Here is a 72,089-nt window from a genome sequence, read left to right on the forward strand (position 1 = left end):
TGTGTCTCTCCCTGTCTCAAAAATAAATAAAACATTAAAAAAAAATTTTTTTAAGACACTCCCCAGAAGAAATCTCAAGGCCACATCCTTCACTAGCAACTTCTAAATTAACAAAGAAATAACATCAGTCTTACACACAGTCTTTTAGAGAATATTTCTCAATTTATTTCATGACACCAGAATAAACTCAATACCAAAACTAAAGAAGGGTTTATAAGGAAAGAAAATTACAGACCAATTTTGCTCATACATCTCATAAATCTATTGTTTTAAACATCCCTAATACAAAAGAGTAGCAAATTGAATCTAATAACACATAAAAAAGAATATGTTATAACCTTGAAAGCAAGATTACTTTCATATTTGAAAATGAGCCAATGCAATTCACCACATTAATGGAATAAAGAGGGGCATCTGGATGGCTCAGTCAGTTAAGCATCCAACTCTTGGTTTCAGTTCAGGTCATAATCTCATGGTTCATGGGTTCGAGCCCCACATCTGGCTCCAAAGTGACAGTGCAAAGCCTGCTTGGGATTCTCTCTCTCTCTCTCTCTCTTTCTCTCAAAATAAATAAATAAACTTCTTTTAGAAAAAAACTGAATAAAGAAACCCATACAAACTGACAGAAATATGAAATAGAAATTAAAAACCAATTCTAACCAGGTGCCTGAGGGTTGTATAATAAATCTATAATACAAGCAAAAAAAATACACAATTATTTCTAGGGAACCAGTTAACAGCTTGGTTTAGGATAGTGCCAAGAAATGATTCTCTCCTCTGGGCTAGGCTTTACTTCCTTTAGAAGTAGCAATGAAACAAGTTTTGGGACATCAAAAGACAGAGATCGGTCAAGGGTTTCCTATTACCCCCTCTATTCTCTGTCTTAAAGACAATGTTTTTTTCATCCATCTGCTGATGGAATAAATTTTTTTCCCAGTATACACACGAGCAGTTCAGGACTCCCACTCACATGATTTCACAAGTTTGTTCACAATCTACAGTTAAGTTCTATAAGCATCAAGGGGTGAAAGCTTCAAAGGAATGAGGTATTACGACCTTTTATTACCTATTACCTATCCTGAGCATGAGGGAATGTGGAGACATCCAATCAAAACTCTATCACCAGTAAGAATGTGAAACGGCACAACCACTTCAGGAAAAAAAAGGGGGGGGGGTGTATTTCTTAGTATACTTAGCATATGACCAGTAATTTCACTTATTTATCCAAAAGAAATGAAAATTTATGTTCACAAAAAGACTTCTATGATTATAGCAGCTTTATATTTTTAAATTTTTTACAGTTTATTTTTTCTGAGAGAAAGAAAGAGATGCTCAAGTGGGGTAAGGGCAGACAGAGGGACAGAAAATCCCAAGTAGCTTCACACTCACTGCCAGTGCAGAGCCCAACGCAGGGCTTGAACTCACAAACCGTGAAATTATGACCTGAGCCGAGATCAAGAGTGTCACTTAACTGACTGAGCCCCCCAGGTGCCCCTATAACAGCTTTATGTTTAACAGCCAAAACCTAAAAACAGTTCAGGTATGCATCAACAGGAAAAAGAATATACAAACTGGGCTACATTCATATGATGAACTACTACTACTCAACAATAAACAAATTACTGATGCGTGCAACAATATAAATGAAAATCAAAAACATTATGATGAGCGGAAACAGCCAAATACAAAAGTACATAGCGTATGATTCCATTTATATGAAATTCTCAAATGGGTGACATTAATCTATGGTGGAAAAAATTGCGATGAGGGATGGGGTAAGATGTGACTAGAAGATGGTATGAGAGAAGTTTGGTGTGACAATCATGCTCCATATAAGAGGAGTCTGGGTAGCAGGTTAATGTATTTGTCAAAACTCAGCTAACGTACACTTAAAATTTGTGCATTTTATTATATATAAATTTCACATTCAACAAAAAGAACCTTTAAATGTTGAACTCTAGTTAGTGACATGCATGCTAAAGTTCTTCAGGGGAAGTGTGCTGATAACTGTAATTTGCTTCAAAAAGCATCAACAAATAAAATGGATTCATAGATGTGATAACGTACAATAAAATATGGTAGAATCTAGATGCTAGACATATTATTTCAACCTTGCTGCAGGTTTGAAATGTTCATAATAAAATGTTAAAAACAAATTTAAAACTCTGTTGCCTTGCTTGAAACAGGTTCAGTGAGGAAGTTTTCTCCAAGCAGATATATTAAGTAGCAAGTACGCATAATTTGAAGAAATAAAGGAACTTGTCGCAAGAAATTGAAAAACATTATAAATTTTCATTCCTTTCAAGCAATGCATATAGTCTTCAGGAGGGGCACCTGGGTGGCTCAGGTAGCTAAATGTCCAACTTTGGCTCAGGTCATGATTTCATGGTTCATGGGTTCACATCAGGCTCTGTGCTCACAGCTCAGATCCTGGAGCCTGCTTCAGGTTCTGTGTCTCCCTCTTTCTCTCTGCCCCTCCCCTGCTCACACACTCTCTCTCTCTCTCAAAAATAAAATAAAACATTTAAAAAAATCAGTCTTCAGGATAGGATGTGCACAGTTCTTAGTGTCACTTAGAAATATTAGTTGATAGTCATAATTTGATAGTGCCATTTGTTTTCTATAAAAAAATGAGAAAATCATTAGTTTCACAGTAACTCTATAAAGAGAAATTTGACCAAGGATCTCCCAGAACATGACTTGAATTTATTAGTAAAGCAGTTATATTTTATATTTTAGTTTCTTCTAATTATCGCCCTAAACTGGAAAAAAAAGGGGGAAAAAAAGTCCTATATATCTTTTCCAGTATACAATTTTTTCTCCTTGTAGGTAACGGCAAACAAGACATCTGTTCCAATTATTTTTCTTCTTAAATCAAGCAAAATGAGAACAGCACCATTTAAATTATAATCTGTATAATCATACTATATTGGAGGCTTTAAAACATTTTTTAAACCTCAACTTACCTAAGAAACATTTTACATCTTGACTCAGAAAACACACACTCACATAGATCCGAATCAAAAGTTTCAGGGAACACTTACCCTTATTAATGATGATGGAATCGGATATTTCAATTTTATTCCATTACTTCAAAATGCTGGTCACAAACCACTAAATTGATTTCATATCTTCCTGATGGATCACAACCTGTCATTTGAAATATTGCACTACCTAGTCCCTAAGGTTTTTCAGAAAAGAAGTCCTGGGTATAGACTGCACTGTGAAACAGTCTAAGAACTGTAGGAATATCAAATATCTTTCTATTGCTTTGTGTGCGCTAATCCACAGTCTCCGTTTCTCATGTTACATTACATTAACAAATAAATATCGAACACCTACTTTGTACAAGGCCTCCTCCTAGGAACTTGAGATCAACAATCTGATTGTTCTTTTTTATATTTTCTTTTTAAGACCTCACAGGGCCTTAGACACACTCCATCTATTGTACCAAACCCCACAGGGTCACACAGGATAGCATCACCAGTGTTTTGGAGATAGAGGCACTGAGTCAGAAATTACATATTTCCAAAAGTCATACTCATAAAACATGGAAGTTAAGAGTCAAATTTTCTCAACTTCAATTTAAAAAATCTAAAGTATTTTAAAACAATCAACTTCAAAATAATATTTATTTTCTAAATTAGAATACATAATAAGGGGCACCTGGGTGGCTTGGTCAGTTAAGGGTCCAACTTTTGATCCCAGCTCAGGTCTTGATCTCAGGGTTGAGTTCAAGCCTTGCACTGGGCTCTGTGCTGGGCACGAAGTCTACTTAAAAACAAAACGAAACAAAACAAACAAACAAACACAAACAGCACATAATGACTTCATATATATATATATGTATATATATATATATATATATATATACATATATATATATATGCACACACACACACATACACACACACACACACATAGAAATAACAAGTGAGGCACCTGGGTGACTCAGTCGGTTAAGTGAAGTCTCCCACTCACTTTTGGCTCAGGTCATGGGATCGAGCCTCATATCAGGCTCCCTGTCGAGCCTGGTTGGGATTCTCTCTCTCTCTCTCTCTCTGTCTCTCTCTCTCTCCCCCACTCTGCCTCTCTCCCCTGCTCTCATGTACTCTCTCTCTCTCTCTCAAATTGGACAGAAAGAAAGAAAGAAAGAAAGAAAGAAAGAAAGAAAGAACGAACGAACTAGGATAAAAGGTTTGATAACGTCCTTCTTAAATTACATCCACCTATCACAATATATTCAGTATCTACTATGTGCCAGATATTGTCCACTCAATACTTTTGGACTGACTCTCTGAGTTCAGATTTGAAGAAAAGAGTAAATGGGGAGGTTTTCCTCCTTTTCAAACTCATGAAGAAGAAAACTTGATCATTCTAGAAAGAGGGCAGAGCAGCCACTTCTGCAGGCACCGGGGACCTGACCGTCTCTGAACACACTAGAAAAGCCTCGGGCTTTGGAACAGGTAGCGAGGGAAGGCTGCTGTAGAAGTGGTGCTTCAGCAGAGACCTGAAGAATGAGAAGAAGCCACTCATGCAAAGTGCTGAGAGAAGAGTATTCCAGACAGAGGCAAGAGTGTGAAGGAACGACAGAATGCATGAAATAGAGACCACAAGTGATAGGAGATTCCAGAGAAAAGGGATCAGTCCTTTAAGGTTGGGAATCAGAAACTTGGGAGTCCTAAGTATGTAAAACTAGAGAGCATATCAGAAAAGGACCAGGCATTCCAGGCAAGGAAATGGAAAAGAGCAAATCTGAACTATATGATGTAAAACAGGGCAGGCAAAACCTGACAAACAGGAAACAATAATCGGATTGTTTCCTAGTTGTGACCAGTTCTGGGCTTGGCTTCATCTGTTTGGAATTCCAACAGAACATTCTCAGATGGCCAAAGGGCTCCAGCTGTGACTAGAGTTGGAACACTGTTTCCATGTGGCCAGCACTCACGCCTTATTTGCAAGCCCAAATTCACAAGCAAGAAATACTAGTTATTTTGGTTTTGCAGGAGCAAAGGAAAATACTTTCCATCTGGCCTGAGTTGTGAAGAAACCAATTCTTCCTACTCTGAAGCCAGTATATGTAAAGTGTAGACTCCCTGAAAAAGAAACGTATGGAAGATATAGCTTAAATCTTCCTGAGGGTAAAAGAAGGACCCGAGGTCATCATTTTCCTGGTAAAGCTAACTGAGCCCTAATCAACAATAAGAAAAATTTCCTCCTTTTAGAGTTGTGGCCTTGGCTTCCTTTTTAGCCTCAGGAAAACTTTATCATTCGAGAAACACAGGGCAGAGCAGCCACTTATGTGGTTAGTCTCTCAGCCCCTGAGATGAGGCTCTGTGTCAGAAAAGCCACTTGTTCTAATCAGAAAAAGAGTTACCTCTCTTCTGCCGTTGACCATGGTTATTTGGTACTATATTAAAACCCAATAATACATGATAGGGAAGAAGATAAAAGGAAGAATTGAGCCATGCAGAGAGATAGAAAGTGATTTTAACTTAAAATTCTCAATAGTCATACCACTTTCCCCGGGAGAGTTTAATTCCAAGTGCCACTTAGTTATTTTCCAAGGCAGAAAATGACAGCAGACTATCTGAGGAGAAAAAGAGAACAAACTACATTAATATATCAAAACCACCCCCCACCCCAGCTTCTGCCTGCCTTCCTCCTACAAGTGTGTCTTTGCCAGGAAGCTAAAAGGAGAAGGGTATTTGCAGCTAAAAGACACTTTTAGAGTTTGCAATAAGCAATCTTTACATTCTCAACATTTTTAAATACATCAAGTTCAGGGGGGAAGACCAAAGAGCTGCCCTTTTATTATATGGGGCAAGTAATAATTGACAATGCTTAAAATAAGGATTTCCATGTCACTTTTTACCTCACTTCTCTATAGAGATGTCAATTCCAGTCTCATGACCAGTGTGTGGACCATGTGCAGTGGGCAAGCTTTGGAGAAATGGCTAGGTTTTTGGGTTTTTTTAATGTTTATTTATTTATTTTGAGAGAGACAGAGAGAGAGAAAGAGAGCATGGATGCAGGGAAGGGGCAGAGAGAGAGTCCCAAGCGGGCTCCACGCTGTCAGTGCAGAACCCCACACAGGACAGGACTCAAACTCAAGAACCGTGAGATCATGACCTGAGGCAAAATCAAGAGTGGGAGGCTTAACCGACTGAGCCACGCAGGCACTCCAAGAGAAATGGCTGGAAGTTTTTAAGCCTCTGAATATATACACATATATACATATATATATACATGTATATGTGTGTGTATATGTATATATACATATACATACATTTTTTTTTTTTTTAAAGACAGAGGACACAAGTGAACAAAGAGCAGAGAGGGAGAGACAGAGGGAGAGAAAGAAGTGGTGCTCATCCCAAGCAGGGCTCGAACTTACCCAATGCAGGGCTCATGCTCAGGAACCATAAGATCATGACCTAAGCCAAAGTCCAATGCTTTACTGAGTCACCCAGGCACCCCAAGGCTCTGTTAGTATTTCAGAAAACTCAAGAGATACTATGTGAAACTCTTAAACCAAGTCATTATGAGACAATTTCAGTCTCCTTTAAAAGTCATCAAATGGTTCATCTGAAAAACCTAGAGAGATTAAAAGGAGAAAAATAGACCAAGAGAGTGGTGTTGAATCCCACTCTGTCTAGCCTCTAGGAAGTGGAAAATTATAAGAAATATTTTGGCCCCAGAAAAATCCCTAACCTAAACATTGAAAATAAAATGTTAGTATTAGATTTTACAGTGACAGAGAACTGCTGTAGGTGAATTGATAGTGCCCCGAATCCCACGGTGAGTACAAAAAATGCCCTGACACCTGTTAGGATGAGCACTGGGTGTTGTATGGAAACCAATTTGACAATACATTTCATAATAAAAAAATAAATAAAATAAAATTTAAAAATGGCCCTGAGGGCAGACTGAGAAGATACTGTTCACCCTGGAAAAAATCTGCACAAATCCAACCCCTCCCTTCCCTTCATTCTAAGATTGGATGTAAGAGACAGTACGATAGCAGGCTCATTTTTAAACTCCCAAATACAGGGGCGCCTGGGTGGCGCAGTCGGTTAAGCGTCCGACTTCAGCTCAGGTCACGATCTCGTGGTCCGTGAGTTCGAGCCCCACGTCGGGCTCTGGGCTGATGGCTGAGAGCCTGGAGCCTGCTTCCGATTCTGTGTCTCCCTCTCTCTCTGCCCCCCCCCCCCCCGTTCATGCTCTGTCTCTGTCTCAAAAATAAATAAACGTTAAAAAAAATTTTTTAAAAATAAATAAATAAATAAACTCCCAAATACAATAGCTTGGTGCTCCCAACCAATTCTGCAGGAATGGGTTCATCTCCTATGATCCCCATACCCTGGCCATCCTGGGCATCAGAATCCTGGGTGGTGGGCTACCATCAATGCCTGGGCACCAAATGCATATTATGTGATGCCCTGCAGACTCCGTGCTTGCTGCTGACCCAGGCCTTTAAGAGCAGAGTAAGGAGTGAAGAGAGAAGCAGATCTTTCTTTTGGATCAAAGGAGAGAAATTCCTATGTCCTAGGAACAACATGGACTATACTTAAGCCAAGATTGGTAGAATAGACGGTAAGACATGGTGCTAAGAGTACAAACTCTAGAGATAGACCTTTCTGGGTTTGAGTCTCTACTGTATGGTCTGTAAGACCTGTGACCAGAGCTCCCCCATCCAGTTTTTCTGCACCAGAGTCCCTTATTTAGAAAATGGGGGTAATAGAACCTCATAAAGTTGTTTTGGAGATTAAACAAGATACTGTACATGAAGAGCACAGCACAGGGCACAGCCCTTTGTAGATGCTCAATAACTGTTATTACCACAGAGATCCCACTGAATGAGAGGCATGATTAAAAACAAATTCTCCAAATCCTTCCTGCTCTAAATCTTTCCCCCTGGAGCACATTCCAGTTTTGAATAGTTTTAATATAGGATGTGTAGAGATTCTGCCAGGAGGCAGGCCAGTGGCCCTTACCTAGCAGAGGTCCTTTTTCTGTGTCTTCCTGCTTCAATCATCCACTCGAGGCTTTTGAAATGAAACTCCCAATTCAGGCTCAAAGAAAAAGAATAAAAGGGAATTTTTTCTCTCCTTTTCAAACTCATGAAGATGAGAAACAAATAAGCAAATAAAAAAACCCATATTTATCTCAAAACTGAAGATAACCTAATGATATGCGGAAATTCCCAAACACCAGCGGCTCAAAATGTTTTGTTCCCTTGGGCCTTGATACCATATCTACCATGACTCCCTCTCACCTAAAAAGACTCCTCCGAACCAGTTTGTTTCTTTGAGTGAAAAATTGGTAAACATTAAAGAAAGGGTGGGTGGGTGGATGAATTAATCACCTGAGAAAGTTAAATGAAAAATGATTTATTCAAATAAATGATGCTGCTAATCAACAATTAGAAGCAATGTGAAGTTATCCTTGACCTAAGGACTCAAAGGAGGTCCTAAATTCATTCTGGAAATATGTTTGAAAAATACTGACATTGGTGAAATCGAAAAAGACATTAAAAAAAAATCGGAGGGGGAAATGGGCATTGAGGAGGGCACCTGTTGAGATGAGCACTGGGTGTTGTATGGAAACCAATTTGACAATAAATTACATAAATAAATAAACAAACAAACAAATAAATAAATAATAAAAAAAATCTTTAGAGCCTAACTTCCTTACTTAAACACAGACTAATATTATTGATCCATTTTAAGCCAAAAGGTGCAAAATGACAGACTTGATCTGATTAACCACAACTCTGACCACCAACCAGCTCTCTAACTCAATTAATGGATTAGCCATTCTACATTTTATTCCCAGTCTTTCTCCTACCCTGCAAAATGCTTCTACCCTCTTGTTTATAACATAAAACAAGGTCTGAGGATGGTCACCCATTTTAGATTTTTGTCTTTGTAATTCTATGCAAATGGAGATATTTCACCACTTTGTCTCCCCCAAATTGCTAATCACACTTTACTGGGTTACCCATTACCACCCAAAATAATGACAGCATGGAGTAATGCAAAGAGGACAAGCTTTAAACTTGTCCCATACCTACGTCTAAATCTTTTATCTGCAAACAAAATGTCTAATAATTGACTGAAAGATATATCAATGGTGATATAGCCACAAAGTAGAATAACCATGAAAGTTATATACTTACTGACTTGGAAAGAAGTTCATACATTATACAAAAAGAATACAATGTATGGTATAATCTTTAAAAATATAAATAAAGGTATCGATACACAAAGCAAAAGGCATAGAATGGCTTAGTAACTAGTTTTAACAAATATTTATCAGGCACCTATTATGTGTCAGACACAGTCGCATGTGCCCAGATTATATCAGTGAACAGAATGAAGTCCTTGCCTTCACAGAGCCTAGATTCTAAGAAGCAACAGAAAAAAACACAATACATTAATATACAATTTAATGTTAGGTATATCACAATTATGACAAAAAGTAAAAAGGGAAAAAAGAGTGCTAGAGGCATGTTAATTAGGTAGGTGGTCAGAGACACATTTGAGCCAACACCTGAGAATATTGTGGAAGGGGATGGGGGGGAAGCATGAAGATATCTGGGAATAGAGGAATATCACATTGAAGTCGCTGAGGCAAAAGCATGGAAGAGAAAGTCCCAGGAAGAGAAAGTCAATATGGTTGAAGAGGAATTAAGAAGGAAAAGGGTAGTTAAAGATGAAGTGAGGAGGCAGATAGGAACAAATTAGGGCTTGTGAGGCCACTGCAAGAACACTGGATTTTATTTTAAGTAGAAACAATACAGAGTATGGGCAGGGGAGATCAGATTCACATTTATATGCTAAAATGTCAATAGCAGTTGTCTGTAGGTAGAAAAATTTCAGATTTGTCCTCCCATTTTGTTTTTCTATATTTATTCTTATTTTCATATTTTCTTTCTCTCCTCTCTAGCTCTTGAGCTCTCTCAAAAGATGACTCTACCATGCCCCCAACCAAAACTTAAGAATCATTCTGGGCTTTCAATTATTTAAAAATTGGTTTCAATTAACTCATTGATTCATTCATGCATTCATTCATTGTCTCTTTCATTATATCATGTCCTCTTTTCAGGTAAACATTTCTCTTAAAAAAAAAAAAAGGATAATTTAACTACGATAGCTATTCAGCAGAAAGTGGTTAAAAACAGAACAGTGTTTGCAATTAAACCAAATGTACAAGTCAGAGGTTCTTATGTACGCTGTTAACACTTTAGTCTTCTGAGACAGAATTAAATAAGATGAGGCAGATTCTATACATTTAAAATAAAGAACATGGTGTCACTAAAAAGGCAGACCTGAGACTCTATAGTCTACCTAACTCCACAGTCAAGGTCCTAAGTATTTCTTGAAGACAAATGAGACCCAAGTTATCATCAACTATGTAAAATAATGTTTAAATTACTTTTTGCCAGTATACTGCTTAAAGATATTCTGAAATAACCCAAAATTACTCTGAAATAAATATGAAAGTTTTAATATGTTTCGTGACACCCTTTGTGTTAATGTCTTCATTAATTAAGATTAATTGAAGATATAAATACTACAGTATCCTTTAAAAACTCAATAGTAAACTTCAACTTGAGGGTACAAACCTAGGAACCACCTCCGATCATAATCCTCAGACTTACTCCCATCAAATCCTGAACTCAAACTCTCCTACCATGAACAAAGCAATTTTCCACTGTTTTCTTTTGATAAAACAAACCCCCCAGTTATCTAAGATTCCTTTCAATCACTTACCACTTTTTAAATGCACAACCACCATTAAAGAAAAAAACTTATCACACCTTGTAAGTACAAATAATATATTTTATTTCATCCCTGAAAACAAAAACAAAAATGTCTACATCTAATAAGACTGAACAATTATTCCAAACTTCAACTGGCAATGGTATGTAATTAATTTCTTCACATAGAGTATAGGGAAAAGAGTTTAGAAAGCTACCTTTCATGAAACAATATTTTCTCATACTTATTTTAATAAAGCATTATAATTATTGCTACTATGTGTGGTAACATATTATAATAATAAACAATACAATATCCAAAACTAAATTCAATATAGCCTAAATCTAAAAGCTAGCTGCACTTAAGCAGTTATTATAGAGAATAAATACTATGAAATACAGGGCACCATATGGCAATTAAATTTGCTACAAGGGAAATTTAAATAAAGTTGTACGTTGCTCTATACTAGAATTATCCAAGATTAGGATCTCTTGTGCTATATACAATAGCTGTTTTCCTGAAAAGAGAGTCAATCTTCATAGCTTAAATTAAATGCTCGTGTTTTTAAGTGGTCATTATATAAAATGAATACCTAATATATCTTTTACACAAATCCACAATTTCATGAAGCCAGATACTCTTACATAATGTTAACATTTTCCAAGCAATTTAATGCAGCACAAAATACCTTTAGTATACACACCTGGCTAAAGACCTTAAGCATCCCAGTCTCACAAATATCTCAGTCTCCCCTTCCACTGCCAACATAACAAAAGCAAAACTTACCCAAATACGGAAATAATGTGCTTTCAATAGCACAGACACTCAAAAGGTTAAACTTTTAAATTAATATTCATGTATGTGAAAAATCATGAATTAATACTTTACTTAATTTTAATCTCATCATAAAAATATCTTTTATTCTTCAAGGTATATATAAGAAAATGTTATTTATGAGATTAGAGATTCCTATTTTTACATTATTTTTCTCAATGTTTAGAATAGGTTATGGACAGTGGCTACTAACCATCTCAAGATTATAACCTTACAAATGTAATTTTTCACAATATACAATAATTAACCTCCAGTTATTCTGAAGGCTAGTGCAAATGAAGACATTCTTTGGGTCATGATTTCAAAACATTATTTTCAACATTATACTTCCTTTCTCTGCTCATAATCTGAGTAACAAAATATAGTACTGGAAGTAAGCACATTTTCTAATAGTATTAGTCTAACAGTTAAACCTATTGAGAACAAATGACAAAATGATTCAATAACAACATTCAATAAAAAACATGTTACATATTTAAATAAATATTTTATAGAAATGAACCCATGTCTTTCAGTGTTTTTGTTTCACCTCCATCCCAAACACAAAAGATTTATACAAAGATCACCTACCTGCTTACTACATCAACCATGTTACCAAATTCCCTTTAAGGATATAGTAGTACAGCACTGAAGAGACTTGCCTGAAAGCAAACTAATAACTTTTAAAATTTATATACAGAATTAGAGCTCTGTGAATCCAGCATATTCCTCAGAAATGCGTAGGGCTTTTATTGTACAGTATTATTCTATCCTAGCCAGCAACTTAAAAGCTTTCTGCCATAGGATATGACCCACGGTGGATGTAGCAGCACAAGGTGATCTTCAACTGCTATCTAATGCTGCCCGACGCATTGATCCTTTTATTTGTGGTTACCGGCACCAGATTTCCACTTGTGCCATTGGTAGTGTTGGTTGCCGAGCCGTTCACAACAATATAGTCCACTTTGTTCTCCAGCTTTACCAGGCGTTGTAAAATGTCATCTAAGAGGACAGCAATTGTTCTCTTTAGATCCGCTACAGGGGAAAAAATCAGAATAAACTGTATTAAACATTGATAGAACACTTAATATTTGTATTTTCCTAGTTTGAGAGGGGGGATAATGAAACATTACTGAGTCATCAGAGAGAAAATATACTAGAGAGAAAGCTCTCATACCACAAATAGGAAAAACCTAATTGTGTAAATCAATAGCACCATATACAAACCTTCCTAAAGGAATTTCAGAGTTATAAATGTGAGGGCAACTCTCACCTTCTAGTGCAATAAAACACATTTGAAGTCTGGTTCAAAACTGTATTCCCTTTGTAAGCAGTTTGTAAAGATGACTGTGGACTAGGCAGGTAAGGTAAAACAAACTAGGTAAGTAAGTAAGAAATTCAATGAAATTCAGAAACACGAAACCTGGATTCTCCAGAGGCTGAAATGTGTGTATGAGTGGGGGAGCCTAGGATCAGGGCAGATGCCAGGAAACTGATTAGTGCAGTAGAGATAATAACAATAGTTCCAAGTTAAATTTCTTCCAGAATGACAGGGAAGTTTATATGTCTTTGGGAGATTAAGGGGTTTCAATAGAATCTACCTAGAAAGAATGAAATTAGGACTTTTCCTTAGAATTATTTTTTCAAGTTTCCCAAAGGCGCCTGTACATATGAGGTACTCAGTAAGTGGCAACTAATATTGTTATTTTTTGCTGATTTCGAACTAAAAAGCAACTCAAGCCCTAATATGTGACCAGGGAAACAATCATCTAACCACAATTGATAAATTTGCTGATGGTTCTGTCACTAAGAGATCAGAAAAAGCAAAAGCAAAATAAAAAAGATACATTGGACTTCATCAAAATTTAAAACTTTTGGGTATCAAAGACTATTATCCAGAAAGTGAAAATAACAGGCAGAATGGAAGACAATATTTGCAAATCATGTATCCGACAAGGGCTTAATTTCAAAAACATATAAAGAGCCCTTAAACAACAAAAGGATAACAACCCAATTTTTTAAATGAGCAAAGGACTTGAATAGACATTTCCCCAAATAAGATATGCAAATGGATAATAAACACAAGAAAAGATACCCAACATCACAATGAGATATCACTTCAGGATGGCTATAATCAAAGAAAGGGAAAAACAATATGATACTGGCACAAAAATAAACATATGGCTCACTGGAACAGAATAGACATTCCAGAAATAAACCTGTGCTTATATGGTCAATTAATCCATGACAAAGGAGGCAAGAATACATAATAGGAAAAAAGTTTCTTCAACAAATGGTGCTGGGAAAACCAGACAGCTTCAAGCAAAAGAATGAAACTGGACCACTTTCTTAGATCAGACACAAAAATAAATTCAACATGGATTAAAGACCTAAATGTGAGACCTAAAATCATAAAATTCCTACAAGAAAACATAAGAAGTAATTTCTTTGACATTGGCTATAGAAACAGTTTTCTACGGGTGCCTGGTTGGCTCATTCGGTTGAGCGTCCGATTTTGGCTGAAGTCATAATCTCACATCCGTGGGTTTGAGCCCCGCATCGGGCTGCTGACAGCTCAGAGCCTGGAGCCTGCTTTGGATTCTGTGTCTCCCTCTCTCTGCCTCTACCCTGCTCGCACTCTGTCTCTGTCTCTCAAAAAACAAAATGTTAAAAAAAATTTTTTTTTAAAGAAACAGTTTTCTAGATATGTCTTCTCTGGCAAGGGAAACAAAAGCAAGTATTTGGGGATTATATCAAGATAAAAAGCTCTTGCACAGTGAGGGAATCAACCAACAAAACAAAAAGGCAACCTACTGGATGGGAGAAGTGATCTGCAAATGATATAACTGATAAGGGGTGAATATACAAAATACATAAAGAACTTACACAACTCAACACCAAAAAAACAAATAATACGACTAAAAATGGGCAGAGGACCTTTGTAGACATTTTTCCAAAGAAGACATAACAGATGGCCAACAGATATGTGAAAAGATGCTCAACATCACTCATCATCAGGGAAATCCAAATCAAAACTATGAGATATCACCTTACACCTGTCAGAATAACTAAAATCAAAATAAGAAATGACAAGTGTTGGCGAGGATGTGGGAAAAAAGGAACCCTCGTATACTGTTGGTGGGAACGCAAATTGGCACAGTCACTGTGGAAAACAGTATGGAGGTTCCTCAAAACATTAAAAATAGAATTACCATATAATCCAGTAATTCTGTTACTGGGTATTTACCCAAAGAAAACAAAAAACACTAATTTGAAAAGATATATGCCCATCTATGTTTACTGAAGCATTATTTACAACAGCCAAGACATGAAAGCAACTCAAATGTCCAGTGATAGATGAATGGATGAAGAAGAGGTACATAAATACATAAGGGAAAATTACTCGTCCATAAAAAAGAATGAAATATTGCTATCTGCAATGACATGGATGGAGCCAGAGCATATAATGCTAATTGAAATAAGTCAGACAGAAAAAGACAAATACTGTATGACTTCACTCATATGTGTAATTTAAGAAACAAAACAATTATATTGTACACCTGAAACTAACATAACACTGTATGTTAATAATAATTCAATAAAAAACATGTTTTTAAAGAAATAAAATAAGCATGGGTGAGCATATGGAGAAACTGGAATCCTCATACACTGCTGGTAGAAATATAAAATGGTCAGCCACTATAGAAAGTAGTTTGGCAATTCCTCAAAAAGCTAAATATAAAATTACCACATGACCCAGGAATTCCACTCCTAGGTATGTATATACCCCCCAAATTGAAAAGAGACTCAGAGATACTTGTACACCAATATTCACAACAGCCAAAAGGTGGAAACAATCCAAGTGTCCATCAATAGATGAACAGATTGACAAAATGTGGTATATACATGCAATGGAATATTATTTAGCCATAAAGGATGATGTACTGATACACGCTAAAACATGGATGAATTTAAAGACATTATGCAAAGTGAAATAAGCCAGACAAAGAAAGGGACAAATATTGTATGGATCCACTAATGTGAACTACCTAGAATAGACAAAAATCATAAAGACAGAAAGTAGATTAGAGACTACCAAGGGCCAGTGAAATGGGGAAACAGCAAGCTCTTGCTTAATGGTTACAGTTTCTTGCTTAGAGTGATGCAAGTTTTAGAAAGTTAATAGTGATGGTTGTACGACACTATGCATTAATGCCGCTGAACAGTATACTTTAAAATTATTAAAACGGCAAATTTTATGCTATATACATTTTACCATAATGTTTAAAAGTGAAAACAATGAAAAAAAATCAGAATGGAGTAGTGAGAATAGTGGTTGTGGGTGGTAGCAGAAGGTGATTAGAAAATGCTTATTAAAAAAAAAAAAATCAATGTAATATAAAGTTAGGGGAAAACTTTATTTGGAAGAATGAGACTCTACAAAAAGTATATTTTCTGGCATCATGCATCATGAGAACTTACATATTCTAGTACGGCAGAAATGTACAAGAAAAAAAAGTGTAAAAAAAATCCTGTGACAAGTATTTAGGGATGAAATGTCATGGTACATAAAACTTTCAAATGGTGCCCCAAAAAACAAATACATTTGTATACAGTAGGAAAGATAAAAACAAATGCAGAAAAGTTTTTAGCAAATGGTGAGTATAGACAAAAGATATAGGATGTTTATTATACAATTTTCCCTAATTTTCGATAGACTCAAATTTTTCAAAATAAAAGACTGCAGAGAGGAGACCTTTCTTTATTAAGATCTTCCAATCAAGAGTTATAATAGTATTGGTAAATAGGACAGAATTAAATAATTTTTTTAAAAAAATCCTTCAGCAACAAGACTAAAGGGTTTTTCTCTGGAGGTTATCTCCAGTACAGTATTTGAAGAGGTAGCAACATAGGCCAGAGAGGTCTAGAAAGAATAGAACGGGGTGGAGGTAGGGGGTGAAGGGGTCTACCAGAATGTTAACATAAAATGAAGCTAAAGCTGGGGCGCCTGGGTGGCTCAGTCGGTTAAGCGTCCGACTTCAGCTCAGGTCACGATCTCGCGGTCCATGAGTTCGAGCCCCGCGTCGGGCTCTGGGCTGATGGCTCAGAGCCTGGAGCCTGCTTCCGATTCTGTGTCTCCCTCTCTCTCTGCCCCTCCCCCGTTCATGCTCTGTCTCTCTCTGTCTCAAAAATAAATAAACGTTAAAAAAAAAATTAAAAAAAAAAAAAGAAGCTAAAGCCCTAGGATGTTTGACACCAAGCTGAGGTGTGACATGAATTATAAAGGTAAGCCTAATTATTGATTAGAATTAAGTTACATAGCAATTAAAGGAAAAGGCAGGACTAATGAGAAACAACTATATGATAATTTTATTTTAACAATGTCCTAGGCTGTTAAATATATCCTTTCAAATATTCTAAAATCAAGTGTTTTAATAAAACATTACATGGGGCGCCTGGGTGGCTTAGTCAGTAAAGTGTCCGGCTCTTGGTTTTGGCTCAGGTCATGATCTCACAGTATGACAGAGAGAGCCCCACCTGTGCTGGACTCTACACTGACAGCTCTCAGGACCTGCTTGGGATTCTTTCTCCCTCTCTCTCTCTGCCTCTCTCCTGCTCATGCTCACTCATTCCCTCTCTCTCTCTCTCTCCCCGCCCCCACCTCAAAATAAATAAACTTAAAAAAAAATACAAAAAACTCAGATTTGGGGGGCACCTGGGTGGCTCAGTCCATTAAGCATCCAACTTCGGCTCAGGTATGATCTCACAGTTTGTGGGTTTGAGCCCCACGTTGGGTTCTGTGATGACAGCTCAGAGCCTAGGGCTTGCTTCAGATTCCATGTCTCCCTCTCTCTGCCCCTCCCTGCTCATATTCTCTCTCTCAAAAATAAACATTAAAAAAAAAAAAAAACCTGTTTAAAAAAAAAAAACTCAGATTTTTAACTACTTTGCTCCATGATATAAAATTAGTTAGTTGACAAAGAAGAATAAAATTAATGTTTCCTGAACTTGGGATTCTTTCGAATATACCAAAACTCCCTTTCTCTAAATTCACAATATAATTTTATGTTTACATCTCAAGGGATTGCATATTTAAAGAAATTTATATTATATGGGAGTTCACAGTACTCCATAAACCCTATTAACTAAAGGTGCTGGTAATAAGAACTCTTTCCGTAACTATGAGCCCTGTTCAGAAACCCTAAAAGCAACTTGAAAGCAACCATATCATATCCAACCTTCTACCCTCAGCTCACCATTTTGACATTTTATCACACAGTAGACACTGAACAAATGTTTGAAATAAACATTTGCTGAATGTCCGATTCATGTGTTTGATAGGTGGTATTGTTGAGATTGACATGAAGGATCAGATTTAGGAAAAGAGCCTTTTAAGGTTGTTCTATTTCTGCTTTAAGCTTCCCTATTCTGGAAGAAAAAATCAAATAGTTTATGGGGGGCGGGGGGAAGGAAAGAAAGAAAAAAATGAGCTGTAACAAAGGCACATAAAGACATAGATACTATCAAAATAGTACCTAGCCCAATTATTTCACTCTACACAAAAACCAAACGGAGGATATAATGCTACTAAATATACTAAAGATATTGGATATTGGATATAAACAGATTTTAACTATACTAAACATAATCAGGGACAGTGAGACATAGCAGAAAGCCACTCTCATACCAAGGAACAGAGGGAGAAAGAAAGTAGTGATGTAACCAGAGCCCAAGTCCAAGGAAAACCACCAGTGGAAAACAAAGCCAAGGCAGGCAGTCTGGGAAAAGCTGGTGCTACAAAAGAGACACCACCTCCGGCAGACAGGGAGGAAGAAAAGTACCCTAGCCTTTCCCTTGTCTTACTTTCCAAACTCCTGCCAACGCCCCCCACTGATTCAACCCAGGCAGAAGCTAGCTGATCTGGGAACTTGGAAAACACTACCTACTCAAATCACCCTCCTTTGAGATACAAAACAGAAGAGAGAAAGGTAAGTGAAGGACACCAGGAACAGGACCAGCACAAACAGCAAGTATACATGCCTTTGTGAACCCCATACTTAGGTCTGTCTTGATTTATCTCTTATTTACATCTCAATAGGTTTTACTGTTTTTATTATTATGAGCTGCCTCAAATCTGATAACTAGGTGTGTCTAGTCAAGGATTTTCATATCTATATTCATGAGAGATATTGGTCCATAGTTTTTATTTCTTATATAACCTTTGTCTGATTTTGGTATTAAGCTAATACTAATTTCACAAAATGAACCTGAGAAATGTTCTCACCTATTTTCTGGAAGACTGTGTGGAATTCATATTCCTATTTAAACTTCTGATAGAATTCTCCAGTGAAATCATCAGGGCCTGGAGATTTCTTTTTGGGGAGTTCTTAAACTATAAATTAAACTTCCCTAATAGGTATAGGGTCCCCATGATTTTTATATTGTACTTTCATTTTCATTTAGTTCAAACTATTTTTTAAATTTCCCTTCAGACTTCCTCTTTGATCCATAGATTATTTAGAAGTGTGTTTAGTTTCCAGTTACTTGGAGATTTTGTTACTGATTTCTAGTTTGAGTTCATTGTGGTTAGAGAACACACTGTATGATTTTAATTCTTTTATATAGATTGAGGTTTGTTTTACAGCCTTGGATATGATCTATTTTGGTAACTATTCCATGGACTGAAAAAACATGTATATTCTGCTGTTGTTGATAGAATTTCTATATATGTAAATAAGATCCTATTGGTTAGATTGTGTTCTAATGATCTTCTGTATCTTTGCAGATTTTCTAAATGGTTCTATCAGTTCCTGAGAGGGGGATGTTCAGGTCTCAATTATAATTGTGGATTTACCTATTTCTCCTTTTAATTCCACCACTTTGTACATACAAATTTAGGATTGTTTTTTCTTCTGAGTGGTTTGACCCTTCTATGATTACATAATGTCCTTCTCTGACTTTGCTAGTTTTCTTTGCTCTGAATTCTACTTTATCTGATATTAATGGAGCCACTCCTGCTTAATGTTTGCATGACAAATCTTTTTCTATCCTTCTACTTTTAGGCAGCTGATATTATTAAATTTGAAATAAGTTTCTTGCAGGGAGCACATATTTGGGTCATGTTTCCTAATGCAGTCTGTCAATCTCTTTTAACTGGTATACTTAAAACAGATTTATACTTAATGTAATTGTCACATATTAGTACTTAAGTCTGCCATTTAATTCTTTGTTTTGTTTGTTCTGTTTTTCACTTCCCTGTTTAATTTTTCCTGCTCTCTTATAGGTTATTTGGAATATTTTTTAGAATTCTTTTTTTGGTTCATCTGAATGTATCTTTTTGTACAGTTTTAGTGGCTACTCTAGATACTATATCATGTATATAACTTACCAGTCATTTTACCAATCTGAATGAAATACATAAGCTTTACCTCTCTTTACCATCTATGATGGTTCATTATATGTGTCAACTTGGCTAGGCTATAGTGCCTAGACAAACAAATACACCATTCCGGATGTGGTTTTGAAGGTAGTTTTTAGATGTGATTAGCATTTAAACCAGTAGCCTTTCAGTAAAGCAGATTACTCAATATAATGTAAGTGGACCTCAATCAGCAGAAGACCTTAAGAAAAAAGACTGAGGTTCCAGGAAAAGGAAGGAACTCTGCCTCCAGACTGACTGCCTTTGGACTCAGGACTATCATGTTAACTCTTGCCAGAATTTCCAGCCTGCCAGCCTCCCCTGAAGATTTTGACTTTCCAGTCCTCACAATTGTATAAACCAATTTCTTAAAGTCCATCAATCTCTCTGTTCTGTTTCTCTGGAAAACCCTAATACACCATCCTTTTATCCTACTTCCATTTATATTGTCTTAAATATTTCCTCTACACACATTTAAAATCACCTCAGCACTATAATTTTTGCTTCAACCATCATAGTTTAGAAAACTCCAGAAAAGGAAACCTACTGAATTACCCTTATTTTTATTTACTATATTCTGTCTTCCCTCCTTCCTGATAGTACCAAGGTCCCTCCTTTTACCATGTTTTTATTTACACTTCCTTCAGCCATCTCTTAGATTAGGTCTGCTATTCTTTTCCTTCATCTGAGAAGGTCTTTGACTTCCCCTTTCATTCCTGAAGAATATTTTCACTGGATATAGAATTCTGTATTGATAGTTCTTTCCTTTTAGCACCTGAAAACATATTTTATCACTTCCTTCAGGCCTCAGTGGTTTCTGATGAGAAATGCACTGTTATTTGAGTTGTTTTTCCACTATAAGTAAGATGTCATTTTTTTCTCCAGGTGCATTTAAGATTTGATGCACTGTTATTTGAATTATTTTTCCACCATAAGATGTCATTTTTCTCCCCAGTGGCATTTAAGATTTTTTTTCCAGTTGCTCTTTAAGTTTCAGAAGTTTAATTATGATTTATCTTGACATGGATTTTAGGGGGCTTAGCCTGCTTGGGGTTCACTCAGCTTTTTTTTAAATAGTTTATTTTTTTTAATGTTTATCTATTTTTGACAGAGAGAGAGAGCAAGCAGGGGAGGGACAGAGAGAGAGAGAGAGACAGGGGATCCAAAGCAGCCTCTGTGCTGACAGCAGAAAGAGTGACATGGGGCCTGAACCCACGATCACAACCTAGGATCATGACCTGAGTCAAAGTCACAGGCTTAATTGACTGAGCCAAATAGGTCCCCTTAAGCTTCTTGAATCTGAGGTCAATGTCTTGTCAAATTTAGGAAGTTTGCAGCCATTATTTATTTTTTTTAGTACTTTTCCAGCTCTGCCCTCATTCTCCTCTCCTTCCAAAACTCCAATGACACAAATGTTACATCTTTTGTTATAGTCTCACAGGTTTCTAAATCTCTGGGTTTTTTTTTTTTTTTCTCCCAGTCTATTTTTTTCTCTTGTTCAGATTGTGTAATTATATTGTTCTATATTCCAGTTCACTGATTCTTTCATCTTCATTCTGTTAAGTCAATCTGCTGAGCTTTTTATTTCAATTACTATACTTTTCAGTTCAAAAATTTCCATTTGGTTATTCTTCATATGTTCTATTTATGTGCTGAGACTTTCTATTTTTTTATTGAGGCTATTTCTTCACTTGCTTTGTGTAAATTCCTCATCGAAGCACTTTTAATAATAACTGCTTTAAAATCTTTTTCAGATAATTCTAATATCTATCATTGGTTGTCTTTTTTCATTCAGTCAGATATTCCCAATTCTTGGTATGAGAAGTGATTTATATTTGAAACCTAGACACTTACATATTAGTTTATGAGATCTTGGATCTTATTTAAACCTCCTATTTTAGGGTCACCTGAATGGCTTAGTCAGTTGGGCATGTGACTCTTGGTTGCAGCTCAGGTCATGATCTCAGTTTGTGAGTTCAAGCTCCACATCAGGCCCTGCGCTGGCAGTGGGGAGCCTGCATGGGATCCTCTCTCTCCCTCTCTCTCTGCCCCTTCCATGCTTGCTCTCTCTCAAAATAAACAAATAAACTTAAAAAATATATGTATATGTATGTATACATACATACACACACATATATATCTACATATATGTAGATATAGATATGTTTTAGATGACTTTCTCTGATACCACTGTGGCAGGACAGAGGGGTACCCCTTACTATTGCCAGGTGGAAGAAGTCTAGGTTCCCCATTTAGCCTCCACTGTCACCTGAGGGTGGTAAGCTCCCCATCACTGCTGAATGGAGGTGGAAGTTCCAGGTCCCCATGTACTCTGCATTGATAATGTGGTGGGGATGGCCTCCTTACCCCTGGGCAATAGTGAAAGTCCTGACTGTCCACTAAGACTCCTCTGACAACACCTCAGAGGGAAGGGGATGGGCACCTCATTACTGCATGTAATGAGGTATGCAAGTCCTGGCTCCCCACGTAGGCTCCACAGGTACCATGGGGGAGGGAGGTATTGGATACCTTATTACAGTCTCACAAGGGTGAAGTGTAGACTCCCCGTTTGGCCTTTGATCATGCAGGTGGTGGTGCAGCCACAATATTTTTATGTGATCTTTGGCTGAAGGAGAATAGTTATTGTCCAAAAGTTTTCTGTCTTGCCAGACTGCCCCTTTCTTGGCTACAAGAGCAGGTGTCTGTTGGGGAGATTACTGACTTCTCCAGCTCCAAGTCTGGAATATATGAGGTTGAACACAACAAAACAAAACAGGGATCATACCACTGTGTCCTGAGGTCCCTAGCCAGTATTTTTCTCTTTCAGATTCTTATGTTTGTTTTATATAAAATGTCCAGGACTTTCAGTTGTACTTAAATGGGAATAGGGAAAGATGGATAGCATAGGAACAGGAAAAGGAGGGATCTCCATCTTCCCAAATTCCCCAGTTTAGGGAATTTTATTTAAATTGTTTTTCTTCAACTATAAAAGATATTCTCTAGCAGCTTATTATAGCACTGTTTTCATTCATTACTTACATGATAATTTACATATTTGAAAAATTGATTAAAGTTAAGAAATTTTAGGGGCGCCTGGGTGGCTCAGACGGTGAAGCGTCCAACTTCGGCTCCAGTCATGATCTCACAGTTCATGAGTTTGAGCCCCGTGTCAGGCTCTGTGCTGACAAGCTTGGAGCCTGGAGCCTGCTTTGGAGTCTGTGTCTCCCTCTCTCTCTCTGTCCCTCCCCTGCTCATACTCTATCTCTCTTTCTCCCTCAAAAATAAATAAACATTAAAAAAATTTTTTAAATAGTTAAGAAATTTTAACTTGTGTTTCTAAAGGTTATTTTTTATAGACTTATATGGAAAAACAACTATTTGTTAACTTATTTTCAGAAAAGTATTTATTATTTATTTATTTGAGAGAGAAATAGAGAGAGAGAGCATGCAGGAGAGAGGGGGAGAGAGAAAAAGAGAGAGAGAGAGAGAGAGAGAGAGAGAGAGAGAGAGAGAGAGAGAGAAAATCCCAAGCAGGCTCTGCACTTAGTGTAGAGCCCAACACAGGACTTGATCCCTTGACCCTGGGACCACTACCCAAGCCAAAAAAAAGAGTCAGATGCTCAACCAACTGGGTCACCCAGGCACCCCTGCAGAAGAGCATTTAAATATCAACATTAAATTGTTCTCCAGTTATTCCAAAATATTTTTGAAATCTAGTTTTTAAAAGTGTTCAACCACATTAGTAGACAGTAAAACCAAAACTCTTAAAAGAAAGCAGGGTTCATCTTTGGAAGGAAAAGTCTGTAGTGATAAAACAATAGTATTGTTATAGATTTAGAAACAGTTTAGGAAACAAAACAATGCCTCAAGTGCAAAGTGTTCTACGAACAGTCACTGGGAAGCTCAGACCAAGTATCCCCAATTCACTGTTCTAGGCAAACCTCAGAATCCAAAACATGTTACATGGGAAGAAAAAAAAATTATATCAGAGAAGACTAAGAATATTGAGAAAAAGATCTAAAGCAGGGGAAATGGTTTTTTACAGGGAAAGCACAAATTACTGTTCAAAATTTACAGACAATGAACTATAAAGGTGAACTGATCTGCCTATGACCTTTGTGATAGTAACAATTCATTGGTGACTGGGATTAAAAAAAAGCTTATGCTTATTTTCCCAACTGGGAAAAACAGGTTAAACAGTTCAAGGGGAGACTATTCAATAAATAAATAAAAAGCCTTCTAGCTTTTTTGTATAGCAATGAGAAGCTAAATGGTTTCTATAGATGGTTAAAGGTTCAAGTTCTCCAGAACTTGTAAAATTCTGATTTTATTGTAACTTAAATAAATATTTATATATTACTGCCATGTCAAATGAGTGGAGCAAAAGATGGAATTCAAATAATAAATCTGGAATAACTGGCTACCTAATGTGGAAAAAAGAATCTGCATCTCTTACTGCTTACACCAGAAATCTCAACTATATTATAGACATAAATGTAAAAACAAAAACAAAACCCACCATAGTATATTAGAGTGTAAGCTTTGGGGCAAATATTTTAAGCATAAACCTAAACCATAAAAAATGATAGACACAGGGCGCCTGGGTGGCACAGTCAGTTGAGCATCTGACTCTTGTTTTCACCTCAGGTCATGATCCCAGGATTGTGGGACTGAGCCCAGCATCCTCTGTGCTGAACATGGAGCCTCCTTAAGATTCTCTCTCTCTCTCCCTCTGCCCCTCTCCCCTGTTCACTGTATCTCTTTAAAATTAAAAAAACAAATTGTTTAATAAAAAATGACACACACATTCTGCTACCCAAATTTTTTAAACAATAATACCAAGTTATTAGGCAACTGAAAAACCAGAAGAAAAACATTTGCAACACATAATAACGGCATTAATGCCTTTACAAAGAATCAGTCACTTAAGAAATTTCCCAGCAGAAAAACTGGCAAAGGATATAAATGACTCACTCACACATACAAGAATTACAAATAGCCAACAATCCTTTAACCTCTACTGTAAACAAAGAAATGCAAAAGCAAACAACTAGAGATCATATAAAATTAAATAGAATTGGTAGAGAAACTGGCACTTTCACACTGTTGTGAAGGTCGCAGTAGGAATGTATACCAGTAGAGCCATTCTGAAGGACAATCTGACAAATGCCTATTAAATTTAACTTGCATATCCTTGACCAAAAAATTTCACATGTAAGGAATCTATTCTTCAGAAACATTTACACAAACATGAAATACACATTTATACTCACACATATATGTCATACATTTACAAACACACATACATTGTAGCATTGAATCAAACACAAAATAGGTTAGCAACAAATTATCCATCATTACAGAATAAGTGGGCAAGGAGTGAGGGCGGGCAGGTTAAGGAATATTTATAAAATGAAACAATATTAAGTCATTATAAAGGATGAGACAGACCTATATGTAGTAATATGGAAAGATATCCACAGTAATTAAGTGAAAACAGGTAAGCTGCAAACCAGTATCCACAGTACAATCCCATTTTTGCTCAAAATAAAATAATGTGCTAGATCATGTGTAAGCAAACTACAGCTGGTTGGCTGCCTGTCTTGGTAAATAGTTTCACCAGAACATAGCCATGCTCTGAAAATATTTACTATTTAGCCCTTTAAAGAAAAGTACACTTACCCCAATACAGAACAAATTAAATGACATTCTTTCTGCCCTTTTAACTTATCTTTCTTGTATATTTCTGCACTATTTGAATGTTTATAATAAACATATTTAGAATCAGAAATAAGTAAAAAAATATATCAGGGATTGGTTAAATATCACGTGGCCATTAATGACGTAGGTATATATTCACTGAAACATAAATATTTCCACCATACATTAAATTTTAAAAGTTTATCAAATATCATGTGTAGCTAGGTCTGAACGTTGCTTTTAAAACTGAGTTGTGGGGCACGTGAGTGGCTCAGTCAGTTCAGTGTCCAACTCTTGATTTCTGCTCAGGTCATGATCCCATGGGATTGAGCCCTGTGTTTAGTTCTGTGCTGAGCATACAGCCTATTTAAGATTCTCTCTCCCTTTCTCTCTCTCTCTCTCTCTCTCTCTCTCTCTCTCTCTCTCTCTCCCCCTCTCCCCAGCGTGTGCTCACTTTTGCTCTCTAAAAAAAAATAATAATAAAATGGAAAAATAAATAAATAAAATGAAAAAAATATTTTTTGAAAACTCGAGTCATTACACACAGCTGGGCAGCATAGCACAGATGGCTGCTACCTTTTAAAATATCACAGTTAGGGGCACCTGGGTGGCTCAGTTGGTGGGGCACCCAAATTTTTTTAATATTTATTTATTTTTGAGAAAGAGAGAGAGAGAGAATGCAGGGGAGGAGCAGAGAGAAGGGGTACAGAGGACCTGAAGTGGGCTCTGAGCTGACAGCAGTAACCTGGATGTGGGGTTCGAACTAATGAAGCAAGAGATCATGAACTGAGCCGAAGTTGAATGCTCAACCGACTGAGCCACCCAGGCGCCCCAGGCATCCAACTCTTAATTTTGGCTCAGGCCACAATCTCATGGTTAGTGGGTTCGAGCCCCGTGTCGGGCTCCATACTGGCAGTGCAGAGCCTGCTTAGGATTCTCTCTCTCCACCCCTCTTTGCCTCTTCACAGCTCAGGCTCACATGTGCTCTTACTCTCTCTCAAAAATAATTTATAGAGAGAGAGATCTATATATATACATATATATATATATATATATATATATATATATGTATATATATAGGGAGAGATCAGTTATTTTGCTCAAGTACAAAAACTTTATTTTCAAGTATTTTTCTTATTATTAAAAGATTTACTTTCTATCAGTGTCCTTGGACTAAGCAGAATGCAAAACAATGTAATTTCTGCATCTCTATCTGCCACAAGAACCTCCATCTCAGTATATACCAGCTCCTTCATCTCTAAGTCATCTAAATTTGATCTTCAAGAGCAAACGCAGGCTAACCTTCATCAACTCATAAGAACCATCATAAAGGTGTTTCTATAAAAATAGAAAGTGCCTAGGGCATTTCCAGATAAAGAAGGTAAACTGAAAAAAGGCAATTAACCTCTGCTGACTTTGGATGAAAGAGGACTTCAACCACCTCCATTTTGACCTCAGTCTGGACTTTCTAATTGATTAAGTTCTTATTTCCAGCTTCTCTTAACTCAGGCTAACAATCTTGTGGGAAAAGCACCCTGTGATGGGAACCAAAACTACCCCCTCAAGTATAAGGACTGCCCTGAGCCAGCAAGATTCTGTGTGACTGACCCAAGACACTGATCAAGTAGACCTTTACTGCCCAACTGTACTACCCACCAACCCCTGTCCCACATTTTCCTTATAAAAACATGAGGCATTTTCAGCACTACGGAGACATTTGGGACACTAGTCCACTGGCTTCTCGGTGTTGGCCTCACTAAAACAAATTCCTTTCTTGTTTCACCACCACCCTTTTCTCTGCCTTTGGATTCTGTTAGCGGGGAGCCAAACTTGGTCTGTTGGGGACCCCTGGAACCAGGTGCTCTTGCACCCATGGGTCCCGGCTACATGGACACTCCACCAAAACAGTAACTGTGCTTTTTGCTCTCTTTTTCTTTCTTTCCTTCTTTAAGCATAAATCCACAAGGCCAAGGATAACAGAAGAGACCATAAAAACACAACTCCAGAAGCTAGAAAGCAAAGGGATGAGTGTTAACTGACTTAGAAGCTCTGAAAAATTTGATCTTAGAAGAAAAACTAAGAAACAATTCAATGTTCTCCACGGAACCCCACCCTTAAAATGCCCAGGAACTGTTGTTATAGTGGGTACCAGTGAAAATAGGGGTTAAAAAAGGGACTAAGACAGAAGAATTGGGTGAAAATGTATCTATGGAGACATTTGATTCCTAAATTATCTAGAACACTCCCCAACTGGGCAATAGCTCCTCACTCCCTGCAGAAAAGCTGAGGTTCATTTTCTGAAGCCAGTGAAACAGCTAAGGGCCTGAGTGCCACAGTGAAAACTGGGGGAGTAAATGAAAATTTACACAGTGAGTGCTGAGACTACCTGTCCTCCCCCAGCCTCTTCCTCTCATTGGGATCCCAGAACAGTTGAAGGCCTATACTCTCCAGCAAGATTGGAAGGACTTCTCTAGGGAATCTAATCAGCTCAAGAAGAAAGACCTAAACACACCCATATTTGGGATACCGCAAAGAAACAGACAGTGATAATGTGTAACAGAGTTTGGCCGGACTTTGTCCCTAGTTCCTGGGAGGTAGCCTCTAAATGTTTGGAATTTCCTGAGCGATAAGACTGTCTTTGTTATTCATGATGGGCCCCTGGGACCCCACTGATAGTTTATATTAACAAAGTGACTCAGACTGGGCCCCTAGATAGTTTGTCCTAATGACATGACTCAGGATGGGGACTGGGCATGCCAGAAAGACCAAACTATGTAATTAGAGAGTCGTGGGTTTTCAGTAATGTCAGATGAGAGAGAGGGGCTGGAAAGTGAATTCAACCATCTGGCTAAATCCAATAAATCATGTTTGCACAATAAAATCCCAATAAAAATCCTGGACACAAAGTTCAGGTGAATTTCCCTAGGTAACAATACTCTTAATATGATCATACACGAATGTGCCAAGAGAGTAATGCGGCCTGATTCCATGGGAAGAAGACAACAGAAACTTCGCCTCTGGAACCCTCTCAGACTTTCCCTATGTGTGTATCCCTTTTGCTGGTTCTGAGTTTCTTTTTGCTATAATAAAACTGTAAGTACAGTCCTTTCAGGGAGTTCCCTGGGCCAATCTAGTGAATTACCAAACCTGAGGGGGTAGTAGAACTGGTCAAAAATGAGTGTGGCCTGGGACACCCAAACTTGGGCTAATAACTGAAGTGAAGGCAGTATTTTGGAGGATATGCCCTTAACCTGTGAAATTTGGCTTAATTCCAGGTAGTTCGTATCAGAAGTCATTACAAATATTAAGGATGCTCCCAAGGAAATGTCCCAGCCAGATCATGCTATAGTGAATACCAACCAACAACTCAACACTTCCCATCAAACTTTAAGTGTCTCATTCTTTAAAAAAGCCTCAGGGGCACCTGATTGGCTCAGCTGGTAGAGCACGCAACTGGATCTCAGAGTTGTGAGTTCAAGTCCCGCATTAAGTATAGAGATTACTTAAAAAGCACAAAATCTTTAAAATAAATGAATGAATGAGTAAATAAATATTAAAAAGCCTTCATAGGCCAAGATCACCAGACATGTTTGGATGAAACGTAAAAATATTTCAGAAAATGTATCATTGACAACATTTGAGAAATAAAAAAAAGAGCTCTTAGAAATTAAAAATATGATGGGGCGCCTGGGTTGCTCAATTGGTTAAGCGTCCCACTCTTGGTTTCAGCTCAGGTCATGATCTCACAGTTCATGAGTTCGACCCCCACATCAGGCTCTTTGATGACGGCATGGAGCCTGCTTGGGATTCAGTCTCTCCCTTTTTCTGCCCCACCCCAGCTCACACTCTCTCTCTAAATAAATAAACATTTAAAAAAAATTTTTTTAAGAAATTAAAAATATGAAAGAAAATAAAAAAGTCCAAGAGTTGAAAATAAAGATGAGTAAATATCTCAAAAAATAAAACAAAAAGACAAAGAGATGGAAAGTAGGACAGTAAATAAAGGAAAATTTGAGAACCAGTTCATAGGGTCCAAATGCTGAACAACAGAATTTCAGGAAGAATGAAAACAATGGGGAGGATGAAATCAAATAAATAATTTAGGAAAAATATCTCTAAACCGAAGGATGTAAGTTTCAGGATTTAAAGTGCCCACTGAAGCTTCCTTTTCCCTGTCTCCAAAATCATGGCAGGCAGAAATGAGGATGTTCTGAAGATTTTCATCTTCACTACTACCCAGAATTACTTCAGCGTCAGAACCCTGGGACCAGCCACTCATGTACAGCTGTCCTAAAATCAACAATTTTTTGGATGACAGGAACCAAACGTTCTTAGGGTGCCGCAATCCAACATCTAATGTCCTTTTCCAACACAACTGAGTTTGCTGACACAAAAGATAAAATGCTGGTTGTTTTCAAGCTGTAACCTAAAATAATTACCAATCAGAATTTACAAAACAACATTCTTGTTTTATCTGTTAGAATCACCTATAAATTCCCTTTACCAAGCAAGCAGCAAGGCCAGTATTTGCACCAATGTTGTTAAAGGATCAGGAATGGAGAATTTTGATCCCACATTTCAGAATCTTTTGTGTGATCTAGAAGCTAGGTTGGTTATAGTTCTACGAAAATTAGACACTAATTTACCAAACTGAAATTTTAAAAGATGACACATTAAGTATTCTTACACAAACTGATGAGTTCCAGTTTGGGATAGAACAAGCACGTCATGGAAATAAGCAGATTATTGCAGAAAGAGCCAGTTACTTTAAAGAATTATTTGAAACAACTGCAAGAGTTGTGATTCATAAATAGATATATATCAAGCTTTTGATTAAAGCACTTTAGAATTTAAGTTTCACTAGATTTAGCTCCATCTTAAAATCATTACTTGATGGTTGTAAACAAAATATATCCTTCTTAAGTAGCAGGGTTTACTTAAGGTATATATTTAACATAGATACATCTTAGAAAACCAAACTTTAAAGAAAGTTAAATTCTGATCTCTAGTAAATGTTTTTCTCAAAACATAGTTACTCTTATGCAAGCAGACAAAAACAAAAGCCTAATACACTAACAGAAGTTTATCCATGTAAAGGCAGTATGTTCTTTTGAAAGAATGTTCACTTTATTCAAATTAGCATGTTGAAGTAATCTGAGATATAAAGTCTTAGTTTTATACTTGATTGATTATTCTTTACTATATCTACAGAGAAGTTAAATAAGTGACCATTTTTAGCAGTTACAAAAAAGTCTATTCTTTTCAAAATAAATATGCAGAAATTTTCTATTTGCTCCCATTATTATTTCAATAATACCATTTTTAATGAAGTGTTTGAAATGGTTTTAAACTTTTTTTGCAGCAATGATAAAATGTAAAATAAACCTTGTACTCTGACGGCATCAGTAGTAACTTGAATCAACACAGTAAATGAATGGATATGTAAACTATAATGGGTGACATCTATGTGGCATTAAGGTAACCTCCGTTGGGTAAAGAAATGAATCCACATTTAAAGGAAATTAGGCCGGGGAGCCTGGGTGGCTCAGTCGGTTGAGCGTCCAACCTCAGCTCGGGTAATGATCTCACACTCCATGAGTTCGAGCCCCACGTTGGGCTCTGTGCTGACAGCTCAGAGCCTGGAGCCTGCTTCAGATTCTGTGTCTCCCTCTCTCTGCCCCTCCCCTGCTCATGCTCTGTCTCTCTCTGTCTCAAAAAAAAAAATTAATTAAAAAAAAATAATAAAGGAAATTAGGCCAAGGGTAAAAATAAATGAAAGACTTTCTGTAATTTTTATTTTTAATTCTGACATTTATGAAATTTATATTTGTGAAGGAACTTGCAGGGTATTTGCATAAAGAAGTAATATATCGGGGCGCCTGGGTTGCTCAGTCGGTTAAGTGTCCGACTTCAGCTCAGGTCACGATCTCGCGGTCCGCGAGTTCGAGCCCCGCGTCCGGCTCTGGGCTGATGGCTCAAAGCCTGGAGCCTGCTTCCGATTCTGTGTCTCCCTCTCTCTCTGCCCCTCCCCCGTTCATGCTCTGTCTCTCTCTGTCTCAAAAATAAATAAACGTTAAAAAAAAAATTAAAAAAAAAAAAAAAGAAGTAATATATCATTTGGTAGAAAAAGGAAAAAATGGTACGGTAGGTATTAGAGTTATAGCAGTTGAAAAGTCTGAAAACATTTTGACTATATTGCTTAGGTACAATTATGATTACTTTTTTAAAAAAAATTTTTTTTAACGTTTTTATTTATTTTTGAGACAGAGAGAGACAGAGCATGAATGGGGGAGGGTCAGAGAGAGGGAGACACAGAATCTGAAACAGGCTCCGGGCTCTGAGCTGTCAGCACAGGGGCCCGATGCGGGGCTCGAACTCACAGACTGCGAGATCGTGACCTGAGCCGAAGTCGGCACTCAACCGACTGAGCCACCCAGGTGCCCCCAATTATGATTACTTTAAGAACAAATGTATTTGTGGGGTCGCCTAGGTGGTTGAGCGTCCAACTTCAGCTCAGGTCATGATCTCACAATTCGTGAGTTCAAGCCCTGCACTGGGCTCTGTGCTCACAGGTAAGAGCGTGGAGCCTGCTTTGAATTCTATGTCTCCCTCTCTCTCTGCACCCCACCCCCACTCATGCTCTGGCTGTCTCTCTCTCACAAAAATTAAAAAATTTAAAAAAAAAAAATTTTTAGAACCATGTATTTTGGTTTTAGGACTTTAATACCTTGGACAGTATATCCTTATTGGAAATGGCTGACTTGGTGGAGACCTCTTGAGATGTTGTAGATGATGTGTAGCGACAAACAGAGCATGATCATTATCCTGAGTCACAAATGTTCCATCTCTTAGATATAGGTACTAGTAAAAAATAAACATGAAATTTGGGGGGAAAATAAATCAAGTCCAGCACATATGTGAAAGAAATCCAGACCCAGGGACGTCATTCTGAAAAATCTCAGAACAGCATTATGGGACTGTGATAAAGATCTCACAAACTTCCAAAAATAAGTCACATATAAAGGGTGAAGAATCAGGGGCACCTGGGTGGCTCAGTCGGTTAAGCGTCTGACTCTTGGTTTCAGCTCAGGTCATGACCTCACCGTTCATGAGATCATGTCTCATGTCGGGCTCCACACTGGCAATGTGGGGACTGCTTGGTATTCTCTCTCTCCCTGTTTCTGTCCCTCCCCTGCTCATGTGCACTCTCCCTCTCTAAAAATAAATAAATTTTAAAAGGTAAAAAAATCGGGGGGGCACCTGGGTGGCTCAGTGGTTAAGCATCAGACTTTAGCTCAGGTCATGATTTCACGGTTTATGGGTTTGAGCCCCAAGTTGGGCTCTCTGCTGTCAGCTCAGAGCCTGGAGCCTGCTTTGGATTCTGTGTCTCCCTCTCTCTCTCTGTCCCTCCCCTCTCACACTCTGTCACATCTCTCTCTGTCTCAAAAATAAATATTAAAAATAAAATAAATTTAAAAAAAATTTTTTTTTAATTTTAAAGGATAAAGAATCAGAATAGCATTAAATTCTCAAAAAGAACACTGGAAGCTAAGGGGGCAGCAGGGGGAAGCCTTTAAAATCCAACAGAAAACGATTTCCAAACTAGGTCTCTATACTTAGTCAAATTTTCAATTAAACATGAGAGTAGGGGGATAAAAAGACCTTTTCAGATATGCAAGGAATCAAAACTTTGACCTTCCTCGTATCTTTCTGAGGAAACTACAAGAATCAGTTCCCATAAAATGAGGGAGAAACAATAAAGAGGAAGCCACAGGATTCTAGGCAACAGGAGATCCAATGCAAGAGAGAGATAAAGGGATAATTATGTAGGAAGATCCTAGAATAATTTACCACCACAAGCCTAGAGAAGAAATAGTCCAAACCAGAGATCAGAAGGCTCTAGGAAAGATTTCTTCAAGATAAATAATGTGATAAAATACCTTATGTGTCTGAATATACTGGGAGGAGACTTAACAACTGGGAGAGTTAAGGTAGAAAACTAGGCAAAGAAACAAAAATCAGTACTTACTAATTAATTCTAGAAGGGGGAAATACAGGTGTATGTGAAAGGAAAAGTCATAATGTACTACATGGCTCAGTAATGAATACCACTAACACAGTCATAATAATGCAAACATTGAATATTATTCTAAACAAAATTATGATGGGAAAATGGCAGGACTATAAGAACACGTGTGTGTGAAAACAGCCTGGGGTGGGTGGGATGCAATTTGGGTTGAAAAAGAAAGCTGAACCCTCACCCTGCACAGTGGGAAGTTAACAGATAATTTCTATAATTGAAAAGTCAAGAAGCAGCTCATAGAGCATGTTATTTAGAGGTATGGAGGTAATCACCAAATAAATCAGAAAAAATAACTTAAGATGGCTGGCAATAAGGAATGGGAAGTTTGAGTACTGTTGGGGGTGGGAAAAACTGCCCTTTTTTATTACCAGACTCATAACACATTTTGATTCTTTAAATACATACATGTATAACTAAAAAAAAACCCACTGAAATAGAGAAAATGCCCACACACTCATATACAAAGTGTTCTATCTCTTCTCTCTCTCTTAAGTCTTAAAGGCAAGTGAGACTACGGCAGGCATACAAAACTTAAAACAGCAGGAAAAAAAACAAACAAAAAAAACACACCACAGCAGGAAACCAGGATGTGAACAGGTGAATGGCAATAAACCATATTGAAGATATGGGCAAATGCTGCTTCTTAGGAATTAATAGATGTTATACAATTGACGGTCTATACTGGCACAATCAAGAAAATGTAAATATGAACTAAGTGTTATAATAGTATTACAATTATGTACAACAAGATTTTTTTAGAGATACATATGGAAATATCTAGCAGTGAAGTGTCACAATTTCTATAATTTAACTGGTCTTCAAAAATTAGACAAATTGGTAAAATGTTGATAATTATTAAATCTAGGCAACAGATATATAGTATTTATCATAGTTTCTATTTGTCAGTATATCTGAAATTTTTCACAGTAAAAAGTCAAGAAAAATTTACTCTGTAAAGACCTACGCATGAAGTGATGAGTTAGATTTCCTTCCATAACTATCTTTAAATGGGAAGAAGTTGAAGAGGAGAAAACGAGGAATAGTCCATGGTTATCTTACCATATCCTGCCATAGAAGCGCCATTCTCAACATCCACTGCATTCTTATTTTCCTCTGCTAGAGCTTTAACATATCTTTTGCTTAAATCTAGTATTTGTTCACGTAACTTGACACTGCTTTGATGTCTTGGTTGTTGAAAAGTATAGTGCAGTAACATCAATCCCCAAATGAGTCCGAATACAAGCAACAGTAAACTCAATTTCTGGGACATAGTTTTTCTTGAAATTGTAAAAATCATTTCTGATGAAGAAAACAGACTCAAATGAAGAGTGGTAACTGGACGTAAGCCACCAATCAAGACTTTTGAAAGAAAAAAAAAAATCTCCTCCTCTAATACTGTGTATTCTTCATCTTCAGCAAGGTTGCCTCCAACTCTCAATTAACTCTGTAAAATTGAAAAGAGAAAAGTTGATTAGTCTTAACCTATACCAGCAACAGAATAGACAATGATAGATTTAAGAGATTCTAAAAGGGCGCCTAGGTAGCTCAGTCGGTTTAAGTGTCCAACTTCAGCTCAGATCATGATCTCACAGTTTGTGGGTTGGAGCCCTGCATCAGGCTGACAGCTCAGACAGCCTGCTTCAGATTCTGTGTCTCCCTCTCTCTCTCTGCCCCTCCCCCAACTTGTACGCATGCTCTCTCACTCCCTCTCTCTCAAAACTAAACATTAAGAAAGGAAAAAGAAAATACTCCCTTAAAAAAAAAAAAGGGAGATTCTATAAATCATCATGATTTGAAACTACATCATTTCTCTGACAACTTTCTCCACCATTATGCAAGCTTTCAAGGCTTTTATCAGTTTCATTTACATTGCTCTTCAAAAATAGAAATAAATGTCCATTAATTGAAATGTCACCATGGTCACAAAATTCTCTGAATGACTTGTCATTTGTAACTAAAACTATAGACATATAATAAGATTTACAGTAGCCTATTCAAATATAGATTACCCAACTGTATAAAAGCTATTCCTCCTCCTCCTCCTCTTCCTTAAAAAAAAAAAAAAAAAAAAAAAAGGCAGATACCAAAGTGAAAGTTAGAAAATGTGGAAAGGTAAGGGGCGCCTGGGCGGCTCAGTGGGTTGAGTATCTGACTTCAGCTCAGGTCATAATCTCGCAGTTTGTGAGTTCGAGCTCCGCATCAGGCTCTGTGCTGACAGCTAAGAGCCTGGAGCCTGCTTCGGATTCTGTGTCCCACTTTCTCTGCCCCTTCCCCACTCATGCTCTGTCTCTCTCTGTCTCTCAAAGATGAATAGATGTTTAAAAAAAAAAAAAAGAATTAAAAAAAAAGAAAAAGAAAATGAGGAAAGGTGAAACCCACAAGAATATGACAATATTTGGAAATGTCACTAGAAAATATTACTAATGGCAAGGAGATCATCCTGAGCATCTGACCTAAGATGAAAAATAAGTTACCATTTCTAAGTTTCTACTTCTAAATTAATGCCAGGCATAATGACAAGTGCTAAAACAGGTTCGAAAATTTACCTATGTTTCCAAATCTGCAATTTTAAATTTTAAGTGCTGCAGGAATATACTTTTATAATTTAAAGAAAAATTGAAAGGTTATATATACTTCAATTTTTTTTTTTTCAAGAGAGAAAATCCCAAGCAGACTCCACACTATCAGCGTGGAGCTCTACATGGGGCTCAAACTCACAAACTAGGAGAACGTGCCCTGACCCAAAATCAAGAGTTGGACACTTAAAGGACTGAGCCACCCAAGTGCCCTTGTACTTCAATTAAAAAAAAAAAAAAAAAGGTGACAATCATGGAATGTAGAAAGACCTGGAGAGTAATAATGTGTATGAATCACCAAAGTGTCCAGCAAAAGAAAACTCTTCAATTATAGCTAATGGAATAAAATTCTTTACATAGAAATACATCTGGAGTCACAGCTTAATGAAAATAATCCTTAAGAACTTTTTTAACTTTCAGCAGTATGGGCAAATAAAACATACCTACTTTAATCCACTTAAATAGGGTCTACTCACATAGGTGAACTAATAAAATCTAGTTTGAGGGTAAGACTAGAATTCAGTAAAGGTAAACTCTGCAGAGCATTTAATTACTTTTGACAGATGTTTACTGAGCCAACACACATCTTAGGCACTATGGCTCTGCCCTAAAATCTTGCTTTCCAGCACAGGTGCTTTCAAAACTTTTTTTAAATAATAAAAATAAAGAATATCTTTTAATCTTATGTAAAAAATCCAAATACAAAACTCTGTCTCTAGATGTGAGTGTGTTCAGATATGTGTAAAGAGGGGTCTTCTACCCTGGCAATCAACCTGTCCAGTTCAGAAAACTTCCACTGTTTCTTCCTCCTACCCTGCCACCCAGTCCCTGATATACGTCTAATAAATTCTGGGCCTCCAAAGTTTGCAGAACACCCATCTACTCTTGTTGAAATGTGCCCACCCTGCCAAACCTCACTACAAGCATCACTACACCACTCACTGGGCATACTAATTACTATAAGAAAGTAAAAAACGCATTAAAAATTAGAAATTGACTCCTTTTCAAATTTTCTTCTATTTCTGCCTATTTCTTTAGTTATCATACAAAGAATAAATAAATCTCTTCAGATCTTACTGAAACATCACTATTAATATCAATACTGGATTACTAAACATTGCTTAGCAAAGTCAAGTAAATGTAACCCTATGTTTTTTCTACAGAAATTTCACATTTGAGATTAGAAAGTGGAAGTTCTGGATTCCCCAGCTAAATTTTAAAAGAATATTCTTCACACGTCTATTAAATATATTACTCCTTAGAGATTTTGCTTCACTGGTTCGGATGTCTTTTTAAGTCTGATCTGTGTGCCACGTTATCGGACCTACCACCAGCAGAGGACCAAGCAGGTCCTTCTGAAGCAGTCACAATAGGGTTCTAAAAGATGGCATGGTAACGAAATCAGAAAAGTGACATCACTGGAGAATTAAGAGCATAGACTCCTAGGTATTTTGGCAAATGAAGGTTAAAATGACAGCCTGGAAAGTTTCAGGTCACTATACATCTCTAAGGCCAAAACGGAAGATACCCAAATCCAGAGGCAAAGAGGGTACTTCAGTTAAATAACAGCAACAGCCTTGCTACAATCACTTACTTTGTACCAGATTCTGCTTTAACTAAATTTTCACAACTCCTACACTAAGAATGTTTTCACTTAGCAGGTAAAAAAAACTGAGGCAAAGAGAAGTTAAATAATTTGTCCAAGGTCATACAACTGGATAGAGATAAGATGGTAGAGATAAGATTCAAAGCTCAGGCTCTGAACCTCTGCCCCTCTTTTGCAGGAATGGCAATAAAATAGTAACAGCAGAAACTGCAGCCATGAACAACTACTGAGTTCTTATAAAGTATATACTTCACAAGGGCTATTTCATTCATTATCTGCAATAACCTCAAAAGAAAGTTGTTATTCTCCCATTAAAGATGATCACATTAGGGGCGCCTGGGTGGCTCGGTCGGTTGAGCGTCCGACTTCAGCTCAGGTCATGATCTCACGGTCCGTGGGTTCGAGCCCCGCGTCGGGCTCTGTGCTGACCGCTCGGAGCCTGGAGCCTGTGTCAGATTCTGTGTCTCCCTCTCTCTCTGCCCCTCCCCTGTTCATACTCTGTCTCTCTCTGTCTCAAAAATAAATAAATAAAATTTAAAAAAAAATGATCACATTAAAGCTTAGAGAGGTGGTTAACCTGACTAAGATTTTTACACAGGCAACTCACCTTGCCTGAACTTTGGCAAGAGCTCCAAGTTCAGAATGTATACCTCTATTCAGGGTCTGTCCTTTCCTTTAAAAGAGGTCCTTAAACTCAGCCCTATTAGAACTCCTAAGTTTTACGGAACTCCAGTAAAATGACAAATCACAGGACTGTAAAAACATTAGGCAGAGAACAGGAGATTGGCAGAGGAAGGAGGGGTTGAAAGTCAAACACAGGGAGTCTAATCTCTAAGAGATAAAGTCCTTCCGATTAGGTACAAGCTGAACAATGAAAGCTGCACACCACCACGAACTTTGACTAAAGGATGAGTGGCAATACCAACACCAGACACAGAGAGAAAACACATTGATGGTGGACAAGACAGAACATTAGCTAAGGAGAATATGCCCCCAAAGTAATAAATCCCAAAGAAAAAGAAAACCTAGTCTAAACCTAGTGTTTCTCAGTGTGGCAGGCCCAAAGACAAATAAAGAGTCCCTTATTCCTCCATATTAACTGTATACCATCTGACTATTAAATTCAGAGAAGTCTACTAGGAAGGTCTTCATAGCCTTGACTCTCCTTAGAAGGTGTCTGGCTCATTACTGCCCTCAACAAAATTAAAGCACACCATCTCAGAGGGAAGTCAAGAAGCTTTATAGGGACTACTATACTAAATTCTTCATATGCTTTATAACTTGGTTGTGTTTGTTACATGTTTTTCTTTCTTTAAGTTTGTTTATTTATTTGAGAGAATGAGAGTGAAGGAGAGGCAGAGGGAGAGAGAGAATCCCAAGCAGGCTCTGCACTGTCAGCACAGAGCCCGATATGGGGCTCAAACCCAAGAACCGTGAGATCATGACCTGAGCCAAAGTCAGATGCATAACATGCATAACTGACTCGGCCACTGAAGCGCCCCTGTTACACATTTCTCTATCTTGATAAGAAGTTAAACATTTAACATAAAAAGGGTTTGTTTTTGAGAACCGCAAAGAGGTGAGAAGTTAGGCACTGTTAATCCCACTCGACACTAGGGAACTAAAGAAGGACACCAAGGAGTGTGGGAGCTACTAGGGAAAAAAGACACCCTGGAGCCTTCTCCAAGTAAAAAAGATGGCTGGGAGCCAGCTTATACCTGACAAACTGACAAATGGCTGAGTAGTTCAAAGGCACAAGAGGATTCTCTGAAACTAGCCAAGAAGGCCTGAAAGCTATTCTAAGGGTTCATTTCCATAAGTAATTCCAAGCAAGCCCAGCAGAGGTGACTAAGATTCCCAAAAGGATACAATTATGCCTTTGGTCTCTCCTCCGTATGCTATACATTAAAAGCACCTGGAGAGTTTTAAAAATATCCCCATGCCAGGTCACACCCCATACCAATTAAATTAGAATGTCTAGGAGGTGGGAACCACACATCCATTTTTATTTTTTAAAGAGCCCTAAATTATTCCAATGTACATCAAAGTCTGGGAACCACTCTCCAAATCTCAAGTTTCTTCATGAAGCAGCAATGAGAGCTACACTCATTGTAGCTCTAGGACCACTCATTGTAGGACCACTAAATTCAATGTTACAAGTCGGTTCATCAGGTGTAACAGAGGCTGCTTACTTGGACCTACCTATAATGATCCTAAAGAGGAAGGGGTAAGGGGGAGAAAAAACAGGTATCTTTGTTGTAACCCAAGTCACTCCTGCCAGGGCAAGCTAAGTCCTATATTTACTAGGCGAGGCAGAGGTGGACTGAAGAGAAAATAACTTCTATCAGTACCACTTTAGTCCCTATGATCAACAGGAATATACTGTTCTGTTCCCTGAAAGATATTTTTTGTTATGCCATATAGAAAGAAAAAAGCAGACAAGAAGACTTTAGTTGTTTCGCAACTAAAGGTAATTTACTTTAGTAGTTCTAAAGAGAAATTATTCTTGGACTCAATCTTCAGGAAAGAAAAAGGAAAAAAAGGGAAGGGTTTAAGATCTCCTGTCTGGGCAATGTTCAAAGCTGCAAGTGACTAAGGAACTTGCATTCTGAACATCCCCTATGTTTCTCTAGGTTTCACATAAGGATCCAGCTCCTGGAAGGCCACCCAAGTCACGATGGAGATAATTACTAGACCTAAAAGGCCTACATTGTCACTAAGAACCTATGGCTACCATCTAGCACAGTATTTATTAGAGTCCTTTCTCAACCAAAATAGTATATACTCTAAAAACTTTGAATCCCAAATTCTAGGCCACCATATTAACTGTCTACCAATGACTAAAAAGTCAAATGTCATATTTGGCCCAAATAGTTTTTAAAGGAAAAAAAAAATAATCATCACCTTCATCATTATTTTGACCTAAGATAGACTCAATATTTTTAGTATTCCCAGGGGAAAGTTCTTGCCCCACTGCAGAAATTACAAAAGGCCCAAAAGCAGAAGAATGAAGGAGAAGAGACATACTTAAAATGAAGTATCTGTAGAGCACTGTATATGAAGAGGGAGCAGAGTGTGGTCCAGATATCACCTCTCCAACTAGATTCCTGCAGCTCTTTCTCGAGTGGGTTCCCAAATTCCTCTCCAACCCCACTTCAGGCCACTGTCCTCAGAGCAGCCAAAATGTTCTTTTAAAAACAAGTCATGACTTGAATAGTCACAATTTGAATGGTTCTCAAAGGAGTATGCAAATGAACAATAAGCACATGGAAAGATGCCCAAATCTCTAATCACTAAGGAAATGCAAATTAAAACCACAATCAGATACCACTTCATACCCATTATTAAGATTATATGAAAGGCATCAGAGCATACCACCCCAAAATATGCCACATTGGTTTAAGGATTATTTTGAAGTGAAGATGACTAAGAAACAGCAGATGCAGGAAGGGTTCCATGCCCTTCACTCCCCCTTTCTTCCTAAAAGCAAGACATGGATTTCCCACCAGAAACGTGAGAACATTCTTACCAAGGGAGACAGGGAGTTGAGGCTGAGATGAATCTGTACAAACACATCTTAAACAACCCTTGTCTTCAGTTAGTTTCCCCCATATATTTACCTTCTCACAATTTACTACTTCTAGAAGCTAAAACTCCTTTTCCTTTGTCTTGTCAGATCTCCACAATTTATGGTTCTTTGGCTAAATGATATATAAGCTCTCTCAGGCCTAACCGCTTCTTTAGAGTTTTCATTTCATTTCTGTGATGCTCTCATTTGCATATGAAATAAACCTTTTCTTCCTGTTAATCTGTCTTTTGTCAGTTTAATTTGCAGAGCCCTGGATACTGAACCTAAGAAGGTAGGGTAAAAAGAGTTTTCTTTCCCTATAACTATTACTAAAACACACACACACACACACACACACACACACACACACACACACACGTTAGTAGCTGTGGAGAAATTGGAACCCTTGTGCACTGCTAGTGGGAATGAAAAATGGTGCAGCCACTGTGGGAAACAGTGTGTCAGTTCCTCAAAAAAATTAAACACAAAATTACCATATAAGCCAGCAATACCACATCTGGGGATAATCACAAAAGATTTGAAAGCAGGAACTCATAGATACCCGTGCACCTATGTTCACTGTAGCATTATTCAACAATAGCCAAAAGGTGGAAATAACGCAAGTATTCAACAAATGAACAAATAAACAAAATGTGGTATATACATACAATGGAATAGTACTCAGATTTAAATGGGAATAAAATTCTGATACAAGCTTCAACATGGATGAACCTTCAAGACATCATAGGAAGGGGCACCTGGCTGGCTCAGTGGGTGGAGCATACGACTCTTGGTCATGAGTTCAAGCCCTGCGTTGGGCATGGAGCCTACTTTAAAAAAATAATAATAAAAATTAAAAAATAAGTTAATAAACCAGACACAAAAGGACAAATATTGCATGATTTCACTTATGATAGGTACTTAGAACAGTTAGATAGAGACAGAAAGTAGAATGATAGTTAACAGAGGCTGAGGGAAAGGAGGAGGGTGGATAGGAGAATGGAGAGTTATGGTTTAAAGTTTAAAGTATAGGGGCGCCTGGGTGGTTCAGTCGGTTAGCGTCAGACTTCAGCTGGTATCATGATCTTGCGGTTTGTGAGTTCGAGCCCCGCATCGGGCTCTGTGCTGACAGCTCAGAGGTTGGAGCCTGCTTCAGATTCTGTGTCTCTCCCTCTCTCTGCCCCTCCCATGCTCGTGCTCTGTTTCTTGATCTTTCAATAATAAATAAACATTAAAAAAATCTTTTTTAAATAAATAAAGTTTAAGGTATAGAGTTTTACTTTGGGATGATGAAAAAGTTCTGGAGATGTATAATGGTGATGGTTGCACAACAATGTGAATGCATTCAGTGCCCCCGAACTGTACACCTAAAAATGGCACATTTCATGTTACGTATTTTTTACCACACACACGCACACACACACACACACACACACACACACACAAAATCATATCACATCACTCCCATTTAAAACCCCTTCAACAATTTCCCACTGCACTTAGAATAAAATTAAAACTCTTTACATCAGGCCACAAGGCCCTGCAAAATCTGACTTCTGCCCTTATCTCTTGTGTACTAATCGCACACCACTTCCACCTTGCCCACTGTGCTACAGTCACACTAGGCAAGACTAACCAAATTCTTTCTAACCTCAGGGTCTATATACAACCACTCTTCACCTGCTTGGAATGCTCTCCCAGCCAGCTTGTTCCTTTTCATCTTTCAGTATTTAGCTCAAATGTCGCCTCTTCAAAAAGTAACACTCCCACTCCTGCCCCACCTCCAGCCTCAAGGTACACCATATGAAACTACATATTCTATCTTTAAAACCTTGAGCAAGTTATTTTATCTCCCTAGACCCTGATGCCCTCATTTATGGAATGGGGACAACAGTAATTACCTAATATTAATAAAGATAAATGGCACCCCATACTACTCAATATACACTAACATTTATTAGAGTCAGGCACTACTGTAGCAATGCCACTAATTCTTGATAATCTGAGTAATGTGAGTTAATACAGGAGATGTTTTACTAAACCCAAATAAAACTCCTCTGATTAGCTCTCATGGCCCTCCATAATCCAGTCCCCAAAGGCAAATTTATTTCCCATTAGTCAAAAAAATATTTCCCCCAATCAAGCCACTATTCTCACTGTCTCATACAATAATAATACCCTACATTTATATGTATTTTTATTTATGAAACATGCTTCCTTATATCCTCTCATTCAGTAAGTTAGCAGCTATCAGAGAGGCTGCAGGCTTGAACAAGTTTCCACTCAGAATTTGTGGACAACATGAAATACTTCATTGATACTAGTCCCTGAAGAATTATCCAGTCCTAAAAGATGGCATAATGGCATACTGTTGGTGGCAAGAGTTCATCTTCTAAATAGCCTAAAATGAGACTAGAGTATCTGTTTAAATGCTTAGCCAGAAGGATTTCAAATCCTCATCACCTTATTGTAGTCCATGCTGATCTTTTTCCTTTTTTTAAGTAGGCTCCACAGCCAGTGTGGAGCCCAATGCAAGGCTTGAACTCAGAACCCTAAGACCTGAACTGAGATCAAAAGTCAGTCACTTAACTGACTGAGCAACCCAGGTGGCCCTAAGCTGATCTTCTTCTAACTCTCACAGCATATTACTTTATATCAGCTGATTTTACACATCACATCTTCTCATCCAGTCATGAGCCTTGTCCCATCAATCCCAGGTTCCTAAGGACAAGAGTAACAGGTCCTCCACTGCTGCCACAACTCCCAGAGCCCAAGGAACAATCAGTAGAACTACTCTAATTTACTTTAAGCCCTTCCCTGAGCCCAACCCCACCTTCTCCCAAGCAGCAATGTGACCTCCCTGCAGTGTTTTTGGTGGGTAAAGGGGCAGAAAAAATGGAAGTTTTGAGATAAAATTGAAGTATCTTCAATTATCCATTTGGGCGCTGGAAGGACTTGAGAAGAAATCTAACCTAATCCCCTGATATTTCACATGAAATAAAACCCAGGAATGTGAAGTATCTTACCTAAAATGAGACAATTAGTGGCAGAAACTGTATTGGTCTATAACACAGGTCCTGACTTACTATTTAGGTTTTCTCTATACCACACTACTTTCTTTACCTCCACTAGGAAGGCTAGGTTTGTAAATACTGAATGAATTGTAACATTAAATGAAAGCCTGTTCTCTGTTCTCATGGCATTTAGGGCAATGATCCTAAAATTCTGAAATTTTACTTAAATCTGAAATAACTACTCATTAAATTATCAAGTAGGCACATTAAAATTTCAAATACACCTCATTCCCATAACTCAAAGTATTACAAAGTTGCTACAAGATGAATTTAGGAGGGGCACCTGGGTGGCTCAGTTGGTTAAACCTCTGACTCTTGATTCTGGCTCAGGTCATGATCTCATGGTTTGTGAGATGGAGCCCCGCAACAGTTAGTCTCTTTCGTCTCTGTCCCTCCCCCAACTAATGCCATGTGTGCTCTCTCTCAAAATAAATACATAAACATTAAAAAAAAAAAAAAAAAAAGGATTTAAGAAGACTTAAAGCTTAGGTTTTTTTACATAAGCAAACAACAATGGAAAAATATATGAAGTAAAGCACAGATAAATATAAGGTCTTCTGGATGGAGACACCTTCACAATGACCAGCCAAGCACTGATAGGAAAAAACATTTTTCCAGAAAAAAGAATTTGGGGGAGAGGAAGTCTGCATAAAGGTGTAGGCTCAAACACAACTTTTGCTATATGAAGTTTCATTTAAAGCATGAAAGAACTGGGGTACCTGGGTAGCTCATCAGCTAGGCATCTGACTTCGGCTCAGGTCATGATCTCACGGCTCGGCTCGGCTGGTGAATTTGAGCCCCTGTCGGGCTGGGCTCTGCACTGACAGCTCAGAGCCTAGAGTCTGCTTAGGATTCTGTGTCTCCCTCTCTCTCTCTGCCCCTCCCCCGCTCACACTCTGTCTCTCCTTCAAAAATAAATAAACATTAAAAAAAATTTTTTTAGGGGCGCCTGGGTGGTGCAGTCGGTTGAGCGTCCGACTTCAGCCAGGTCACGATCTCGCGGTCCGTGAGTTCGAGCCCCGCGTCAGGCTCTGGGCTGATGGCTCGGAGCCTGGAGCCTGTTTCCGATTCTGTGTCTCCCTCTCTCTCTGCCCCTCCCCCGTTCATGCTCTGTCTCTCTCTGTCCCAAAAATAAATAAAAAACGTTGAAAAAAAAATTTTTTTTTAATTTTTTTAATAAAATAAAGCATGAAAGAACTTGCTTGGTTTATTCGTTCATTTGCTCCCTTATTTATTCACAACGTTTACTGAAGTACCTACTATGTGCCAGAAACTGGAGATGTGAAAGGTGAAACAAGACGGGATTCTTTTTCTTCTGGAGATTGTTTTAGTTGGAGTGAGACAATAAACAAACACAGAAACAAGTTAAATTCAGCTTGTCACAAACTGCTATGGAGAAAATAAACAGGGTGATGTGAGGATATATGAGGAGTCTATGTGAAGTATCAGGTCAAGAAAGCCCCATTAAGGAGGTCTCATCTGAGAAAGAAGAGGAAGTAGAGTCTGGTTCCAATTTCCTTCCAACGAAAACCTTTAGAATTCTCTTCTGACCAGAATCTTGGGAGCAGGCAGTAAATTCCTTAATCTTAGCCTCCTCAGTACACAAATGAGAATGGGAGGAATCCTAGTCCCCAGCATGGAATGGTTTGGTTTGGAGAAATCGTCCAAAGTGAACAGAAGGAAACCCACAAGCAAAGAAAGTTCAGTGTTCTCCTTTCTTATAAGAATGGCAGTTCCACTGTTTGGTAATATACAGTAATAGTAATAATCTGATATGGCGATCTTTGCACAAAAAAATATACCCCCATTGGCATTTTCTAATATATGAAGGGGGCAATGTGGTAAGATGGGGTACGGAAGACAGTCTAGGTAGCAATCTACCAGTGTATTAAGTTACAATTGTTATTAAGCATTTTAAATACAAATTTTCAAACTCTAAAATATTCCTTGTTACAGGGCATAAAGGTAGAAAAAGAAAAACATAGGGAAACTTTTTTTCTTAGTTTTCACATTTATTACAGGCCTTAATGTCTCTACTCCAATGTACAAGATCTTTGGAGATTTGGAGATCTGTAAGTTTCCAAAGATCTGTTCAAAGTTCTATTATTTCATTTACCAAATAACAAACATGCAAACAAGTAGATATTTAAGCAATTTTTTAGTGGTTTCTCCCTAGCCAGGGACCTAAAGACAAATATATTAGTCCAAATTATTACTATGGTAAAGACAGAGGATCAATGAGTATTTAAACTGTAACACTCTCATTTTAAGGAAAAGGAAAGTGAAGCACAAAGAGGACTGATGATTACCCAATGGCAAACAAATGGGGGGAAATTAGATAAACTCTCAACCCAGGACCCCCGTGTTTTTCAAAAGCAAGGAACAAAACTCAACAGTTTGCAAATGGCGCTTCAAAAAAAAAAAAAAAAAAAAAAAAGATAAAATAGAAGCCATCAAAGTAGACTGTATCCACTGCAGATTTTTGTTTTACATCAGTTTTCTTTCAGTTATATACCTATTTTTTTTCATACACAGACACACGCATGCACACACACACAGTTTATTTATGGAGTCTTGACATAAAAAAGATCTCTTGCTATGGGTTGCAGTCAAAAATTTTCAAAACACTTTATTTCACACTACCTGTCTTAAATACTTGCTTCTATTTCTTATATAAACACTGCAATAGCAACATTAAAAACCACTAATGGATGGTAATCCTACCTAAAAAAAATCTGCCCTTCAATACGGTTTTTGCATTTACTCAGTGCTCTTGCTTTTTGCACTCTTTATGACTAGAGCTCAAGTAGCCATCAACAGCAATAGTAGCAACTAGCAAGCAGAGAAGCTCTCACTCAGCTAAAGGTGCTATGAGAGGAAAAGAGAGGATAAAATAGGCAGAGAGAGAAAAAATAGGACCTGAAGTCCCTGGGTGGGGGAAAAACACATATTTTGGAACAATGCTGGGAGTGTCTGACCAGAGCAAGCCACCCCCGCAACCCACTTAACATCTCTCTTAAGAATGTAACAGACACCACCTACTCCCCCTCAGGTTTCCCTCAAGAATTTGACAAAAGACCTGGCTGAAAATAAGTAGACCATAAAACCTATGACCCACAAGGAAAGATTTGGCCACAGACCACCCCTCATACAATGGAAACAAGGCAATCAGGAATGGACAACCCAGCACCTAGAATTGTTCAGCCAATAAGGGTAGAGCTTGAGAGGATCAAGGGGGAAGAGGGTGGGGGGCGGCGAACAGAACCTTATAAAACAGGGACCCTTGCCTATTGTCGGTGGGCATTCACTTCAAATGCCCCCTCTCTGTAAGAGAGCTTTCCTACTACTCTTACTTTCTAATTTTACACTCTAATAAACTTTTGCCCACTGCTCATTTTGTGTCCACCTCTTCTTTCTTCAAAGTGGTGACACAATGAACCCCGGGTATTTAGGTAAAAAATCCTGAAACGGTGCCACAAGAATCAGTGCCTATTAGTCTCCTAAGGAATTTACAGTTAGAGAAGGACATATTCTTTACAAAAAAACATGGTGTGTTTACCAGAACTCAGAGGTTCAGACAATTCCCTCCAAAAAAACTCAGAAATAAGTCCTCCATAGACTTGACCTCAGAATATAATTTTAGGGGGAAAGGCCCATTCTTAAAATATTTTTTCTACATAATATTGCCAGAGGCTAATATCTAGGGAAAAACATTAACACAGGACACAGCCATCCACTCCTAATTAGGTCTAAAATTTAAAATGAGAACTGCCTTGGGGCACCTGGCTGGCTCAGAGGAGCATGCAACTTTTGATCTTGGGATCTTGAGTTTGAGCCCCATATTGGGTGTAGAGATTAGTTTAAAAAAATAAATTATTTTTAAAAATAATAAAATAAAATAAAATAAAATAAAATAAAATAAAACGTGGACTGCCTTGAGAGAAGCTACACTAAAATTCCAGGTGAGATATAGAAACGTATCTCAAGATATCAGATTGTTTTTAGATGGCATATTTGGGAGAAAAGAGAGAAGACAATAGCTCTGAAGAGTACAAAGATAAAAGAAAATGGGTAAAGTAATTCAAGGTTAAGAAGAGCAAACGTTAGGGCAAAAGGGAAACTACTCAATCACTATGCCACAGCAAAAGTTTAATCTAAAATATATTAGGCAGTGCCATATATTTCAGTCACCTGCCCACAGCCTCAGCCAATCATGCTTTGTGCCACATGAGCCCACATCCCCTTCCACAGCTAACTAGACTACCACTGGGCACCTCTGCTTGAGGCCTCGGGGGGGGGAAAAGAACCCCTAGGAAAACCAGGATGTTGGGAATAGAAGCAAAAAGGGAAAGAATTCACAAAAAGAAACAATGATGTTGGATCAGAATTGACAAACTAGAGTTAAAAAGAAATAGGCATAATAAGTAAACAGGCAATGAGTAAAATAAAAGATACACAGCAGAGTGGAAGAGAACTAAGCATGTCAAAAGTGTAAACAACACATGGGCAGTTCATGAAAGAATGAACTCATCAATAGAGATTCTTATTTGCGGCAGCTTTCTAGTTCCTACATGTGTATTCCTCAAGCTGGGGCAGGGAGGTGGGGGGAAGGCAGGGAGTGGACCCTAAGACACAAATATATGACTAAAAGAGCTTATACTAATTTGTTCCATGCTAAAAAGAACATCTAAAAATCTTTTTCATTTAAAGTCTGGAATCAGAACAATTCACTATGTTAGGCATGAGGAAAATGAGGAACACAAAGGAATATAAGGTTATACAGATCGTGACAGAGCTAGGACAAAAAATAAGGTCTCCTATTTCCTTAGTCCATTACTCTCTGTCCTACACTGCACTAACACCAACATAAACACTTTTTTTTTTCAAAATGAGTATTTTTGCCACATATTTTTAAATGACTCAGAAATCTTTATATACATATGTCCTGTCCCACAGTTTAAGTTTTTCCTTTACTTACTCTCTAGCTCTCTGTTATCCTTATGAAGTACATTCATTAGATTTCTCCTTCTTGAATTTTTTAAAATGCATCAGTCGCTAAAGACAGGACACAGAAAATTTATCAGGCCCTACTAGCTTTCTTCTGCTATAACTGTACATTCAAAAACAGCATTCCTCAAGGCATATTACTTCACATATCACACAAAAGTGTTTGAACCCAAACTAGTACAGAACATTTTCTTTTTTTTTTTAATTTTTTTATTTTTTTTTTAATTTTTTTTCAACGTTTTTTATTTATTTTTGGGACAGAGAGAGACAGAGCATGAACGGGGGAGGGGCAGAGAGAGAGGGAGACACAGAATCAGAAACAGGCTCCAGCCTCCGAGCCATCAGCCCAGAGCCTGACGCGGGGCTCGAACTCACGGACCGCGAGATCGTGACCTGGCTGAAGTCGGACGCTTAACCGACTGCGCCACCCAGGCGCCCTCTTTTCTTTTTTTTTAATGTTTATTCATTTATTTTTGAATCAGAGTGAGCAAACAGGGAAGGGGCAGAAAGCGAGAGGGAAAGACAGAATCCCACGCAGGCTCTGCACTAGAACTCACAAACTACAGGATCATGACCTGAGCTGAAATCCAGAGTTGGCCTCTTAACCCACTGTGCCACCCAGATGCCCCAAAATAGACATTTTCGATAAAAAAAAAAAAAAAAAAAAATCAACTAAGGACCATAAACATTTCCTTAAAGAAAAATTCATCGCCAATGTTAGTAAGTAGCAGGAGAGAACAGGGCAGGAACCAAATCTATAGAGGGACTAATGTGCAACGTTTCAAATCCCTCCTTATGAATTTTACTGCACTCATTCAAGATGTTCTGCGAAGGAAACTGCCACTTGCAAACAAAATTCCCTGAGGGGGAAAATTACTAACCAGTGGGAAAGTGTAGAGAGAGAGGTGGAAAAAAGTTGACGTAGGGTAAAGGTGGTGAAGCCCCACGTCAGGCCTGCAGAACACCTAGATGCTTACCCTGCTGAAACAAACACTTAAGCTCCTCTGAAGAGTCTCCCAAAGGACACAGCTGGGGGGGGGGGGGGGGGGGGGGGGAGGTGCGCGGGGAGGGGATGGTGAATAAGTCCTTGTATCTCCAGAGCTGATCCACAGAAAAGCAGAGTCATCAATTTCCTAAGAACATTCTCAGCCATCTTAAAACAGTGGAAATGAAGAAGACAGCGTATTTTAAAGAATACCTTGCTTAGGTTTAAGGTGAACAAAGTATATAAAGTGAAGAACACACAATCTAGGGTACAAATGATTAAACAAAGAAACGCACAAAACTCATAAATCCAGAGGCCACTTCAGTGTAACTAATGCAAGTATCATATTCAAAGGACTTTTTCGTCATATGAATTAATGGCGTTGTAAGCATTATTATTTTTTATTCCAACAACTTAAAGGTGTGTTTTGTTATCTCCATTTGACTGCCGAGGAACCTTTAATTAACCAAGGTCACAAAGCCAGGCAGTGACTCGATCAGGATGGAAATCCGGGTTGTCTGAGCCACTCTTAGAACCGCTTTCGAGTTCAAGTCACAGTCAACACGGCAGTTTAAGTTCATCCTTACCAGTCACCCAGCTGCTGAGTTTGAAGAGGGGGTAAAAAAGGGGCATTTGACTTTCTCCCTCAAAGTAGAACACAGCTGAGCTGTCAAAAGCAGAAAAAGAAGTGAGTGCGGCTGCCCCGCGGACGCTCCATCCCTGCACCAGGTCCATCGCTCCCCCGCGCCAGTGGCCACGGGACCGAGCCCGCCCCGCTCAGATCAAGCAGCCTGAGCCCCGCTCGGTTCTGCGCCCGGGGCCGACGGGGCCACAGCTGTCAGACCCGGAGGGACAGGGACAAAGAGCCTCCACAGCCGCGGGCTACCGGCCGATCCCGAGCCTGGTCTCTGCGGACACCTGGGGCAGCGGCCCGGGTGGGGCGGGGGGTTGGGGGGGGGGGTGGGTAAGGACGGGACAAGGCGAAGGAGGAGCGGCCGCCGGGCCTGAGGGGAATACCGTAAAGGCGCGCGCCGGGCGAACGGAGACGTCTCCACACACCCCCCACCTTCTCTCTCGCCCCTTCCCCATTACCTTGCCAGTGGGCTTCTTGTCAGTGTCGCCGGCCGCCAACAGGCTCCCGAGCCGGGGCGGCGCAGCGAAAGTCGATTAGCAGGCGTCAGCTGCGTCCCGTGCTCACGAAGCAGCCTCGAGGTCGGGATGGAGAAAGGCCGAGATTGAGAATCAGGGACAAGGTGGTTCCCAGCTTGTGGAGATTCTACTCTTCTCGTCCCTCGCAGTCCGCTTCCGCTCCGCCTCCCGGCCCGTCCTGGCCCTTCCCCCACTTCGGAGACCAGCCGATTGCAGCGCGCTGTATTATGGGGGATGTAGTCCCGGAACGCGGAAGAGGCGGCACGTGCTTGTAGCCCAACTGCACCTACTCCTGGGGCAGGACGACGCCGTTGCGTGGCAACCAGAGGAAGCGGCCGGCTTCTTCTCCAGGATTGGAAAGTGAGCTTACGAGAGGCAGACGCTCTGCCTTAACTCACTGCAGGAGATGAAACGAGATTGTGGGCGTCTTAACGCCCGACCCTCCCCAGGAGACTAATGATTCCAAGGCTGTGAGCTGGAGGCAAAGGGGCTTACTAGTGATTAAAAGGGTGCTGCAGACAAGAATGCCTGTTTTTGCCCCTGAATGTCCTTAGTGGTGTAAGGCAAGAAAAACGAAAAGACTAACCATTAAATAAAAAGAAACAAATTGTTATTATTCACAGATGATGTAATTATTATGTATGTGGCAAATCCAAAAGAATCCACAGATAAATTGTTACAATTAATGAGCTAAACAGATTAATTTAAAAATCATATTTTAAAAAAATCAATATTTCTATAGTCCAAGGAAACAGAGAATTATTATTTTTTTTTTTTAAGATACTGCTTATAATAGAGCACCTGGGTGGCTCAGTAGTAGATTAAGCATGGGGCTCTTGATTTTGGCTCTGGTCATGATCTCATGGTGGTGAGCTCCAGCCCCACATAGAGCTTCCGTGCTGGGCATGGAGCCTGCTTAAGATTCTCTCTTCCCCTCTCCCCCACCTCCCACTCACTCACTCTTTCTCTCTTTTTCTCAAAAAGAAAAAAAAAAAGATACTACTTGTAATAGTTTCAAATTAAATATCAAGCACCTAGGAATAAATCAAAGAAGTGCAAGATCTATATGAAGAAAACATTTTTAAAAAACATAGAAGAAGGGGTACTCGGCTCAGTTGGTAGAGTATGCAACTCTTGAGCTCAGGGTTGTGAGTTCCAGCCCCATGTTGGGCATGGAGTCTACTTAAAAAAAAAATAATAATAAAATAACATTGAATAAGACCTAAACAAGAGATAATATGTTCATAGAAATTGCAATGCTGAAAAATGTCAAGGGATGCAATGCAATTCCCAATAGGTATTTGTGTGTGTGTGAAACTTTAGCCAATTAAAAATTTTATGAAAGATCAAAGGCACGCACTCATGAGGAAGAGAAGAAAGTAAAAGAGAAAGAAGAGGAAGACTTGTATTATCAGATATCAAGTTTTATTATAAAGCCATAGTAATTAAGGCAATGTGATATTGGATCAAGAAGAGACAAATACGCCAATGGAACAGAATAAAGAGCCCGGAAAGTCTCACCCATACATGGGAATTTATATTGTCATGGTGGTGATGCACAGCAATGCCTAAAAAATGGTTTCAATAATTGGTGCTAGGACAAATAGATCCCCATTTGGAAGAAAAACAGTGCAATGATACCCTTCACATCACATACAAAAATCAATTACAGTTGGGGCACCTGGGTGGCTCAGTCAGTTAAGGGTCTGACTCTTGGTTTCAGCTCAAGTCATGATGTCACAATTTGTGAGTCTGAGCTCCACATCGGGCTCCACACTGACAGTGCAGAGCCTGCTTAGGATTCTCTCTCTTTCTGCCCCTCCCCTGCTTGCGTGCTCTCTCTCTCTCTCTCAAAATAAATAAACTTAAAAAAGTCGGGCACCTGGGTGGCTCAGTTGGTTGAGTGTCCAACTCTTGATTTCAGCTCAGGTCATGATCCCAGGGTCATGGGATCGAGCCCCACATCAGGCTTCCCTCTGAGCATGTAGCCAGCTTAGGATTCTTCCTCACTCCCTCTCTCTCTCTCTCTCTCTCCCCCCTCTGCCTTTCTCCCCCACTTGTGCTCTCTTCTCTCTCTCTCTAAAATTAAAAAAAAAAGTATATGTTGAAAAAAATCAATTCAAAAAAAAAAATCAATTCCAGGTGGGTAATAGACATACATTTGAATGGCAAAACAACAAAGCTTTTAGAATATAAAATAGGAGCATATATCCATGACCTCAAGAGTAGGGGACACACCTAGGGTGCCTGGCTGGCCCAGTCAGTAGAGCATGCAACTCTTGATCTTGGGGTTGTGAGGTTAAGCCCCACATTGGGGCAGAGTTTAGTTTAAAAAAAGGGGGGGGGGGAGCCTGGGTGGCTCAGTTGGTTAAGCATCCAACTTTGGCTCAGGTCATGATCTCACAGTGAGTTCGAGCCCCACATTGCTTCTCGGCCTTTTGGCTAAGATCAAGTGTGGAGTTCAAGCCCCACGTCAGGCTCTGTGCTGACAGCTCAGATCCTGGAACCTGCTACAGATTCTGTGTGCGCGTCTCTCTCTCTGCCTCTCCCCTTCTCGTGCTCTGTCTCTCTCTCAAAAGTAAATAAACATTAAAAAAATTTTTTAAAAATAGGAGACAGCTATTTTAAACTAATCAAAAAATACTAACTATAATAGAAAACCTGATCACTTTGACTACATTAATATTTAAGACTCAGTTTCATCAAATGACATCATTAAAGAGTTAAAAAGCAATCCTCAGAGTCTAATAAGAGATTTACAACATTATACTGTACATCTTAAACTTATACAGAGATGAATGTCAATTATATCTCAATAAAACCAAAAAAAAATTTATAACACGTATGACCAAGAAAAGTCTTATATCCGGAATATATAAAGAACTACAATCACAAGAAAAAGATCTGAACAGGCAAATCACTAAGAAATTCAAATAATCAGTAAACGTGAAAAAATATCAACTTCATATGAAAACAGAGCAGTTGAAACCACAGTAAGAGAATACTACACCACCCACAAGAATGGCTAAAACTGGGGCACCTGGGTGGCTCAGTCGGTTGAGTGTCCGACTTCGGCTCAGGTCATGATCTCACAGTCTGTGAGTTCAAGCCCCGCATCGGGCTCTGTGCTGATGGCTCAGAGCCTGGAGCCTGCTTCTGATTCTGTGTCTCCCTCTCTCTCTGCCCCTTCCCTGCTCATGCTCTGTCTCTCTCTGTCTCAAAAATAAATAAAAACATTAAAAAAAAAAAAAAGAATGGCTAAAATTGAAAAAGACTGAAGGGACACACAGGTGGGTGGCTCAGTCAGTTGCGCATCTGACTCTTGATTTCGGTTCAAGTCATGATCTGAGGGTCATGGGATCAAGCCCCAAGTCAGACTCTACACTGAACATGGTGCTGCTTGAGATTCTCTCTCTCTCTCTCTCTCTCTCTCTCTCTTTCCCTTTGCCTCTCTCCCCCGCTCACACTCTCTCCCTACCTCTCTAAAATAAAAAAAATAAAAAATAAAAAAGACTGAAAATGATAACTGCTGACTAGGAGTGGAGGAATGAGAATTTTCACTTCACTCTAGGGAGAGTAAATTAATAGACCAGTGTGGAAAAAGCATTTGGCCTTATCTACTAAAGTTGAACACAGGCCCATACATGAGCCAGCATGTCACTTCCAGGTATAAACTCTTAGAAAGGCACTCTCATGGGCACCAGGATGCATGCCAAAGAATGTTAATAGCAGTACTATTGGTATAGCTAAAAATGATAAACAGTCCAATGTCCTCTATTAGTAACATTATAGATAAATTGTGGTATCATTGTATAATGGAATGTAATATGACACAAAAATGAACCAACTACATGCAATGATATATATGAATCTTAAAAAAATAATGTTAAAAAGAAACCACTCACAAAAGAATATATACTGTATCACTCCATTTTTATAAAGTTAAAAAATATGAATAAATAATGCATACTTAGGTGTTAAAACTGTAGAGAAGAGTAAGGAAATAGTTAGGTTAATGACTGTCTCTAAGACAAAAGGAACTTTATGGAGAAGAGTTGAGACTGGGAAGAAACAACAGGTTCGAATTCTACAAATCTTCTGTTTCTTGATGTAGATAGTGGTTACACTGTTGTGGGCTTTATGATAATTAGACTACATATTTCTTTTTATTATTTATGCATTTTTCCACATATGTGGTACATTTACCTATTTAAAAATAAAAGAGCGTAAATCTGGAGTCAGATTACATTCTTTCGATTCTAGGCCCTACAGCCTAATGACCCTAGTCAAGCTTCATAATTTCTCTAAGTTTCAGTTTCTCCATCTGCAAAATGGCAGTAGTAAAGGTACATCATGAGGCATTATGAGATTAAAATGAGAAAATGGGTTAATGTGTGTAAAGCAGATTGCATAGTGCTTGGCATATGGCAAGACCTCTGGAAATATATATTGTTATCGTGATCACGTTAAAGTATTGAAGACACTGAGACCAGTAAAATCATGAGATGGTCCCTTGTGGCAGGGGGTAGGGAGGAGAAGATAAATATACGAGCAGCCACAGTGGAATATATCTGCTATACGGACAGTTTTCTCTATATATCACCGCTGTCTAAATGGGAAAAGTGTGCATGGTAGCCTGGCATAAAGGAAAAGAGAATACAGATCGTGTGCACAAAACATGGGATAATCTAGGTAGAGATTACCTCAACTGTCCCATACAGTAGCCACTAGACATACGTGGCTTTTTAGAACTTGCCATGTGGCTAGTCTGAATTGAGATGAACTGTTAAGTATAATCTACACACCAAATTTTGAAGATTTAATACAAAAGAATGTAAAATATCTCTAATAGTTATAAAATACTGATTATATGTTAGCATGATAATATTTTGGGTATATTCAGTTAAATAAAATATATTATTCAAACTATTTCACTCGCTATATTTTACTTTTCAAATAAGACTACAGGGTGCCTGGGTGTCTCAGTCGTTAAGCATCTGACTTTGACTAAGGTCGTGATCTCACATTTGGTGAGTTGAAGTCTCACATTCAGTGAGCAGGAGCCCCGCTTTCGGTGAGCTCAAGCCCTGTTTTGGGTAAGCATGAACCCTGCTTCAGGTAAAAACACGATGATCCCCGGACGAGCCCTGCTTTTCTCTCTCTCTATCTCCCTCCCTCCCTCTCTCTCTGCCCCTCGCTCACTTGTGCCCTCTCTCTCTCTCTAAAAAATAAAATAAAATTGCATTTGTGGTTTGCAGTATACTTCCATTGGACAATATTGCTAAGGAGATATATGGGGAAGAGAAAAAAAAAAAAGGTAGTACAGAGCAAGAACTTAGAGGGCCTCAAATGCCAAACCAAGGAACTTTTACTTACTTTGAAAAGTTATAAGATGAAGAGATGGTTATGAATTTGTCTATGAGACTCTATCTTGTCATGTAGTATTTATGTGTGTTAAATCAATCTCCCATATTAGATTGATAATAATAAATAAGAACAGATAGATTATTATCCACTGTTAGCAGACACTGGTAGAAGGCACTCAGTAAATATATGGTAAATGAATGAATCCTCCTGCTGACCTCATATGCAAAATCTCTGGACATCTTTTATATTTAATAAATGCTGTTTGACAGAGATTTCCTTAGCCAAGTTTCATTCAATGCTCTTTTCAAGATTTCTTACCACCTCTATTCTATCCCACATCTTGGTGGACAAAGAGAAATTAATTTGGAAGATTTGAGAGATTATAATAATGATCATTATCTTTTCTAGCACCTTACAACTTAGAAACAATTTTCTTAGATGGAATGAGATGTATTGCCAAACTCCTCACATTCACTTATCAAAGCAAGAAGTGGAATCCAAAGAATGTAATCAGCTTCTCAAATAAATTTAATCAGAGTTGAAGTCTCAGAGAGGAAAGTGCCTTGTTAGCAATATAAGAGTGAAAAGGTAGTCTATTCCTAAAAGACAAGACTAGTAATATTATGCTAATAAGAAAAATAGCCTTTCCAGGGGCTAATCACGTTGTCTCTCAAGAAAAGAGAAACTGAACTGGGAGAAAGAATTGGAATTGGAGGACCTTTTTCTACTCTTATTTATGAGACAGCAGGACACAGCTCAGACCTGACGTATTGCTCAGATTTGCCGAGGCCATACAAAGAACTCTGGACTAAACCTGTAGGGAGATGTGGCTCTTTCTTGAGAGTTTGAAAAGGGGAGAACAGGAGGAAGGAGAGACAGATGAGAAATGAAGGGAGCCTCCCTGAAAGACATAACCATTCTTGGTAAGGACTAAAGAGCACGTTCAAGTTAATCAAATCTTTGTTCTTCCTCCATCATGATGTTTCTGTGATTTGCCTGACCCTTCATGGACAGTTCTATTTTCCAATATAGTATATCAAAGTGTTTCTTTCATCTGAGGGAGCTTCACATGCTAGGGGAGGGATCACCCTGAAATGTCTTTCTTCTTTGGGGTTTGAGGATGTGAGAGGAGCCTGGCAACCACAGGAAAAGCTTCTAATTAAAAGTATAAGAAGATGGCCAACAGACACATGAAAAGATGCTCAACACCACTCATCATCAGGAAAATGCAAATCAAAACCACAATGAGATATCACTTTATACCTGTCAGATGGCTAAACACAAAAACACAAGAAACAATAAGAGTTGGCAAAGACATGGAGAAAAAGGAACACTCCTGCACAGTTGGTAGGAATGCAAACGGGTGCAGCCACTGTGGAAAACATTATGGAGTCTCCTCAAAAACTTAAAAATAGAACTATCCTATGATCTAGTAATCCTACTACTAGGTATTTATTAAAGAGGTTTTTTTTAATGAAACACTAATTTGAAAGGATATATGCACCCACCCACCCCTATGTTTATTGCAGCATTATTTACAACAGCCAAATTAGGGAAGCAGCCTAAGCATTCACTGATGGATGAATGAAGAAAATGTGGTATACACACACACACACACACACACATACACACACACACACACACACACACAGAGAGAGAGAGAGAGAGGAATATTATTCAACCATAAAAAAGAATGAAATCTTGCCATTTGCAATAGCATGAATGGAGCTAGAGAGTATAACACTTAAGCAAAATAAGTCACTCAGAGAAAGACAAATACCATATGTTTTCACTCATATGTGGAATTTAAGAAGCAAAACAAATCAACAAAGGAAAAAGAGAGAGAGAGAGACAAACCAAGAAACAGACTCTTCACTATAGAGAATAAACTGATGGTTACCAGAAGGGAGGTGGGGGGGGGGGGGGGGGAATGGGTGAAAGAGGTGATGGAGATTAAAGAGTGTACTTGTTTTTTTGTTTGTTTTTGTTTTTGTTTTATTTATTAAATGCCTGCAGGCTGCAGGCTCCGAGCTGTCAGCACAGAGACCTACGTGGGCCCAAGCTCACAAACCGTGAGATCATGACCTAAGCTGAAGTCAGATGCCCAAATGATCGGGCCACCAAGGCGCCCCAAGAGTGCACTTGTCATGATGAGAACTGAGTAATGTATAGAATTGTTGAATCACTATACTGTACACCTGAAATTAATATAAAACTTTATGTTAGCTATACTGCAGTTAAAACTTAATAAAATTAACCAAAAAAAAAAGGTGTAAGCAAGAGTTTGGGCTGAGATACGTATGCCCCTTATACTAGGAACTCATCATATCTCACACAATTGAAATGTAGCCTACTTTACAGAAGACAGATCTTATTCATTTAAACTCCCAGATATACATTGCAAAAAAAAGTCAGAGATGCTGCATCCCAAAGCAACACAATATACTTTCTTCTCCAGTGCCCATGGAACATTCTCCAAGATAGATCACATACTGGGTCAAACAATAAGTAAAAAAGAATTAAGACCATACCATGCACACAGACCACAATGCTATGAAATTTGAAATCAACCACAGGAAAAAGTCTGGAAAACCTCAATGTAAAGAACACCCTACTAAAGAATGAATGGGCAACCAGGCAGTTAGAGAAGAAATTAAAATATATACGGAAACAAATGAAAATGAAAATACAACAATCCAAATGCTTTGGGATGCAGCAAAGGCAGTCCTGAGAGGAAAATGCATTGCAATCCAGGCCTATCTCCAGAAACAAGAAAAATCCCAAATACAAAATCTAACAGCACACCTAAAGGAAATAGAAGCAGAACAGTAAAGACACCCCAAACCCAGCAGAAGAAGAGAAATAATGAAGATCAGAGCAGAAATAAACAATATAGAATCTAAAAAAATTGTAGAGCAGATCAATGAAACAAAGAGTTGGTTTTTTGAAAAAATAAACAAGATTGATAAACCTCTAGCCAGGCTTCTCAAAGAGAAAAGGGAGAGGACCTGAATAGATAAAATCATGACTGAAAATGGAATTATTACAACCAATCCCTCAGAAATACAAGCAATTATCAGGGAATACTATGAAAAATTATATGCCAACAAGCTGGACAACCTGGAAGAAATGGACCAATTCATAAGCACCCACCCACTTCGAAAACTCAAACAGGAAGAAATAGAAAATTTGAACAGACCCATAACCAGCCAAAAAAATGGAATCAGTTATCAAAAATCTCCCAACAAATGAGAGTCCAGGACCAAATGGCTTCCCTGGGGGAATTCTACCAGACATTTAAAGCAAAGATAATACCTATCCTTCTCAAGCTGTTCCAAAAAATAGAAAGGGAAGAAAAACTTCCAGACTTATTCTATGAAGCCAGCATTACTTTCATTCCCAAACCAGACAGAGACCCAGCAAAAAAAGAGAACTACAGGCCAATATCCCTGATGAATATGGATGCAAAAACTCTCAACAAGATACTAGCAAACCGAATTCAACAGCATACGAAAGGAATTACTCACCATGATCAAGTGGAATTCATTCCTGGGCTTCAGGGCTGGTTCAATATTCACAAATGAATCAATGTGATACATCACATTAATAAAAGAAAAGATAAGAACCATATGATCCTGTCAATCAATGCAGAAAAAGCATTTGACAAAATTCAGCATCCTTTCTTAATAAAAACCCTCAAGAAAGTTGGGATAGAAGGAACATACGTAAACATCATAAAAGCCATTTATGAAAAGCCCACAGCTAATATCATCCTCAATGGGGAAAAACTGAGAGCTTTCCCCCTGAGATCAGGAATACGACAGGGATGTCCACTCTCACCGCTGTTGTTTAACATAGTGTTGGAGTGGTGACATCAGCAATCAGACAACAAAAGGAAATCAAAGGCATCAAAATTGGTAAAGATTAAGTCAAGCTCTCACTTTTTGCAGATGACATGATACTATACATGGAAAACCCTATAGACTCCACCAAAAGTCTGCTAGAACTGATACATGAATTCAGCAAAGTTGCAGGATACAAAATTAATGTACAGAAATCAGTTGCATTCTTATACACTAATAATGAAGCAACAGAAAGACAAATAAAGAAACTGATCCCATTCACAATTGCACCAAGAAGCATAAAATACTTAGGAATAAACCTAACCAAAGATGTAAAAGATCTGTATGCTGAAAACTATAGAAAGCTTATGAAGGAAATTGAAGAAGACACGAAGAATTGGAAAAATATTCCATGCTCGTGGATTGGAAGAATAAATACTGTCAAAATGTCAATAGTACCCAAAGCAATCTACACATTCAATACAATCCCAATCAAAATTGCACCAGCATTCTTCTCGAAGCTAGAACAAGCCATCCTAAAATTCATATGGAACCACAAAAGGACCCGAACAGCCAAAGTAATATTGAAGAATACCAAAGCGGGAGGCATCACAATCCCAGACTTTAGCCTCTACTACAAAGCTGTAATCAAGACGGCATGGTATTGGCACAAAAACAGACACATAGACCAATGGAATAGAATAGAGACTCCAGAATTGTATGGCCAAAAGTATGGCCAACTGATCTTTGACAAAGCAGGAAAGAATATCCAATGGAAAAAAGACAGTCTCTTTAACAAATGGTGCTGGGAGAACTAGACAGCAACATGCAGAAGAATGAAACTAGACCACTTTCTTACACCATTCACAAAAATAAACTCAAAATGGATAAAGGACCTGAATGTGAGATAGGAAACCATCAAAACCCTAGAGGAGAAAGCAGGAAAAAAACCTCTCTGACCTCAGCCACAGCAATTTCTTACTTGACACATCCCCAAAGGCAAGGGAATTAAAAGCAAAAATGAACTATTGGGACCTTATCAAGATAAAAAGCTTCTGCACTGCCAAGGAAACAATCAACAAAACTAAAAGGCAACCGATGGAATGGGAAAAGATATTTGCAAATGACATATCGGACAAAGGGCTAGTATCCAAAATATATAAAGAACTCACCAAACTCCACACTCGAAAAACAAATAATCCAGTGAAGAAATGGAAAGAAGACATGAATAGACACTTCTCTAAAGAAGACGTCCAGGTGACCAACAGGCACATGAAAAGATGCTCAATGTTACTCTTCATCAGGGAAATACAAATCAAAACCACAATGAGATTATCACCTCACACCAGGCAGAGTGGCTAAAATGAACAAATCAGGAGACTATAGATGCTGAAGAGGATGTGGAGAAACGGGAACCCTCTTGCACTGTTGGTGGGAATGCAAACTGGTGTAGCCACTCTGGAAAACAGTGTGAGGTTCCTCAAAAAATTAAAAATAGATCTACCCTATGACCCAGCAATAGCACTGCTAGGAATTTACCCAAGGGATACAGGAGTGCTGATGCATAGGGGCACTTGTACCCCAATGTTTATAGCAGCACTTTCAACAATAGCCAAATTATGGAAAGAGCCTAAATGTCCATCAACTGATGAATGGATAAAGAAGTTGTGGTTTGGGGCGCCTGGGTGGCACAGTCGGTTAAGCGTCCGACTTCAGCCAGGTCACGATCTCGCGGTCCGTGAGTTCGAGCCCCGCGTCAGGCTCTGGGCTGATGGCTCGGAGCCTAGAGCCTGTTTCCGATTCTGTGTCTCCCTCTCTCTCTGCCCCTCCCCCGTTCATGCTCTGTCTCTCTCTGTCCCAAAAATAAATAAAAAATGTTGAAAAAAAAATTTTTTTTAAAATAAAAATAAAATAAAAAAATAAAATAAAAAAATAAAGAAGTTGTGGTTTAAATATACAATGGAATACTACTTGGCGATGAGAAAGAATGAAATAAGGCCTTACATGGATGGAACTGGAGAGTGTTACGCTAAGTAAAATAAGTCATACAAAGAAAGACAGATACCATGTGTTTTCACTCTTATGTGGATCCTGAGGAACTTAACAGAAAACCATGGGGGAGGGGAAGGGGGGAAAAAAAGACACAGAGAGGGAAGAAGGCAAACCACAAGAGACTCTTAAAAACTGAGAATAAACTGAAGGTTGATGGGGGGTGAAAGGGAGGGGAAAGTGGGTGATGGGCATTGAGGAGGGCACCTGCTGGGATGAGCACTGGGTATTGTATGGAAACCAACTTGACAATAAATTTCATGTTTTAAAAAAAGGCAGAGGTGAACATCCAAATTATCAAGATCATAATGACCACTGTATTTCCTAGCAGACTCAAGGTCATACTCACACACACTCAGTAGGTTAGATTTTAACCAAAGAGAAGGTGCAAATATTTATCTTTTTTTGCTGATGTACCTAACCACAAAATTACCTACATTTTGCTCATTATTTTAAAATTCAGAATGAGTACCCACTGTAAAGTAAATGAAATGATGAATTCTATAGCATTCAAAACTCATTACTATACATTTTTTTTCCACACAAGGAACTAGATTTAGAAGTTAAATCCTCCAGGGACTCCTAGGTGGTTCAGTCGGTTAAGTATATGACTCCTGTTTTCGGCTCAGGTCATTTGGAATTCTCCCTTTCAAGATAAATAAATAAATAATTTTTTAAAAAAAGAAATTACATCCTCCAAATAGTCTAATTTAGATAAAAAGGATTCAATTTTTAATAATTGTGTTTGATTAATCCCAAGGATTAAGCTACTTTCCTTGGCTATGTCTTAGTTTACCCATTCATTAAAAAAGGTTAGTTATGGGGGTGATGGGTGAAATAGGTGATGGGGATTAAGGAGTTCATTTGTCATGATGAGCACAGGGTGTTGTATGGAGGTGTTGAATCACTATATTATACACCTAAAACAAATATTATATGTTAACTAACTGGAATTAAAATTAAAACTTAAAATTAAAAATAAAATAAAATAAATGTTTAATATATAGGTATCTCTGATTTTTGTCAGGTTGATTATAAGATCTAGTCAATCAAGATGTATGACACTGTGAATTTCAGAAAAGATGTTACATAGTGCAGAGTTTATCAATATTTTGGTCTAAGCATTACCTAACCTCATTGTGTTTAATTCGTATGATCCCGAGAGCTTTGTCTGTCATACATTCCATTTTAACGTGTTCTATAAAATTCACACATTCCAATACATTCCCCATTGCACACTACTCAGATCAATCCTTCAGCAGAACAGATAGATGCAACCTTGAAACTCAGTGCCTGTCGGATCCATCTATTCCCACCCACATCCTGTCAGCCATCTCTCTCAGATTCCACCAAAAATGAGAGGGAGGGAATAAAGAGAAAAACTAGCAGGCATTAACGACACTCTCTCCTCACTTCTTGCCTCCCTGCTCTTATGGCTGATGATAACAAGCAGGGCACATACTCTCAGTTATCATACAAATAACTGTCAATTCAATCACTCCACACCCAAGTATTTATGGAGCACCAACTGCCCAGCTTCATGGCTAGTGCCTTGGAGAACAAGCCAAGCACAAAATAGGCCCATGCTTAATGATTTTACAAGGTGTTTGGGGAAACAAGCCCAACAAGGAGAGTAATTAAAGAGCAATATAGATATTACTAAATGATATGATACCAGTGATATTACAGAAATACAAGATAATATAATGTTTATAAAGTGCTTAACTCAGACCATCTGGTGGATGAGTAAAGTTCAATCATGAAAGGACATTGTTAACTTTGGATCCCTATTCTTCTGTTACCAACACTATTGGGAACTCATAACCAAAACGTTCTATACAAGTACAGAGGCAATAACATGTGTGGGTAAAACATAGCAGCTAACATTTGTAGAATTTTCAAAGCATTTTTGCATTATCTCATCTAATTTTTATAACACTCTGAGAAGTACACAAAGAAGATATTATCTCAGTTTCTTTGTTGAGGAAACAAAGGCTCAGAGTAGGGACATGACTTGCCCAAGGAGACACAGACTGTTGGTGGCAGAGTCAAGATTAGAAATTAGGTCTTTTGAGGGACACCTGGGTAGCTCAATCAGTTAAGCATCCGACTTGATTTCAGCTCAGGTCATGATCTCATGTCTCATGAGATCAAGCCCCATGTGGGGCTCTATGCTTAAAGTGTGGAGCCTGCTTGGGATTCTCTCTCTCTTTCCCTTTCTCTCTGCCTCTCTCCTGCTCACATATGCACCATGTGCATGCACGCACATGCTTGGTGACATCTCGAGGACTCTACTCTTTCAATAATAGTAGCAGTCTGTTTTCTGAATAGCTGTGTAATGGGATGAAAAACTAAAAGCATTTCCCTCCCTTTTCCTGTGTATGGGAGCAACCATAAGAATGTTGGGGACTTTAGTTTTCTTTCCTACAATTTCCTATTATCTACACCAGCGCCTCAGTTATATTAGGTGTTCCAAATAAACATTTGTCAAGGAAGTCAACCTTAGGGGCACCTAGGTGGCTTAACCAGTTAAGCATCAACTCTTGATTTTGGCTCAAGTCATGATCTCACAATACCTGAGGTCAAGCCCTGCATCAGGCTCCATGCTGACAGTGCATAGCCTGCTTGGGATTCTCTCTCTCCTCCCTCTCTGCCCCTCCCTGGCTCACTCACTCTCTTTCTCTCTCTCTCTTTCTCCCTCCCTCTCTCTCTCTCAAAATAAATAAACATTAAAAAAAAGAAGTCAATCCTATACAATATTTTGGAGAAAGATTGATTTGCTCAGGGCAGAGGTTCTCAACCAAACTATAATTCACTACCTGACTCACTAAATACAGATTTTAAAATTATTCAAGTTTCCAGAACCCAGTTCATGGAAATTTTTATTCAGGGGGTCTTGAGTGAGGCCCAAGAATCAATGTTTTTAAAATGATTCTGCAACAATTCTCATGAGCCACCAGATTTGGAAACTTCTGGTTTAAAGCATCTTGTTTCTCTTTATTCCTCCCTCCCCTCAGATTAGTCTGTAGAGAAAAGCAAAAAAGTAGATGGAAAGAGGGGTGTCTGGCTGGCTCAGTCAGTAGAGCATGCCAGATGTAACTCTTGATTTGGGGGTCTTGAGGTCAAGCCCCATGTTGGGCATAGAGTTTACCTAAAACAAGAAAAGTAATTGGGAAGAGAAAGACAAACACATGGGCCTAAAGATTAACCCTTGGGAGAGACCTGCCCCAGTCCTGATGGTATTCAGTTCCAGTCCCTTATGAACTTCAATTTGGTTTCAGCCTTTGGATTCATTTATTTAAGTATTTATTTAGCAATAAACCAGATTCTGGGAAAATAGCAGTCCCTACTCTACTGGAGTGACAGTCCAGTGAAGTCAATAAACAAAATGGATGCTATAGCAGAGGATGATAAATACTATGAGGAACAGTAAATCAAGATAAGATGGAGAGTGGCAAGGGGCATGGGAACTATTTTATACAGGGAAGGTCTATATGAAATGAGTTCCATAAGACACTACTGTATCCCTATAACAAATGTACCTTGTCTGAAGGCATCTTGATTAAAGGGATCAGTAGGATTTCCTGATCGCAGGCAACAGAAACTGATTCTAATTATCTTAAGAAAAAAAAGGAAATATATCAGGGATTCAGTGAGTCAATAAGACACTATAAAACAAAAGTGAGAAGATAGATAAGAATTGAGGCTTCACTGGAGTGTCCAGGGGGCCAACGACTGTCTTTTAACAAGGATGACCTGGTCAGAACACCTCCACCACTGCTCTGTGACATTGCTAGCTTCACAGGTACATTTAGTGAATCTTAACAGTCTCTCAGCGCACCTGGGTGGCTCAGTCGGTTGAGCATCTGACTTCTGCTCAGGTCATGATCTCGCAGTCTGTGAGTTCGAGCCCCGTGTCAGCCTCTGTGCTGACAGCTCAGAGCCTGGAGCCTGCTTCAGATTCTGTGTCTCCCTCTCTCTCTGTCCCTCCCCTGCTCATGCTCTGTCTCTCTCTCTGTCAAAAATAAATAAACATTAAAAAAAAATTTTTTTTAAACAAAAACAGTCTCTTCACCTAGGCATCATTTGCTCCAGACTTAAAGCTCCAGGTTTAAGAGACTGAAAGGTCAGTCCTAAGGTGGCCACCTGCCAGTGTTCCAGCTACAAAGAGTAGAAGAGAAGGGAACTCCCTTCTGGGGCAACCAAGGAGGGGAGCACAGCACAGTATCCCCAAAAGTTGCCATCTAATAAGAAATTCACCATGCAGGTAAGGCCTTGGATAATGGCCTACCAAAAAAGGCAAAAATTCCACTATATGTTTCTGTTTCTTGCAATGTAATTAGCTGTGACATAGCCCCCAGAGGAAGGCTATACCCTAAAACCAAGTCTGAACATAGAATGCAAAATTCTGTTCTATCCCAGGACATTCAATAAGCATTAAGTGGGCACAATACCAAGGTGTTGAAGACCCAAATGTGAGACCAATAAAAATATTTATTTTTCTAGGCTTAGTGATCCACATGGTCTAGGTGAGGAAACAAAACACATAAAAAAGAAATTTCAAAATAAGATAGCATATGCCATGGGCCAAAAAGTGTTACTGCTAATAGAAAACAGTTCAGTGTAGTGCTTAAAACCCTTGCTCTAGAACTACACTGCCCCAATCTTGCCACCATCCCTTATGAGGAACAAAACCCTAGGAATGTTAGTTTCTCTGGGCTCAATTTCCTCATTTGTAAGAACAGGGATAATAAATATACCTACCTTGTAGAGTTCTGGTGAAGATTAAACTAAAATAATCCACGTAAAACCCTTCCAACTATGCCTGGCCAAAACATAACAAGCACTAACATTAACACATAATAAGCTAAGTTAATAGCTACTGTATTTCATCAGTATCAATTAATGCTACCGGTTATAAAAATACATCATTATTTTATGAATTATAATGAAAGAAAATCACTTCTGTTCAAACTCGGATACAATGCTTTCTATAACTTAGACTTTTTCTACATAATCTCATCCTCCATGCCATCAGGGATGTTGGTGACGCAGCATTGCTTAAGAATGCTCCCTGGGGCATCTGACCAGCTCAGTCAGCAGAGCATGTGACTCTTGATCTGGGGGTCATGAGTTTGAGACCCATGTTGGCTATGGGGATTACCTGAAAAAAATAAAATCTTAAAAAAAAAAGTGTTCTCAATGATCTCTGGGATTATCTACCAAACTACTGGCATCCATTCTGTAGGTCATTCTGAAGATCAACTACATTCAACATATGTGGTACCAATAATGTGTTTAACTCAGTTGAAGTGATGACAATTTGAACAGCTATGACCACATTTACCTCTGACCAGACAATTACATCTATGTCGTAACTGCACCTGGCTGATAGTGATTGCAGACATATCCTGATTTCATAGATGTTAACATGTGAATTTATAAAATTATTAGAATTTATACAATTTTAAGGGACTCAGAAGATGACAGGAGTTTGTTCAGGAGTTCAAACTCTAGTTTTATAAAGTGAAAGGACAAAAAGGAATAGCTTTGACAGATGTTTGCAATGAATCATCTTTGTTGCTGTAAACTTTTAGAAAACTGTTAAAATTGTTACTATAGTGAATTCTAAAAGGAAAGCATTTTCAGAACTGCCAGGCCAAACTGATCTGCAGAGATTTTTTTCAAAGGAAATTTATCTAAGGGAAATCTGCTTAAAGTTCTTCCACATGTTTAAAAATAACAACAACAGGGAGCCTGGGTGGCTCAGTCGGTAAACCTCCAACTCTTGATTTCACCTCAGGTCATGATATCACAGATCGTGGGATCGAGCCCTATGTCAGTCTCTGCACTAGTAGCATGCAGACCCTGCTTGGGATTCTCTTCTCTCCCTCTCTCTTTGCCTCCCCACCTCCCCCCACCTCTCAAAATAAATAAATAAACATTTTTAAAAATGCTCTAAAAATAACAAGAACATAAAACTTAACTTCCTATGCCATCCACCTCTCTGCCTGAGTCCTATCCTTTAGGACTATACTCACAAACATAATCACTCTTTGTTCTACCTGTGGCCTACCCCAACCCACACCCTGCCAACATTGTGTCTTCTCTTTTCCAAGGTCCATCAATTCTGAAGGTCAACAATTGGAGCTGAGCTCAGTTGTGTGGCTCTTCTACTGGTCTTAGTTGGAATCACTATGCATCATCTAGCAACTTGACTGTTGCTGGGTTGTCTAAGACGGACTCACTCACATGTCTAGTGGTTGGCCTGCCTGTCAGCTTCATGTCTCTCCAAATGGTCTTCTGTCCCCAACAGGTCTAGACTACTTTAACACTAGTGTCAAGAAAACAAGAAAGTGAGAGCAGAGGCTGCAAGGCCTACTAAGACCCATCCTAAGTACTCCACATTCTATTGGCCAAAAACAAAACAGGCCATTTCAGATTAAAGGAGGTAGATAATGGAACCAGAAAAGACCCTGAATAGCCAAAGCAATCGTGAAAAAGAAAACCAAAGCAGGAGGCATCACAATCCTGGACTTCAAGCTATACTACAAAGCTGTAATCATCAAGACAGTATGGTACTGGCACAAGAACAAACACTCAGATCAATGGAACATAATAGAGAACCCAGAAATGGACCCACAAACATATGGCCAACTAATCTTTGACAAAGCAGGAAAGAATTTCCAAAGGAATAAAGACAGTCTCTTTAGCAAGTGGTGCTGGGAAAACTGGACAGCGACATGCAGAAGAATGAACCTGGACCACTTTCTTACACCATACACAAAAATAAACTCAAACTGGATGAAAGACCTAAATGTAAGACAGGAAGCCATCAAAATCCTTGAAAAGAAAGCAGGCAAAAACCTGTTTGATCTTGGCCGCAACAACTTCTTACTGAACACGTCTCTGGAGGCAAGGGAAACAAAAGCAAAAATGAACTATTGGGACCTCATCAAAATAAAAACCTTCTGCACAGCGAAGGAAACAATCAGCAAAACTAAAAGGCAACTGACAGAATGGAAGAAGATATTTGCAAATGACATATCAGATAAAGGGTTAGTATCCAAAATCTATAAAGAACTTATCAAACACAACACCCAAAAAACAAATAATCCAGTGAAGAAGTGGGCAAAAGACATGAATAGACACTTCTCCAAGGAAGACATCCAGATGGCCAACTGACACATGAAAAAATGCTCAATATCACTCATCATCAGGGAAATACAAATCAAAACCACAATGACATGCCACCCTACACCTGTCAGAATGGCTAACATTAACAACTCAGGCAACAACGGATGTTGGCAAGTATGTGGAGAAAGAGGATCTCTTTTGCATTGTTGGTGGGAATGCAAGCTGGTGCAGCCACTCTGGAAAACAGTATGGAGGTTCCTCAAAAAACTAAAAATAGAACTACCCTACAACCCAGCAACTGCACTACTAGGTATTTATCCAAGGGACACAGGGATGCTGTTTAGAAGGGCCACATGCACCCCAATGTTTATAGCAACACTATGGACAATAGCCAAAGTATGGAAAGAGCCCAAATGTCCATCGATGGATGAACGGATAAAGAAGATGTGGTATATATATACAATGGAGTATTACTTGGCAAACAAAAAGAATGAAATCTTGCCATCTGCAACTACGTGGATGGAACTGGAGGGTATTATGCTAAGTGAAATGAGTCAGTCAGAGAAAGACAAATAATCATAGGACTTCACTCATATGAGGACTTTAAGAGACAAAACAGATGAACATAAGGGAAGGGAAACAAAAATAATATAAAAACAGGGAGGGGTACAAAACAGAAGAGACTCATAAATATGGAGAACAAACTGAGGGTTACTGGAGGGGTTTGGGGGGGATGGGCTAAATGGGTAAGGGACGAAGGAATCTATTCCTGAAATCATTGTTGCACTATATGCTAATTTGGATGTAAATTTTAAAAAATAAAAAATACAATTAAAAAAATAAAATAAAGGAGGTAGATAAATAGACTCCACTTCTTTGGGGGAGGAACAGCAAAATCACAAAGGCATGTGCATACCAAGAGGCACTTAGCATTTGATTTGCACCATCTCACTTACTTTCCTCAACAACCTATTGAGTAGTCACTATTGTTATTATGTCATATTACATATGAGTAAGGCTGATACACTGAACAGGTGGGATTCATTAGTTATAATTCGAAAAACAACTGTCTTTCTTTTCTCCCCTTCCCCTTCACACCAGTTCTTTAAGGATGAAATCTAACATAAATCCTATGACTTTTCTGGTCACTCAGGTAATAAAGTATGTTTATAGGCTTCTAAAACAGTCTTAGTTCAGCATTTAAACATTTTAATTATTCAGTCCCATGTAATAGGATGGCTTCCAACTTCTCATTCTACAATGGTCATAGCACTAATTGATTCAAGCAAGAATCATCAATGAATGTTAAGCATAGTTGGTGGAAGTTTGATTAGAAAAAGGAAATTTATGTTGTCTCAATATATTTTCCTTCAAAATAATTACTCATTACAAATGGGAAAATCGTAATTTTATGGTAGAGAAATCTGGAAGATGCCATACGATCCAAACAAAGTCAACATGAGGGGTGCCTGGTTGGCTCAGTCAGTGGAACATTAGGCTCTTGATCTCAGGGTCATGAGTTCTACCCCACATTGGGCATGAAGCCTATTTAAAAATAAGGAAAAAAGTTAACATGAATAATGAAACAAACTGGCACCATATGCCTCTTCATATAAAGTGTTAAGAAGAACAGAGAGTCAGTTATGAAATACCCCTGCTACAAATGCAAAATTTCAATCTAGTCATTGGGAACATCTAATAAAGTCAAATTGAGAGATGTCCCACAAAATAAATGGACTATAATCTTAAAAATGTCAAGGTCGTAAAAGACAAAAATGGCTGAAGAACTGCCCAGATTAAAGGAGATTGAAGACACATGACACTAAATGTAATGCATGAGTGGGATCCCACTTCAGGGTCAAGAATACCTAGCACAATAGTTCTCTCCAAATATCCTATTCTAATTTCCAGCCTTCCCCTCAGGATAGGGGTGTTGTCAGCTAAGTAT

At 38.5% G+C, this 72,089-nt stretch overlaps 1 protein-coding gene and 1 long non-coding RNA gene across 4 annotated transcripts; both read right to left on the reverse strand.

Moving 5' to 3' along the window:
- Positions 1 to 5,472: 5,472 nt before the first annotated feature.
- Positions 5,473 to 8,613, reverse strand: LOC131509270 (uncharacterized). The gene is made up of 2 exons (XR_009260399.1): positions 7,998 to 8,613; positions 5,473 to 5,590 (listed from the first exon to the last, which is right to left on the reverse strand). It is a non-coding gene; the product is annotated as an uncharacterized LOC131509270 (long non-coding RNA).
- Positions 8,614 to 10,826: 2,213 nt separating this feature from the next.
- CCDC126 (coiled-coil domain containing 126) lies at positions 10,827 to 51,826 on the reverse strand. 3 transcript variants are annotated; one of them, XM_058724818.1, is made up of 4 exons: positions 51,690 to 51,803; positions 51,185 to 51,264; positions 34,841 to 35,225; positions 10,827 to 12,614 (listed from the first exon to the last, which is right to left on the reverse strand). In XM_058724818.1, exons 3-4 carry the CDS (start codon positions 35,076 to 35,078, stop codon positions 12,430 to 12,432), a joined length of 423 nt encoding a protein of 140 aa, XP_058580801.1. In that variant the 5' UTR covers positions 35,079 to 35,225; positions 51,185 to 51,264; positions 51,690 to 51,803; the 3' UTR covers positions 10,827 to 12,429. The 3 variants fall into 3 exon arrangements, with proteins under 3 accessions (XP_058580801.1, XP_058580800.1, XP_058580802.1); XM_058724817.1 differs by lacking the exon at positions 51,185 to 51,264 and having other exon boundaries at positions 51,690 to 51,826; XM_058724819.1 differs by lacking the exons at positions 51,185 to 51,264; positions 51,690 to 51,803 and adding an exon at positions 37,613 to 37,676.
- Positions 51,827 to 72,089: the final 20,263 nt, after the last annotated feature.

Source organism: Neofelis nebulosa, chromosome 4, assembly GCF_028018385.1.
Source record: "Neofelis nebulosa isolate mNeoNeb1 chromosome 4, mNeoNeb1.pri, whole genome shotgun sequence".
Taxonomy (NCBI): Eukaryota; Metazoa; Chordata; class Mammalia; order Carnivora; family Felidae; genus Neofelis; species Neofelis nebulosa.

Coding starts and splice junctions, on each gene's coding strand:
- CCDC126 (XM_058724817.1), bottom strand. CDS start 35,078: ATGATTTTTACAATTTCAAGAAAAACTATGTCCCAGAAATTGAGTTTA. Junction 12,615..34,840: donor CGCTTCTATGGCAGGATATG/GTAAGATAACCA, acceptor TTTCCCCTGTAG/CGGATCTAAAGAGAACAATT.